Source organism: Miscanthus floridulus, chromosome 5 (genome assembly GCF_019320115.1).
Source record: "Miscanthus floridulus cultivar M001 chromosome 5, ASM1932011v1, whole genome shotgun sequence".
Lineage (NCBI taxonomy): Eukaryota > Viridiplantae > Streptophyta > Magnoliopsida > Poales > Poaceae > Miscanthus > Miscanthus floridulus.
In genome coordinates, this window is record NC_089584.1 from 120,617,406 (window position 1) to 120,688,753 (window position 71,348).

Sequence of the window (71,348 nt, forward strand, 5' to 3'; positions counted from 1 at the left end):
CCATCGAGCGGTGGTGAGAGCAGACAACATGGGCTCTAGCCAGACCATCGAGGGGATCAGTGAAACACACCCCAGGTGTGGTCACCGACCCAATGACCAGAGTCCCAACCCGGATGGCCCGGGACCATGGGCCTTTGATCGGCGCATCTAGAGAGCACCGTTCCCACAGCGCTTCCGATCACCGACAAACATCACCAAATATACCAGGGACATGAATCCCGGTATATGACTCAAAGACTTCCGGCTCGCCTACTGAGCCGGGGGAGTGGATGATGATCACTTCATCATTCAGTACCTCCCCATTTGAGTGGGGGAACATGTTCGAGCGTGGCTCGAATTCCTCCCGCATGATAGCATCCGTGACTGGGTGGACCTCAAGAGGGTCTTCGTCGGGAACTTCCAGTGGACGTATGTCCACTCTATAAACTCCTAGGACCTTAAGAGCTACCATCAGGAGCCCAGCAAGTCCCTGTGTGATTACATCGGTAGGTTCTCAAAGCAGTGCAACTCCCTACCTAATGTCATCAACACGGACATCATCAGCGCATTCCTCTCTGGGACAATCTGTGGGTCCCTGATCCACAAGCTTGGCTACCTGAAGCCCCGTACCACCCACGAGCTACTTGACGTCGCCACAAACCATGACTCCAGTGAGGAGGTGGTCGGAGCACTATTCAACAGATGCCAAGATAAGGGCAAGGCCAAGCGCGAGGACCAAGACGAGGGTCCCTCCATATAGAGGGGCAAGAAGAACAAAAAGGATTGGCACCGACTGGCTAACACTGCATTGGTCGCCGTAGCTAGTCGCGTGGGCAAGCAGCCCTAGCAGGGCCTACCTGACCACTTCGACATGCTCATGGATAGCCACTGCACCAACCACGCCTACCCCATCAAGCACCTCTACAAGGACTACGAGCTCCTCAAGTGCTTCCTCCAATAGGCCGGTGGGGCAAAAGAAGGAAAGGGCAAGGAGGCAGCAACCAAGAAAGAGGGCGCGGCGGGCAAGGATGGGGACAGCTTTCCCAATCCCGAGGGGGTCCAATGTTGTCTACTCCAAGCACCAACATAAAGTGCGCTATAGAGAGGCATGTGTCACCAAAACGGTCGTCCCCACCTTCCTCCACTGGTTAGATTCTCTGATCACTTTTGATCGGAGGGACCATACATCCCACGTCGCCAGACCGAGGCGCTACCCTCTCATCGTTGACCTCATCGTCCACAAGAAGCGCCTCACCAAGGTACTGATGGACAGAGGCAACGGCCTCAACATCCTTTATGTCGACACCCTCGATGCCATGCGCATCCCCCAGTTGGAGCTCCAACCAGTGAGCTCTCCCTTCCACGGCGTGATCCTGGGAGCGCAGGCGTACCCGCTCGGGCAGATCGACCTGCCCATCATGTTTGGTGACTAATCCAACTTCTGATCAAAGGTGCTTACCTTTGAAGTGGTGTACTTCCCAGGGTCTTACCATGCCATCTTGGGGCGGCCATGCTACGCCAAGTTCATGGTGGTCCCCAACTACACCTACCTGAAGTTGAAGATGCCAGGACCGAACATCGTCATCACTATGGGTAGCACCTTCTCGCAAGCCTTCATGTGGGACCACGAGCATTTCAAGCTCGCCACTATGGTCATCAACTCGTCCGAGCTACCGTGGCTCGGGGAGTCATCAACCCTAGCGTTCTCAAACTACAACAAACCAACCTCCTCGACGGCCTTCCGCCCACTCAAGGAAACTAAGGCAGTGGGGATAGACCCCACTGACCCAACCAAAATGGTGTGGGTCGGGACCTAGCTCCTGACCAAATAGGAATGTGAGCTCGTTGACTTCCTACACGCCAATCGTGATGTCTTCGCATGGAAACCATCTGACATGCTAGGAATATCGTGGGATGTCACCAAGCACGCACTACGCCTCGTCCCGGGCTCGAAGCCCACCAAGCAACGCATGCGTTGCTTTGACGATGAGAGGCGTAGGGCCATAGGCGAGGAGGTCGCCAAACTCCTGGCAGCTGGCTTCATCATAGAGGTATCCACTCTAATTGGCTTGCCAATCCTGTTCTTATTAAAAAGAAGACCAGAAAAGGGAGAATGTGCGTTGATTATACTAGCCTCAACAAATCATGTCCAAAGGATCACTTTCCTTTGTCGCGCATACACCAGATAGTCGACTCCACCTTAGGATGCGAGATCCTCTCCTTTCTGGATGCCTACTCAGGCTATCACTAGATCGCGATGAAAGAGTCAAATCAGCTCGCAAGCTCATTCATCACCCCGTATGGTTTATACTGCTACGGAACCATGCCTTTCGGTCTGAAGGACGTTGGCGCCACCTACCAAAGGTGCATGCTGCAATGCTTCGCCAACCAAATTGACCCACTCGATCAGCCTGATCAAACCAAGTGGCTGAAACCAACAATCGTCGTCTATGTTGATAACATAGTGGTCAAAATAGCTCAAGCTTGCAACTTGATCGCAAACTTGGCCACGACATTCACAAACCTCCGAAGGTTCAACATCAAATTGAATCCCGAAAAATGTGTTTTTAGGGTTTCGAAGGGGAAGCTGCTTGGATACATTGTGTCCGAACGTGGTATCGAGGCCAACCCCAAAAAAATCATGGCTATCTCCAATATGGGCCCTATACGCAACGTTAAGGGCGTACAAAGGCTCACCGGCTGTGTGGCACCCTGAGCCGGTTCATCTCTTAGCTCAGCGAGCGAAGGATGCCTCTCTACAAGCTAGTCAAAAGGATAGACATGTTTGTCTAGATTGAGAAAGCACAATAGGCTTTGGAGAGCCTCAAAGTGTCACTGACGTCGGCCCCAATCTTCGTCGCTCCTTAATGGGGAGAACCCCTCCTCTTCTATGTCGCATCAAGCAACCACGTGGTGAGCGCCGCCCTAGTCATCGAAATGGAGGAGCCGAGACACCACCTTAAGGTCCAACGACCCATATAGTTTGTCGGGGAGGTACTCATCGATCCCAAGGTCCAGTACCCCTAGGTGCAAAAACTCCTATACACCGTGCTAATGGCAACCCGGAAGCTCCTACACTACTTCACCGACCACGAAGTCACGGTCGTCACTTCATACCCGCTCGGACACATCGTCCGCAACCGCGACGCCGTGGGATGGATCTCCAAGTGGGCACTTGAACTCATGGGCCATGACATCAGGTATATCCCCTATACCACTATTAAGTCTTAGGCTCTCGTAGATTTTGTCGCCGAATGGATGGAGGTCTAGCTACCGACCCCAGACGTCACCCATGAGTACTGGACGATGTACTTCGATGAGTCCGTCATGGCACCTGGCTTGGGGGCTAGAGTGGTTTTGATCTCCCCAGATGGGAGTAGGCTCCGCTATGCCATCTGCCTCCACTTCTCAGCCTCAAACAACGCCGTGGAGTATGAGGCCCACATCAATGGACTACTCATCACCATCGAGCTTGGCACTACACGGCTCTACGTTTGTGGCGACTCAGAGCTAGTCGTAGACCAGGTCATGAAGGAGTTCTCCTGCAAAAGCCCCCTCATGGCAGCATACTGCCAAGAAGTGCGTAAGCTTGGGGACAAATTTTAGGGGATCGAGCTGCATCACGTCCCCCAAAAGGACAACGATGTCGTCGATTTTCTAGCAAAATTGGCCGCTAGGTGGGATCCGTATTCGAGCGGGGTCTTCATCAACGACCTCCATGAGCTATCCGCCTGCATCCTAGAAGGTCCGATCTAAACACACCTCGACACCAACCCGGCGCTCGGGGGCTCCGACTCCGACGCCAAACCGGCACTCAGGGGCTCCAACCCTAGTGCCTCCATGATGACATCACCCACCGATGTCGCCGTGTTGGCACTCAATCAAACCAACTAGCGAGCGCCGCTACTCGCCTACCTTATCGAGGAGGTTCTCCCACCCAAAAGGACTGAAGCTCAATGGATCGCTCGACGCACCAGGCCCCAAGGCCGCTGGTTGGAAAAGCCTTTCGCCAAGGTTTTTACTAGCCCACCGCACTACGAGATGCAAAGGAGGTCATCCGCAGGTGCGAGGGATGCTAGTTCTATGCTCGACAAACTCATGAGACGTCTGTCATTCGCTCCATGAGACGTCTCATTGACCTACTTGAAGAGGCCCATGAGACGTCTATCATTCGCTCCGCTCGCTACCAGCAGACTCTCTATAGGTACCATGAGAGGAAAATCAGAGGAAGGATCCTCCAGGTCAGAGTCCTTGTGCTTCAAAGGACCCAATCGACCAAGGAGAAGCACAAACTCTCTCCACCATGGGAAGGACCCTATACGGTGACTGAAGTAATCTGACCGGGCGCCTACCGACTAAAGGATGACAATGGCGACGTTCTCACCAACACTTGGAACATCGAACAGTTATGTCGTTTCTTTCCCTAAAATTCAGTCTTTACCATTTTCTTTCATTCAATGTTCGCTCCTACAAAGCACCCTGGCCCGAACACTTTTGGCCAGGGTCGCTCAGGGGCTCCACGAGGGTGCGATATCACCTCTCTTTTTTACTATCTTATGATAAATATTTTTCTACCCGAACGAAAGGGTAGTCCATTCCTTTAATTACCTTATGTAACTTTGCTTCAACATTCTGACCAACCGTACCCTGCCTCTACCTATGGTTACGAGCAGCTGAGCCTCACAAGCCATGCCTGGGCTCTTAAGGTTGCAGCCTACGGGATGAACAGGCTGGTGCAAAAAAGAAAGAATAAAAAACAGAGCTATGCTAGGGTAAAAATAAGGAGCGGACGAGACAAGCTTCCCCGAATGAAGTAATTCATCACAAAGCAAAAATTGATGTATTTGTCAATACAATTGTTCACACGGGGGCTCCCCCATGAATTTACACTATTACATCTACTGGCTACTTCTACTATGTTCGACCGGTGGCATCGGCTGATGACATGACCGGCAAAGATAAAGGTTGCTCGCCCTCCGACGGGGCGATGCTTGGCTCAGACGGCGCTTCTGACCTAGCCTCTACTCCATCCGTAGGCTAGGTGATGCCTTCTTGATGCACGCCTTCAGCCACGCTCGCATGGTGACCATCCATCACCCACTACGAGGAGACTTGCTTGGCCACCAAACTGTGCGTGTGGCAGCAAGCTTTCCCTGAGCGCATAGATGGCGCCCGTGCTCTAGTCGTCTATGTACCCTCTATAGATGGCAGCAAAGTCCAAGTCTAGGTGTCTTCCGGAGGCAGGCACCAAGTACCACAACAAGTTCATAAGTTCATGGGCATCATCCAATAGCATTTACTGCCACCAGACATAACCACCACTACAAGGGCCCCACCCGGTTCCGCTCCCTCGACTTTGGCGAGCGCAACAGGTACCTCAAGGGCGTCGTACCCATAGATGCTCAGCAGGAGAGCATGGAGCTCTAGACTTTCCCATACGGATGGGGTAGCTCCTGGACAAGGACGCTGCCTGCCAAAGTATGGCCGCCATGGCTGGAGGATGTCTCTGACATCTCATCAAACTTTATGAACTAGCCGACATGAGTAGCTGTAGGCGTGAAGCCCCCCATCAACGTGGTCCTGGGTGGGTCCCCCTTCGACAAAGCTCACCCAGAGAAGAGCCACCGGAAGAAGTCCATGTGTGGCTCCATTCCGAGGAAGGCCTCACGGACGGTGACAAAGCCGACAATATGCAGCACCCCAGTCGGGTTGAGATGCTACTGCCCTAGGCCCCACTCATTGAGGAGCCCATGCAGGAACCAGTGCGCGGGGTATCCTTGCCCATGCTTGTGGAAGGCAAGGAAGGAGACGACCTCACCGGCCCAAGGTCACGGAAAAGCCTCCCCCGTGGGAGCCCTCCAGTGCGCCACCTCCTTCGACAGTGGCACCCCCTTCTAGGCGAAGGCGGCTAGCACCGACTCACTCACAATGGATGACCTTCAGCTCAACATTGTGCTCTAGATTCATGAATGAATCTATGAGTTTCTCCTCTCCCTCGCTCTCCCCTTTTTCTCCTAGAAACCACCGCACACAAACGCTCTTGGCAAAGAAAGAAGAAGGAGGAAAGGCAGTAGTTGGGGAATAGGCGAAGGAACAAGACAAAAGCGCTCTGCCTTCCCCTATTTAAAGAGGAGACACATCAGTTGAGGAAAGGTCGGGGATTGGGTCGAGAAACCCTCTCCCTTCCCCCCATTCAATGCGGATGGGATACGATGCGACGCGCCCTGACTGATGGGACACGCCCTACCTAATGAGATGGCGCCTGGTCAGACGGGACATGGCCTAGGTATGGCCCACCACTACTGCACGTTGGGCATGAGAAACAAGGCGCAATTAGGCGTAGGCGGCTCTCCACCTTCCCAGGCAAGACTTGGAAGCGCCCAACAATGGGATCTCCGCCCAGGAGAGACCAATGGGCTTCCTGAGTCGATCGGACAGCTTAGGCGAATGCCGAGATACAGGTAAGGAGCAGAGGGACGCCCCATGTGGGCCATGCCGACTCCATCACGAACAATGAACGTGGATCGCGGTCGGACATATCCGATAGGAGCTCCTCAAACCTCGTCACTCGAGTCATCAAGGTAACATTACCAAACCCCACTATTTCTTTATATGATCATTCATTCATCTGCTGTTATTCATACATTCATACACGCATTCACACATTCATCCATGCACACATTCATTCATCCCATACATCCGAAGCATCGCATATGCAGTTAAATACATCACAACGCTCCGTATCGCGTCACGAAATGGTAGTTGCCTCATTCAACATGAGCAACAACCGACCGGGGTTCGAAGGCCAGTTCATGAAGGGCTCGAGGCTACCCTACGTCAAATAGAGCCAAGGGAGAAAATGCAGATGAGCCCCGAGTGTCCCTCGCCCAGTCTGCTCTGAAGCAGACAGGGTCATCTCAACCTTCTCGTTCGATCCTAACCTCGAGCCATGCCCACAGAATCTCCATCGAGGGGAGGCCAGCGGGCCACCTAGGTCGGTCTCTAGAACGACCCGGGCATCTGCCAGGTCATGGGTTAAGGAGTAGTGGAATGCCACATGAGGGCTATGCAGGAACGACGGACTTGGATTTCACTCGAACATGCCCGTTAGTGAGCTCACCGAGCGCGTCACTCAAGCCATCGAGGCAAGCGACGTTAGCTCAGCCCCTCCAGTTGCGGAAACCGCAGACGGGGTAACGCATGAAACTCAACCAACCCCTTCCGAGCCCAACGGGACTCAGGGGCTCGGGATGCCTAACACCTCAGCATGACCTCGGCTGCGCCTAGATCTGTGACTCTGACTCGCCCAATCCCTCGGCACGCCTGATGTCTGGATCTGTGACTCCGACTCGCCGAATCCCTCGGTGTGCCCGATGCCTGGATCCGCGACTCCGACTCGCCCGATCTTTCAGCACGCCCGACGCCTGGGTCCACGAGTCCATCTTGTCGGATCCCTCGGCTACGCTTGACGCCTGGGTCCACGAGTCTATCTCGCCCGATCCCTCGGCTACGCCTAATGCCTGGGTTCACGAGTCCATCTCACTCGATCCCTTGGCTGTCCCTCGACTGCACCTGACGCCTGGGTCCATGAGTCCATTTCGCTCGATCCCTCGGCTGCACCGGACGCCTAGGTCCATGAGTCTATCTCGCCCGATCCCTCAGCTGTCCCTTGGCTGTGCCCGACGCTTGGGTCCACGACTCTGTCTCGCCCGATCCCTCGGCTATGCTCGACACCTAGGTCCGCGAGTCCATCTCGCCCGATCCCTTGGCTGTGCCCGACGCCTGGGTCCGTGACTCCATCGCGCCTAGTCCCTCGACCGTGACCAAACGCCTGGGACCATGCTCCTAGAAATGATGGATCAGAAACTAGAAAGAGAAGGCTACACCCACCAAGGTGCACACACTCACACCCGCTGACAAAACCCCCAAGGCGATTCTACCTGAATCGCCCACGCACCCGCTGTCAAAACAAAAAAAAATCCCTCGCTGGTGACACAAAGAACCCCCCATGCGATTCTGCCCGAACCGGCCAGGGGCTCAGGGGCTACACCCGCAGGTGTGCTCACGTGCACCGCTGTCAAGACAAAAATCCCCCAGATGATTCTATCCGAATCGCCCAGGGGTTCGGGGGCTCCTATCGAGTTCATAAACCTAGGGTCCCTCATAGACCTGCTTCCCAGCAAAGGCTCGGTCAGCAGACGACATTGTGAACGACACACAACTCCTGAGACGGCCCAAATACCTAACGACATGCCAGAAGAGCGACCCAATCTCTGACCGGAAGGCCTGGCCAAAGAGGAACGACGTTCGCTCCTGACTCCGGACCGCCTCTCTGATCAGAAGGCCTGGCCAGGAGGAATGACGTTTGCTTACGACTCTAGCCCGCCTTTCCAACTAGAAGGCCTCGCTTTTGACTCCGGATCGCCTCTCCGACCAGAAGGCCTGGCCAAATGCCGCTTCCGACTCTGACCCGCGTCTCCGACCGGGGATGCACCAAACCTCTGCTTACAACTCTTCTCCAACTGGCGTAGTCGGAGCCGACTGGGACCAACCGACCAAGGACGCCCGCTCGGTGAGAACCTAGGAAACAGATGGAGCAAGTAAGGCGGATCGCTCAAGTCAAACGCGAAACCAAGGACCGTACCATGTACACCTGTAGGATAGTACCAACAGGACATGTCAGAAGGGTGCCCTACAACCTTTCAGGCATGTCAGAACTCAAGCAGTGTTGTGGGTGCCGACGTTTGCCCTACAGTATTGTGGGCGCCATCAGTTCCCATACCAGGTGAAGACGGTAAAACCCCCCACTTGCCTCTGGGCATCAACAGTGTTATGGGCGCCATCATTTGCCTTATGTGGTGAATGCGGTAAATCCTCCCACATGTGTCTGTCATAAACAGTGTTGTGGACGCCTACAATCGTCTTGTACCCAATGACATGGGCAACAAGACTTAGTAGATGTACACACTCTCTCTCTCTCTCTTGTAAGGCCGTCTCCTTCATCTATAAAAGGGGATGCACTCTATTTCAATAGGGATAGAGGACACAGACGATCAATCTCACAAACAAAGACAACTCCAATGACTCCTAGAGCCAATCTATCGACAACTCTCCAAGAGAGGACTCTCCAACGATTCGAACAACCAATGATCAATTCACCCTCTGCTAGCTTTAGACACTCTAAAGCTATACAGAGCACTCGCTCGAATATTTAGCGCACGTAGGAGCTCCCATCACTCTTGACCATTCGGTCTGAAGTCCGACCAGACCTCTTGCACCCTTCCATCTTTCTCCCTCTCATTTGTAACCCCACAGCAAACTTTAAGAACCTAGGCTCAGGAATAAAGTCACCGACCGACTTAAACTGGACGTAGGGCATGTTGCCTAACCAGTATAAACCCTATGTCATTGAGTGCTAGGCCGCATCCAATCATAACGTACGGTAAAACTACAAATATTTACGTGTTGGTCACTTTCTGCACCGATAATATGCATGCGAGTAAATCTACGCCTACTCCTATAGTCAAGGGTAATAGATTTGGGAACTTTAAGTGTTCCTGGAATCGATATGAGATCGATCAAAAGAATATGGTTTCATATGCTTCAGCTGTTGAAAGCTTGATAAGTGTACAAGTACAAGTAAGAACTTACCCTGACGTAGTTTATGTATCCGGGATATTTTGGCAGAAGTCCAGTCCAGATATAGATCACTGGAATGGAGTTAAAAATATCTTGCAATTTTGCAAAGTATGATAGGCCTCATGCTGAGTAAGAAAGAATAAGAACTCTCAAATAGTTGAGGGTACAAAAGTTAAGTCTTGGCAAGATGTGTAGTAAAATCCACAACAGTTGCTAACACTCGTAGTTGAAGTATTATTGTGGAAAAGCTCTAAAAAACAGTTGTGGTGTCATCAGTGATGCATACCATAGTATAGCTTGTCATGAGGCTTAAGGAACAGGCAAAAGGAGGTTAAAGAAATTTGTACCCGGATTTAACAATGGTAGACAACAGCAATAACTATTTAAAATAAGTTAACTCCTAAGACAATAAGTCAAGTGTGCTGTCAAGCACATTGACACTAAGGTATATGTTGTAAAGAAGAAAATCCACAATTATTTTTAAAGATTGAGCACATAAGTACCGAGTAAGTACTTGTGGATCCGCTTACCAAAGGCTAACCACCCAGTGCGTTCAGAGAACACACAGTCGATATGAGTTTATGGGAAAGTCTATGATTTCTGGATACTAAGGGCCTAGTTGAGTATCTGTTTTAAAATCGAGAGATGCGTTGTAGTTGTTTAATCTAATGGCAATAGACCATGACGATGAGACACGCTCTATGCACTGATCTATGATGGAATGGGAACAAGATAAAGTAAGTTAAATTTAAGTCATAAGGTAAGATCAAGGGGAAGAATGTTAGTTTGATCTTCACCAGCCAATTGGGCCCTTGGATCCGCGCCCTGATCGGAGGCGTCTAACCGCTGTATGGTTGGTGGGCCCCGTCGCACAGCACCATAAAAAGAGGTGGAGGACGGGGCACAAGGTACGAGGTTCCCCTGTGCTGCCATACGCCTCACCGAAGTTCTAACCCTATCCGATCTAAAGAGAAGGGTGCTGCTAGCGACGGGAAGCTCCCACCGACTTCGTCGTCGCCTCTGCAGTGCCACCACCGGAACGCTGCACCTCGCCTCGTCGTCGGACACTGTCACTGCATTTCATCTCCGGCCGTCGCGGACATACTCGCTACCGAGATACACCAACAAACTATTTATACCCGCTAGATCTACCTATAGATTTAGAAATATCCATTCATATTAACCCATGTGGTCGCAAGACGATTGAACCCATCCACACCATGCGCTGAATCTCAGGCAATGAATGCAGTGTGTTCCTGGTTCATATCCACCAGGCCACTCACATGGACTAGCATCGTTAGGTCGCACTGCTCACCGACGGAGCCTAGCTGTACATCGAGAGCGGGGCGGCCGGGCTCGGAACAAAGGCCTTGCTTGTTTAGATTGTAAGTTTTTTTATTCTTTTTTCGTCACATTAAATTTTTAAATATATGCATAGAGTATTAAATATAGATAAAAAATAACTAATTACATAGTTTGATTATAAATTACGAGACGAATCTTTTGAGTCTAGTTAGGCCATGATTGGACAATAATTATCAAATACAAACGAAAGTGCTATATTGCCAATTACTAATTCCTGACCCTAAACTAAACAAGGCCTCGGTGGCGGCGACCGAGCCCAGGGCCAGTTTGGTTGGCAAATTTTTTGACAAAACGACACTGTAGCGTTTTTGTTGTTATTTGGCAATTAGTGTTCAATCATAGTCTAATTAGGTTTAAAAGATTCGTCTCGTGGATTTCGTCTAAACTGTGTAATTAGTTTTATTTTTTATTTATATTTAATACTTCATGCATGCGTCCAAAGATTCGATGTGACAGAAAATCTTGAAAAATTTGGCGTTTTGGGAGGGAACTAAGCAGGCCCCAGTTCCAAGCTCCCTGTCGTCAGATCGACACGCGTCAGGAGGGATCATTGCGCTGCACAGGCATGATGATGAATCACCGACGGTTTGACATTGACAACGCATCAGTGTCAGGAAAACCCCAATTGTATCCCACTTTTCTGAACTTATCTGTGAGAACATGTAATGATCCTACTAAGGCTCCGTTTAGTTCCAACCCAAAAGTCAAAAATTTTCAAGATTCTTCGTCACATCGAATCTTGCGGCACATGCATGGAGTACTAAATGTAGACGAAAAAAAAAACTAACTACACAGTTGGTCAAGAAATCGTGAGACGAATCTTTTAAGCCTAAATAGTCCATAATTGGACAATTTTTGCCAAATAAAAACGAAAGTGCTACAGTAGCCAAAAACCAAAAATTTTCGGAACTAAACGCGCTAATAAGCCTCGGCCGCTTGCCGTGGTGGTCGAAATGTTCGGTTGTAGTGTCACGTCGTTAATCAGATTACAGATAGCTAGTAGTAGTTACTAATAAACATTCTAGTCAGAGGAAGGAATCGGGTATGAATCCAGAAACACCGGCAACGGCCATGTCACAAAATTTTAATTCCGAGTTGAAGTCCGCAATGTACACGGTTCTAATGCCTGACGTCCTATTCGGCTGGTATTAAAGTCGGCTGATAAATCAGCTAAAACTGTTTTTTTTTTTGCCGGCTGATAAGTTCAACCGAACCGTAGATTTGATTAGCGAGCCGCGAGTCCATAAATACTAAGTTTGTATGCCAGTGTTGCTCCGGTGGAAACTGGAACAGTACTGGGCAGCGGCAGTATCACTGTCCTTATTTTCTCGAAACTTATTCTTCAAAAAAAAATCTCGAAACTTTGGCGGATGGCCAACGAGCGCCATCCCTGTCGTGTCGTCTGACCTGCGAGGCCCCTCTCTCTCTCTCTCTCGGTAGAGCAGAATTAAATTTGATGAGGCCATGAGGGTAGGCACACACACCATGAATCCACGATCGGCGCAGCCCGCCGTTGTTGACGGCCGGCCGGGCGGCCACTAGCTGGTTGACTCAACCAGCTGACGGTCGGCAGCGGGCAGCAGATGTTTCGCTGTTAGGCAGGCAGGACGAAGTAAACACCTGTGCTGTGATATTCAATTCGATGGGCAGCGCGGCGAAACATTCCCATCCGTCGTGCACCGGTGTCCGGTGCACGTCTCGAGTCTCGACGAATTCGGAAATAAACACCTGGTAGCGATGATCATCTCCGAACCACCCGTCCTGCCCATGCCCATGTCACCATACTAATACTACAAGTCTACAATAGCAGTAGTGCTGCCGCTGCTGCTACTCCAGACATGTTCGTGCGTTACAACGGAAGAAACTGTTAGCTAAACGGTTGCATCATTCGGTTAGGATTTCATCGGTGAGTCGTAAGTTATAGGAGTCTAGTCGAGTTAGCAGATTGGGCGTGGCTAGAGGCGTGCTTGGGCACGACACGATCTGGAGTTCTCGGTCGGTAGGCGTCACGACGTATGCCGCAGCACGTGGTGCGCGTCGCGGTGAAACGGCGTGGCACACGGCGTGCGGCGTCGCGCGGGGATATGCGGAGACATGTTCCGTGATCCCATCTATCATTATAAATAAGAAACAATAGAGGCCGGAGAAGCTGCGATGTTTGGCGGCGCATTATTCTGTCACGATCTTGTTCCATTTGTTATTCTGTCGCCGTGATCACCACGCCGGTGGCACGTCGCTGTCGAGGCCTGAGCTCGAGGACCCAGGGCAACGCCTGGTTTCAACAAGTGGCATCAGAGCCGTTGGTTGTCGAATGAGGAGGCGTGTGGTGGCGGTGAGCGTTTGGAGAAGGTTGCCGGTTGAAGGTTTCGTCGGAACGTTGAAGAAAGCAGAGCTCGAACTCGAGCATCGTCGAGATGGGTTCAGGCACCTCGGGTGAAAAAGAATCCATGGACCGGGCATTCAATCAAGCCACGGGGAATTTGGTATGGCCGCTGCTGACTCGTACGAATTATCAAGAGTGGTCGTATCACATCCAGTGTAATCTAGAAGGGATGTTTCTTTGGGATGCCATTGATGAAGCCGATTCTGCAAAGGTGGAGAGACGTCGAGATCGCTTGGCACTCGGTGCCATGCTTCGCGGCGTGCCACAAGAGATGCACTCCATGCTCCTGAACAAGAAGACGGTGAAGGAGGCATGGGAGGCAATCAAGACCATGCGTCTTGGAGCAGATCGTGTTAAGGAGGTCAACGCCCAAAAGCTTCTGGCTGAGTTCGAATCCATCGCATTCAAGCCGGGTGAGGCCATTGATGATTTTGCGATTCGCATCACAAAGCTCGTCATGGATCTGCGAGGGCTTGGGGAGGAGAGCATCACCGACGTACGTGTGGTGAAGAAATTCCTTCGTGTGGTGCCGTCTAGGTACAGTCAAGTCGCGGTGGCGATTGAGATGTTCAAAGATCTAAAGAAACTGTCGATCGAGGAGCTTGTGGGTCATCTTCGGGCAGCAGAAGAGAGGTTTGAGCCCTCAGTGGAGCAGGTGACAGAGAAGACTGGCAAACTTCTCCTAACAGAAGAGGAGTGGGCAGCCAGGAATAAACAACATTCATCGGACTCGACCTCGTCTTCTGGAGGCAAAGGCGGCGGGCAGTACGTGAAGAAGGAGCGATCCGGATCCGGGGCACGCGGCGGCGTTGATGCGCGTGACTCCGGTGGGAAGCAGCTCATGTCGATGGGAACCCCACGGCGGAAAGGTAGATGTCGCAAGTGCAACATCTATGGGCACTTTGCAAAAGAGTGCAAAACGAAGGCAAAAGAAGAACGACAAGAGGCTGCTCATCATGCCAATGTCGAGGCAGAACCAGCTCTGATGGTGGCGCACATTTGCAACATCAAGAGGCTGAGCACGCCGGTGACGCAGCATGTGTTCCTGAATCAGGAACGCGTATTCCCAGTGGAATACCACGAAGGAGCGTGGGTACTAGACACGGGCACCACGAACCATATGACGGGGCGCCGAGAAGCCATGGCGACTCTGGACGAGACGGTCTGGGGCGCAGTGAAGTTCGGTGATGGGTCGATAGTGGAGATTCACGGGATCGGTGCCGTAACGATCGTCGAAAAGAACAACGACCACCGAGTTCTCACAGAGGTATACTTTATTCCATCTCTTAAGTGCAATATTGTTACCCTTGGTCAGCTCGAAGAAGGGGGATGCCGGGTTGAAATCGATCACGGTATTCTGGAAGTGTTTGAGCGGCAGCAGGGTGGACAGGAAAAGCGTGGAGTGTTAATTAGGGCGGAGAGGAAAAATCGCTTGTATATCATGAAAGTGAATCTTACTTCGCCTGTATGTCTACTAAGCAAGATGGATGAAGTGGCTTGGCTATGGCACGCACGGTATGGGCATCTCAACTTTAGATCACTTCGTGATCTCGGTGTGAGAGAGATGGTGGAGGGAATCCCAACAATCAGTCGGGTTGAACAAGTTTGTGACGGTTGTGCACTTGGGAAGCAGCATCGCACTCCTTTCCCTCAAGTTTCGGCGTACCGTGCTAGTGGAGGCCTTGATCTGGTTCATGGTGATCTATGTGGACCGATCACACCGCCTACACCAGGTGGAAAATTGTATTTTCTGTTGATCGTGGATGATCATAGCCGCTACATGTGGCTGGAATTGTTGGCAACCAAGGATGAAGCGCTGAGCAGTTTCAAGAAGATAAAAGTAGGAGCTGAAGTTGAATCAGGCCGTCGTCTGAAGGCGTTCAGAACTGACCGGGGTGGTGAGTTTAATTCCGATATGTTTGTTGCTTACTGCAATGAACAAGGGATCAAGCAGAATACCACAACGCCATACTCTCCCTAGCAGAATGGAGTGGTGGAATGACGCAATCAAACTGTCGTGGAGATGGCTCGATGTCTGTTAAAGAGTATGAGTGTGCCGGGAAAATTCTAGGGAGAAGTAGTAAAAGCAGCTGCCTACTTGTTGAATCGGTCGCCAACAAAGAGTTTAAATGGCAGGACTCCGTTTGAGGCTTGGTTCGGGAGAAAACCGAGTGTGTGGCACCTCCGTACATTTGGTTGTACGGTGTTTGCAAAGCGTACAGGGCCGAGTGTAAACAAACTGGCAGATAGGTCGATACCGTGGGTGTTCCTTGGTTATGAATCAGGGACCAAAGGCTATAGAGTGTATGATCCAGTCAACAAGAAGTTGATAGTGACCAGGGACGTGATTTTTGATGAGAAAAGAAGATGGAATTGGGAGGAGAAAGCAGCAGGCCAGAGCGAATTGGCACCACAGTTCTCAGTCGTGTATGCAGATGAAGTGCTAGATGGCACTGTTCATGGTCCGGCAATAGAGCCGACACAGCTCGCTGATCAGGATCTCGATGTGGGAGTGTCATCTTCACTGGCTGTAGCAATTCCATCAGAGGGGGGGGGGGTGCTCCGGGTATGCCACCTCACACGCCAACCAGGTCAATTGTGGGATCAACACTGCAGTCAGCACCACAGATACAATGGGCGACACCACCAATAGGAGCTTCGGTTGATTCAGAAGGCATTCCAATGAGGTACAGAATGATACCTGATTTGCTTGATTCCACTGATGAAGTTCAGGGTTTTGAGTACAGTGGCTTGTGTTTGGTCGCCTCTGAGGAACCAGCTACAGTTGATGAAGCGTTGTCAAAGGGTTGCTAGAGACAGGCCATGGAGTCTGAAATGAAGGCAATCGAGGACAACAAGACATGGGTGGTTAGTGATCTGCCAGCAAATCAAAAGGCCATTGGGTTAAAGTGGGTTTTCAAAGTTAAAAAAGACCCAACAGGTAATATTACCAAGCATAAAGCAAGGTTAGTGGCAAAGGGCTATGCTCAAAGACATGGAGTAGATTTCGATCAGGTATTTGCTTTGGTTGCCAGAATTGAAACAGTGAGGGTGTTGTTGGCGCTTGCAGCTCAAAGTGGATGGGAAGTACACCATATGGATGTCAAGTCGGCATTCTTGAATGGAGACTTAACTGAAACAGTTTATGTTTAATAGCCTCCGGGTTTCAACATGGGTAATGGAGGGAAAGTACTAAAATTGAAAAAGGCGCTCTATGGCTTAAAGCAGGCACCTAGGGCCTAGAATGTGAAGCTTGACAAGGAGCTGATAGCTCTTGGTTTTGTGAAGAGCAAGCTCGAACATGCTATGTACAAGAGGAGCAACAAGAAGTCTCTCTTGCTTGTTGGGGTTTATGTCGATGACTTAATCATTTCCAGGCCAAATGTTAGTGACATTAAAAATTTTAAGCAGGAAACGAAGAAGAAATTCAGTATGAGGGATCTTGGGTTGTTGAGTTACTACTTGGGAATAGAAGTGAAGCAAGGAGATTATGGGATCACTTTGTGCCAAAGTGGTTACACAACCAAGATCTTGGAGACTGTGGGAATAACAAATTGCAATCCTTGTGCAACACCCATGGAGACTCGGCTCAAGCTCAGCAAGAAGAATGAGGGAGAAGTTGTGGATCCTACAGCATATAGAAGCATCATAGGGAGCTTGAGGTATCTTGTCAACACTAGACCAGACATAGACTTCGCGGTCGGTGTTGTGAGTAGATATATGGAAGCTCTAGGCAAAGAACATTGGGCTACAGTAAAACACATACTCAGGTATCTGAAGGGAACTATGAGGTTTGGCTGCAAGTATGCAAGAAACTCTGAACTGAAACCGTTTTTGCTGGGGTTCAGTGACAGTGATTTCGCCGGTGATGTAGAGGATAGGAAGAGCACTACTGTGGTTGTTTACTTTCTCGATAAGAGCTTGGTCACGTGGGCTTCGCAAAAGCAGAAGATCGTGGTGTTGTCGTCCTGTGAAGCCGAATACGTTGCAGGGGCTGCAGCAGCATGTCAAGGGATATGGTTGAGCCGACTAGTGGGCGACTTGATGGGAACAAAGGAGGTGCTGGTTAAGCTCCTGATGGACAACATGTCCGCGATCGCACTAAGCAAAAATCCAGTGCATCATGACAGGAGCAAACATATTGATACAAGGTATCACTTCCTGCGTGAGTGCATTGAAGAAGGAAAGGTGGAGATTGATCATATTGGAACTGTTGATCAGTTGGCTGATATGTTCACCAAGGCGCTTGGGCGTGTCAGGTTTTTGGAGCTAAGGAATGAATTGGGTGTCGTTGAGCTGCAACAAGTTTAGGGGGTGTTTTGTTAGCTAAACTGTTGCATCATTTGGTTAGGATTTCGTTGGTGAGTCGTCAAGTTATAGGAGTCTAGTCGAGTTAGCAGATTGGGCATGGCCAGAGGCGTGCTTGGGCATGACACGATATGGAGTTCTCGGTCGGTAGGCATCACGACGTATGCCGCAGCACGTGGTGCGCGTCACGATGAAACGGCGTGGCACACGGTGTGCGGCGTGGCGCGAGGATATGCGGAGACATGTTCCGTGATCCCATCTATCATTATAAATAAGAAACAATAGAAGCCGGAGAAGCTGCGATGTTTGGCGGCACATTATTCTATCACGATCTTGTTCCATCTGTTACTCTATCGCCGTGATCACCACGCCGGTGGCACGTCGCCGTCGAGGCCTAAGCTCGAGGACCCAGGGCAACGCCTGGTTTCAACAGAAACAAGGTTACAAAGAAAAGAAGAACATCGAATGCTCCTAGCCTCCTCTTAGATTGTAATTCTAATCTTTCATATAAGTTAGCTAGGAGTTTTGTTGCTGACGTGTTATGCCGGGATTAGTTTGTCCATAGATGATTGTGATGGAAGTTCTATCTCGACTTTCCATGTTGCGCCCCTCGATAGAGAATGTACTGGTACATGCATATAACTTGGGAGCATATTTATTTATACCAATCTGAAAAACTTAAACAGGATTGGGATACCTAATCTTAGACTTAGATAAGTAGATATCTTAAGTTTACCTCCATTAGTAGAGAAGGAAGTCATTACGCTTTAGGTGCGATGACCCATATCTACTTGGAGGATGCAGAAAGTCAGGAAAGGTGTATCCTATAGGTGTATGGTTGTCATTGTTGTCCTCTTGGTTACAACAACTCCCTCCTTGGTCAACATGTTGGTGATGGCAATGACCCCATCGACGAGATCAGAGAAGGAAACATTGGGCGGCAGCCTTCCCTTTACTCCTGTGCTTGGTTAGATCGGTTGCTTAGGGTTTGGTATGCTAATCTCTCTCATCCGTATCGGCTCCCAAGAGGGTCAGGGAACCTTCTTTTTTATAAGCGCTATGTAATGGAGGGCGCAACCGGAGTTTAATTTTGCAACCTCGATCAAGTCGTGTGCGTGGGGTTGCCTTCCTTAGGACTCGATTATGTGGTCATGTCGGTGTTTCGAGTTGCCATCGACAAGTAAATTTCTAATATTGCACGTCTGGCTCGGATGGTGTGCTTAGAGGACACGAGGTTTATACTGGTTCGGGGAGAATGTCCCTATGTCTAGTTCGTTGCTGCTACTCGTGTTACTAGCACTGAAAATTTATAGTAGGGGTTACAAACGGATGAGAGAGGGACGTGTCCCAAGTCTCTGGTGAAAGGAGTAAACAGGTGCTGAGGGAGCTCGATTGCTGCTTAGCCATGTGTTCGGGGTTTGATCGGTTTGTTCAGATCTGGCTTGAATCGATCCGATGTGTTACGATCACTCCATCTATGGGACGCCCTGCTTTTCCTTTTATAGGCCAAGGGAAAGCATGGGTTACAGCGAAGGAAAAAGAAGAACGAGAGAGAGAGAGAGCCGAAGGCCTTCAAGAACGTTGGGTCCTTCTTCTCCTTCATGCGGGTCCCGCCGACCCTGTAGATGTCAACAGGGACGGCTTCGCGTCGCGGTCCTATCCGTCACTAGCGCCATGCGCAGGCGTCATATGCCGGTCATGGTGCTCCACTCCGTCCTGGCGAACGTCGTGGTGAACTGACGTGCCAGTCAATGTTCATACGGGGGTTAGGCAGAACAGCACCGGTACGCCCGACACTGTTCTTGATGTGAATCCCCAGGTATGGCTCGTCACGGCCACGGTATATATCGGGGCGTGGTGGTCACCTCCCTGGTGTCAGAGCTTTGACCCAGGCCCATTCGCTGGGTCTTGGAGTGGTTGGTCGGCGGTATGGGCTTCCGTCGGGCAAGACGGATCCCCCAGCCTCGGGGTCGGGCGAGGCGGAGTCCCCCCTAGAGGCCGGGCGAGGCGGAGCGCAAAACCCAAGGGTCGGGCAAGGCGGAATCCTCTCCCAGAGGTTGAGCGAGGCAGAACCCTCTCCTAGAGGTTGGGCGAGGCGGAGCCAGCCCTAAGAGGTCGGGCGAGGCGGAGCCCGTGGCCTTGGTGTCGGGCGAGGCAGAGCCCGCCCCTAGAGATCGGGCGATGCGGAGTCCACCCTCAGGGCCCGGGTGAGGCGGAGCTTGCGCACCTGGGGATCGGTTGGAGCCATAGTCACGCTCTTGACTGCTCGGATGAGTCAATGTTGATGGTCATTAGCTCCTCCTCTTCGAGTGCCCTAGTATTGGTCCGCGACAGGTCGATGTTGAGATCAACTCAATACAAACTGCTCAAGATCATAGTTCACGATTTGATCCATCATCTGACATGGGTTCACACTATGTTTGGATGACAAAAACATTTCAGATTCTCAAATGAATCACCAAAGTCTCTACCAAACACTTTGTTCAGTTAAACGATTCTACGTGAAATAGCCAGAAACATTTCTCTGTTTTGAACTAGGAACGAGAATCACCTAAATAGGTGTTTCACAGTGATTATAGTTTATTTTAAGGGGAATCTGGACAACTCTTTCTTGTCAAATGATTCTATTTCAACTAAAAAACGTTTTTAAAGAGAACTTAAATGTAAAACACTTTAGGAGAATATGGATCCCTACGGAGCATACACTGGCTAGAGGACCCAAACCTATCGAGTCTCGTGGCCATCAAGCCAGCACTGTATCTAGATTCTAGCCGCATGTGCAATCCAAATCCGAGTGGTACCAGTGTGGCCGGATTTTTTTCTTTAACCACGCTCTTACATATTTGCACACCTTATCTTGTTGACATACTTCCTCAGTCCGTGAATAAATAGATTTCTAGCAAGTTTAGAAAATATTAATATGATAGAGAAAAAAAATCATGTTACCCTTCATTAACTTGAGTAGTTGCACAGATCGGTGATTGTTCCAACAAAACATTAATTATAGCATTTACTACACACATCCAACTGCAGAAACTCAACACTAGATTGAGGCCCCGTTTAGATGGAACCCAAAAACAAAAAATTTTCAAGATTCCCCGTCACATCGAATCTTGCGGCACATGCATGGAGTACTAAACGTAGACGAAAAAAAAAACTAATTGTACAGTTGATCGAGAAATTGCGAGACGAAACTTTCGAACCTAATTAGTCCATAATTGGACAATTTTTACCAAATAACAACGAAAGTGCTACAGTAGCCAAAAGCCAAAAATTTTTGGATCTAAACGCGCCCTGAGAGATGAGAGAGGGTGCAGTAAATGCAAGAAGACTTTGAGAAAAATAAATAGACTAGTGGACCATTCAACCTCCTAGAGATTGATTTATTCGTAGACAAATTCTTGAGCTATGAATCTATTTATTTAGGGACAAAGAGAGTAGTCATCATAGGTGCATGCCAATAGTACATTGGCTATCATTGAAAGAACAATGGTGTTGAGTCCTAAAATAAATCCATAAAAATAAAAACACTCACGCCAAGTCGAAGGTTTAAACTTGGGTGGACATATTCCACTAAATGGAACCCAAACACGTGAGCTATGCTTAGTTTGACGATGTCTTATTCATTCAACTCTAAAACCCATTTAAATGACCTCACTGCTCTAGTTTATTTCATCTTTTTTAGTCAAAAATCTGATAAATACATGATGTGAGTTTTAAATAATTAAAAATGTTTCTAAGTTTCTAAAAATTGCGAGAAAAATCTTAGAGATATAATGGAACATGACAGCCTAAACAGAGTACTGAGAGTTCGTGAAAGTAACAATAGAAGCTTCAAAAATTAGATTTAGCTTTCCAAGCACGGTAACACGATGTAAAATCGATTCAAATTAGTCAACAAATGAATCATTAACTCAATCAACTCTTTCCGGTAAAAGTGCTTACATCTAGATAAATCAAGAAAATTTCTAAAACATTCTAAACTATGTATAAACATGTTTTTGAAAACTTTTTTTTTAAAAAAAGATAAGATGCAAGTGGCACAAATGCATTCAACTTTAAACTTATGTCACATTTTCGTTGGTTTAATCTTATATTTTATTGTGGAAAGTTTTTAAAATGCATTTAGACATCAACTATAATGCTTTGAAATTTTTAGATATTTTCCCCATTTTTATAGAGCTAAATCTATTTTTTGGAAGCTTCTAGAGATTTTTTAAACAAGCTCTAATATTTTATTTGTTTTTTTCTAGTTTCAAGCTATCTTTTGGATCTTTTTTTTGGAATGTTTAGAACCTTATTAGAGACATTAATCGTGGTTTACATGTTTATATTTATCTTTAGATTTATTTTCTAGAGATCTTTAGAACCTTTGAGACATTAATCCTAGGTTACAAACCTCATTAGGTATTTACCGTGTTTTTTTAATCTAAGGAGGATGAGACCGCCTTCAAAACCATTTCAAGTGGGGTAGACAGTAACTTAAACAGTATTGATGGTTGAGGAATAAGATATATATGTTTATAGAGTTTGAGAAGAAAAATTAAATCAGGCGATTGCTTAGGAAGCAAATAGATGTGTTTCCCCTCCTGCCACGGAGCAAGCCTTTGGTCCAAGTGTCTCGGGCCGGTTGTTTAATCTGAACTCGGAACTCGCAAGTGGGCCAAACACAATCACGGGCCGTGATGGCCAGTAATTCTGGTGAGTTGATAATAGTGGCCTAGGTAGGTATATCAGGCGAAAAACCAAGCTTCGTTTGATATAAGTAGCACTTGGTTCATTTGATCTACAGGTATCTTATTGGCATTATATATATATATATCTTATATATATGGAATATCATGCAGTATATATATATTTCAAACTGACGAGCGACACAATTTATTTTGGTACAGGGCCGGGTGGGCGTGATAGAAGATGGTACGGCGGCGCACCGATCGAATTTCTGCGTTGTCACGACTGACGCTGTCCTGAACCTTGCTGAAGCGCAGCTGCATCCCTGATTCGCCTCAGGGAGCTAGCGAAGTCATCCAGAAGCCGACGGCAAGCGAAGTGTGCCTCGTCCACCACTAGGACTAACTTGATACTGTTGTTGTAGCTCTGATAGTGTATAGTAAGAGCCTGCAAACAAGAATGAAACAAGATTAGAACAAGATACTTGTAGAAACAGAGTTACGCAACTATATATTATAGTAGTAGAAACAGAGCAATGAGCTGAGTTACACAACTGAACCATGGGGTTGATTGAGTCATGCACCTTACAACTCCAAAACCACACCAAAAGTGCTTCCACCAAAGGTTTGTATTTTAAATATGTATTCACTTTTGAAAGATAAGTATATATTTAAGACATCAAATTATGGATGCATATATAAAATATAATGCTACGAGTGACTTAGGGTGTGTTTAGTTCGTGGAATGAAAATTTTTGGATGTCACATCGGATGTTTTGGGATGTCGGAAGGGATTTTCGGATACTAATAAAAAAGACTAATTACATAGCTCGCTTGGAAACTGCGAGACGAATTTATTAAGCCTAATTAATCCATCATTAGCGCATGTTAGTTACTGTAGCAATTATGGCTAATCATGGACTAATTAGTCTTAAAACATTTGTCTCGCGATTTCCAAGCAAACTGTGCAATTAGTTTTTTTTCGTCTATATTTAATACTCCATGCATGTGCCGTAAGATTCGATATGATAGATTAGGGTGAAAATTTTTAGGAACTAAAGCAGGCCTTACTTCTGGGGCCCGTAGATACTAGGAGCTATGAAAGCAATAGTGTGCCCACAAAACTGGACCTGTTCAACTGGTCCAATCACGTTGGTGAATGCCATGGATGCCCGGGTGGTTATGCGACTGAAGATAGCTGCTGCTGCCTGCTTTGATTCACAAACCATTTTGCAGTGCTACTAGAAACATGTGGCCAAGCAATTACAAAAAAAAATCAAGGAGTTTTGTACGCCCTTCGTCCCAAATTATAAATCATTTTAACTTTTTTGAACAGTCAAAGCATCTCAAGTTTGACAAAAATTATAGAGAGAATTACAAAGATTTATGACATCAAGTAGGTATACCATGAAAATATAATTAATGAAAAATCTAATGATACTTATTTAACATCTTAAATGCTATTATTTTATTATATAAATTTGGTCGAACTAAGATCTTTTGACTTTTTAAGAAAGTTTGGATGACTTATAATTTAGAACGGAGGGAGTAGAATCAGATGCACCGTGGACGAACGAAGAGGAGCATGCATATATACTTTTAGGCCAAAAAATCTGAGGATCACTCGCCCGATTAAATGTGTGAAGAGTGCTTCTAATGAGCTATTCTTTCTATCCACAGTCTTCTTCGCCGTACGAACTTATTCAAGCGGGTCATCGTGCATGGCTATATGAAACGGGAGGATGATATGGCCAAGTTTATTTCCCCATTTCACAGCCGTACTCTGGCCAGACTATTATCATTTCAACAACTCTCTGTTGACAAGTGACAACATATACTTGCAGTTAACCCTATGCTTTAGAATGAAACTATCAGAAATAATAATGAGTCGAAACATCTTTTTTTTTATTTGTCGACCGGCGTTCATGCCATCTAGCATTTCGATTCCTGTGTCGTTCAGAAAAGAAAAACTTACATGTAGGCTAGCGGGTGGCCTTATGTTGACGACGAGGATTGACCGCAAACAAATGAGCTTCCTAGTATCAGTGTCTCCTAACATTCAAGATAGGAAATGCACCAGTGACCTCAGGCAGAGGAGAGGACATTACTTACCGGATTCACGGAAGTAATATTGCGATAGAGCAGCAGAAGTCGTTCCAATTAGCACGTCGTTGACGGTCAGTGCAATAGAAAGAAATAAAGACAATCATCTTTAGGGGGTGTTTGGCAGAATTTTTTTTAGAGGAGTCGGAACCGTTTTGGAGGAGGCATTATGTTATTCACTGAAAAACAGCTCCTTCTACGAAACGTTTGGTAGGACTCTTCTAGAGAAGCCGGAGCCAGAGACATGAAAAATTATTATTAGAGGGTCTTGGTTGCGGCCAGACAATTTAACACAACTCCTATCAACCATATGCCTGACTTTTGTAATCCGTTTAGGCGAGTATTTGATGCTCCCTCCGTTCCTAAATAGTTGTCATTTTTTATTTCGTGTCTTAAGTTTTACTAGATTTGTAGAAAATATATGTATTATTTGTATCTCCAAATAGATTTATTATAAAAATTGACTAGATTTATAGAAAATATGTGCAGTATTTTTTATCTCTAAATAGATTTATTATTAAAATAGATTCAATAAAAATTATGTATCATAAATATTAATATTTTTAATATAAAATTAGTTAAAATTATTTATTAGAAAATAAAAACGACAGTTATTTAAGGACAAAGTGAGTACGACGGACCGAGCCAGCCAGCTGTCGGAGTCAGACTAGTTTAATCCTGTGCCAAGCTCAAGTCCTGGTACGAGTCGATCCCGGCAGTTTGTATCCGCAACTCGAGTGCAGTTTTTGGTTGAAAACTTCGAGAGAAGATATGTCTTGTGATGCGCTAATTGTCTTGGTGTTATAATTTGCTAGCTATTGTTGTCCGTGCTTTCCTGCGGGTAATGTGCTTGTCCACGTAAGCTTTATTTGAGTGGTACGTTGGATAGAAACTGTATGGTCTAGATGAATCACTCTGTTGTCCTTGCATGCATTTAGTCATTCACGTTGGTAGATGAACCAATAACTCATTTAAGTGGGCGCATGCACATTAAATGTAGCAGATGGATAAACGAGAAGAACATGTACTGTAGGCCATCTACCGTCACCGTCCACCACTTTGGTGTAAACAGATGGACAAACATTTAATGCCTGTTGTCCTGTACAAATAGAAATTTACTATCAGTAAGTTTAAAAAAAATAAAAATATATTATTAGTAAGTAAAAACAGATAATGACTTTTAGGATCATAGTATTACCACACATCTCTCCAGCTAAATTCACGAGAGACATATATTCTGTAACTAAACTAACGGTACTTACTTTACACCCTGCATAGCAATATATTTTTTTTTATGTTCGGAGAAGGTGGAAAGAAGGTGGGCACATTCAATGTCATCCTTTATATGCAGAAATTTTTTACACGCGCGAAGTAGATCGAAAGCAGGTGGACATATTTAATGTCTCTCCTTTACATGCAGAGATTTTTCACACGCGCAGAGACGCCCACTCCTCCTACAACTTCGCATGCCTACTGAGGCTTATCTTGCTAAGCATAACCAACAGACACATTATATATGTCCCGTAGTTGTCTGCTTTTACGTTGTGAGCAGGCTACTGTTTACCTAGTCGTGTCATTGAAACACCATCGAAAACATAATCTAAGAGCAACCATAATGTTGCAGAAAAGTAGTCCATATGCATTAGAATAGTCTACCAGTTAGCTGAAACATGGTAGACTTTGGCCCCGTTCGGCATACCCCATATTCGGCTTGTTCGACTTGTTTTTTTCAGCTGGAACAGTGTTTTTCTCTCACAACAATTCAGCCAGAACAGTGTTTTTCAGCCAGTTTCAGCCAAGATTCAGACCAGCGAACGGGGCCAAATTTATATGTATCAGTATGTCTTTGGTTACATAACACACAGTAGGTAAGTTAAAGCACTTATAGAATGTCCTAGCTGCAAGCAAGGTGCAGACTCCATATTTGCACTGATCGCTTGGGAGTTAGGGAAGGAAAGAAATAGGAGATGCTTCCGAGGAGCAGCTACGCAATTGCCAGAGTTGCTGGCGCTGATCAGGCACCAAGCCGGGCTTTGGGTCCAAGCTGGGGCTAAAGGCCTGGGTTGCTTAATCCAGCAAGTAGTCAGGTAGCTGATTCAGGGTAGTGGGGAGGGACAAACGCTTTGTTGATCATCTTTAGAGCCCACCCATTGTACTAAACATTGCTTTCTCTTCTTAATACAAAAATGCACAAATCTTTCGCGTGATCAAGAAAAAAATCATTCTTGCAATGCATCCAGGTCCAGTTGCTAGCAAAAAAAAAAAATTGCATTCAAGTTGAATGGACACCGGTTGTATATATATATATATATATATATATATATATATATATATATATATATATATATATATATATATATATATATATATATATATATATATATATATATATATATATATATATAACTCAAAACTGTAAAGTACAGTCAAATTAGCAAGGAGACACAGTTAATATCAATAAACACGTTACATAGACCAACTGCTTCTCCTTAACCTACTACCGTCTGCAGAGTGTCCACGATGATCTCCTGCAGCGCGCGCCTTGACGCCTCCACGTCGCGCCGCGCAACGAGCGGTTGTGAGAGCAGCTGTGCCACCATGGCGCGCCACGCCGGCTCCTTGTGCAGGCACGCCGCCACGAACCCGCGCAGCTCTGCCGACGCCTCTGCATCCTCCGGCACGGATGGGGGCTCCCCGTCACAGATGGCCTGCTTCAGCTCCTCAGCAAACGACTTATGTACTCTATGCAAGAGGGAGAGTCGCCCTAAGAAGAGCTCCAGGACGGTGACGCTGAGGCCCCAGACATCTGCCGCCATGGCGCTGTGCAGCCCAACGCGGGCATTGGGCGCGAACCGCATGGGGCTCAAGTACATCCTAGTGCTGCCGGTGATGGGGACCTAGAGGCGCTCGTCGAAGCCACCGTAGAGGATCCTAGAAAGGTTGAAATCGCTGATCTTGATTTCCCGCGGGTGTTGGCGAGGAGGTTGTCGGGCTTCACGTCGAGGCGCGCAACGCCGCGGGAGTGGAGCTGGGCCAGCCCCACGACGCAGTGCGCGGCCACCTCGGCGACGGCTGCCTCCGGGATTCCCAGCCCCCCGCGCCGCCGCAGGAGATCGCCGAGAGACCTGGCGTCCATGTACTCCAGCACGAAAGCGCCCTTGCAGCCGGGCCTACGGAGCATGGCGTGGAAGTCGACGACGTGCGGCGCCCCAGCAGAGCGGCGGAGCACCTCGGCCTCCTCCTCCATGATGAGCGGGTCCGGGTCGAATGACAGCTTGAGCGCGAAGACCGTGCCGGTGCGGCAATGGCGTGCCTTGCAGACCCTGGCTAAGCCGTCCTCGACGAGGTCGCCGATAAAATCGAGGTCCGATAGCCGCAGCTCCTCTACCGCCGGCGCTGGAGCTGCCAGCGGCACGGAGGCCGTCATCCTCACCTGGTGCGACGGAGCGGCACTGACCCGACGGAGTGCAAATGTTACTGCATGGTCGGTGAATTATTTTTATCTGATGGTAAGGAGGAAAGGCATTAAATGTGTCCACCTGCCCGACTTATTTTTATCTGATGGTAGCATGGAGGGGAGACATTAAATGTGTCCACCTGCTTTCGACCCACCCTGCGTAGATGAAGATATCGAGTGCTTTCAAATTTACTGAGTGAATTTCTGGATAGCTTAGGGATGCACTCGTGCATACATGAAATTTTACTGCCTAGTATCTATTAGTAGTAAATTCATTAATGTAAAGGGAGAAGGCACATGTGATGTAAATTCCTTCTGTTATAGTAACTTTTTTTTTTGTAAAGGACACGTGAAAGCGTAGTGATGTAAATTCCCCTATCGTAGTAACTTTTTGCATGTAAAGTACACCTATAATTTTTTATTATCCTTGCATGTATGGTCATTCAATTTTCCATCTACTTCATTGAATGCGTCTACTTGCTTCATCTATCCACTGTCGAATGCATAGAGGAAGACTGGTTGTGACGCGCTTCATCTGAGTCGTGGAATTTATCTAACGCACCAACTAAATAGAACATACGTAGATACCATGAGAAGCCGCCTAGACGGCGTGCCTTCATATCTCTAATTATTATTTTTTTGTTCTTATCTAACTATAGAAATAATTGTTAATTATTATTTATCCTTTTTCTGAGTAGTTGTTAATTGTCTTCGTACCAAAACATATCAGATTATAACGTGTTGTGGTTTTGTCTATCGGTTTTTTATTCTCGGATCTAAAAATTGCAAAATATATCTACAAAAGTTGCAACGAACTAAAGCTGTAATTTTAACATAAAATATAAAGAAAGTTAAATTTCGGGCACATTAATTTTAGCAAGTTTCATATCGAACAGTCGCCTGAATAATTTAACTTAGATTATTTAAAACCGGTGAATTTGGAAATTAGTAAAGGACGAACTTGACGTCATCGAGGCTGAGGGTCGTATGCACGAAGCGTTTGCGGCGGCGGAGGTCGCTTCCGCCTGTGCGCTTGGACAACGTGTGTGGATCACTCACGAACAGGATCATGGCTACGAACGCCACGACGTCCTCCACGGTATGCCAAGCGAGCACAACGTAGGACCACAGCCACAGCGCGAACGGCAGGGCGCCCGCGGACGCTGGCGGCCTCGGCCTCGCGAAGACAGGGCCCGAGCGAGCCGGCGGCGGCGGTATGGCGAGCAGCCTGGTCGGGTCGGCGGCGCTCCGGGTGCACGCCATGAGGAGCGTGAGCAGCGACATGCCGTCGGCGAGCGAATGGTGCACGAGGACAGCCACGGTTGCGGCCGCCTCCGAGGTTGGGAAGTCGAGGAAGTGGAACTCCCAGAGCGGGCGGGACCGGTCCATGGGCAGCGTGGACAGCGACGCCACGTAGTCCTCCACGGCCTGGTCGGGATCGGCCGCCACGGCGTCGGGGTCAAGCCCTGGAACGACGACGTGGTCGTCGAGGTTCACCGTCGCCCGCACCCACCGCGGGTTCCGGTCCTCCTTCAACTCGTCCGTAACCTGCACATCAAGTGATGACCATCGTAACGACGTAGTCACGTACAAGTAGCCACGTACTAGTGCATGGAAGAAGTCACGCACTTGGATGCTGCAGAAGCGTGGGTGGCGGGCGAGCTGGGCCTGGATGCCGGCGCGGATGTCCGGGAGGTTGATGGACGCGCCGAGACCGATCGTTCAAGAGCCTTGCGGTCGGGCTCACCGGTTCCTCCTCCCTAGTGGACGAGGACGACCCATCGTCCGTCCGCTCGGTGTTTAGAGCTCGGATCGGGAGAGAAACGCATCTTGGAGCGTTCATTGCTTTTTGTTGTGTGGAATGGATTTATGCGTCGTTAGCGGCTGAGTGCTTGTCTTCTTTCCGTGGTAGCCACAGCATATATAGGCCTTCCGTTGAACAGGCGGCCCAGATCCCTGGCGGATGCGTGTCGCCCACACCACACAGTAGCCACGAATTAATTCCAGAAACGCTATACATCAACCGGTTGATGAATCAATTGTATCAACCGTTCTCGTGGCCGTCTGTTGGCGTCCGCCCGGTGGCTGTGGCCGTCCGATAGTCCCAGTCTGCCTCTGCCTCCCCGACGGCCCCTCCCCTCCCTCTGGCAGATCCTACCTGCGCGCGGCCTGCTGCACCGCCGCCCCAGTGCAGGCCGAGGCCGCTGCCGCCGCCCCGGCTCGGGCGCGGGCGCGGGCGTCCCTGGCTTCCTTCTCTCTTGTTCTGCTGCTCGAAGCTCTGTTCTCTGTTCTTCTGTCCTCTCTGTTCTTTCATTTGTAAATTTGTGAATAATTTGATGATATTTGTGAACAATTTGATATATATTTCTCTGCTATCTAAAATCCATAGAAAGAATTTGTATTTTTTTTGAAAATTTGGTATATATTTGCCTTAGATATTATGATATCACCAAATTACATCATTCTGTCCAACAAATTACACTGAAAAAGTCATTGTAAATATAGTAATAAAACCGTATAAATATAGCTAGATGACAGTGTAAGTACATGAGAAAAATTCAGTTAACATGAGGGGCCAAAACAACTAAATGTCACCTAAAAACTTCCATTAATTCATCCCAAGGGTGGATGTTGGCAATGAATTGAGTCAACCTAATTGAGTTTTCAAATCCAATGACATGCTGAAATAGCATTCAAACGCTTTGAAGTCTAAAATTGGTCATCGAAAATCAATCCGCGTTTGTGCCTTTAATGGAGACAGGGATCCCGATCTTCCGTCAGGTGGTGGTAACTATCGTTGTGGCGGAAAATGACACACCGATCCGGCTTCAGATCGAAAGATCGAACCCTGCAATCTTAGCACCACAGCTCCTCTGGTTATCAACCAAGACACGGATCCGGTTGACCTCGCCAAGAAGGCTAATCCCTGCCTGCGCAACGAAGAACACAAGCAAGAACAAGAAAGAAAGCAACCAAATTGCAGATAAATGATTAATCTCATGAGTTCGGGTCTCACAAACCGATGAACGGCGAAACTGTTCTTGACAGAATAATCTAAGCAAAACCCAAAACCTAATGACGGCGGCGGCATATGATTATAAAGGTCTTAGGGTCGTCGCCTACCCTGGACGCGCCCCTAATGGGCCCAAACACGATACACGGTCCAACGGACCAAAAGAAGGTGTCGCAGCACCCTGGCAGATTCTGGACGCTGACTTGTTTCGACGATTCCCGTTGATTCCGAAGAGCTTTTGACGTGAAACCACTTGGATTGGCTTCCTTATCAAATTATCTTTCCATCCATATGTGGATCATCGAAAACGGAGTCCGGATACGTCCTAGGTGACCAGTTTAAGGCAGACTGGTCCTGGATTCCGAGGCAGACTCGAACTTGAGTTGCTTTGAGCCTCCACCTCGGGGACTCGAACCGAATTAGCCTCGGGCCTCCTTTTTGACTTGGACACCCTTGCTGGCCTCCTTCCCCTCCATCCCATGCGCCAAACATGATCATATGCATGGGTGTCATGTCCTCATCAGCCTTGTCTTCCCCTTGACCGACGAGGCCCTCCACACCTCGTCTCTGTCCCCTGTTAAGAATTTCTCTATTAGAGAATTGATTGGCTCATACCATATATGTCTCGTAGGGTACCTTTCATACACGCCACTTGTTTTTGAATGGCCGATGGATGGATGTGATCTATATATATGAATGTTGTCCTAATATAATGTATGAGTATAGACCTAGTAGTGAATGAAATTTTTTTGAGGCAACGGCAGGGAAGGCCCCTACCTAAAATCTTTTATATATATGGATATATACAAGTTAAAAAGCTTGAAAGGCTCATAGAAAGAAAAAAGTAGAAACATTAGGAGTAACTCTCTCGCCACAAATCTAGAGCTAACTTCACATTTCGCATGGCCTTGAGCCCTTGATGCACATCAGACCAAGCTCATCCTTGAATCTGCACTTCCATCTGCTGATGCTGAAAGTTTCATTGTAAAAAATTACTCCATTCCTAGTATTCCAGATCGTCCAGAAGGCAGTGATCATTAGTTATCTGAAGATGGGACAGCCAAAAAATAGTTCTTGCTTCAATTACCATGTCAAGAGGCTGCAAATTAGTGTCCGTTCCAGCAGGGTTTTTTCTCGCGGGCGGGATTGGACCCATATTTCATTAAGACGAAAGGAGCTTCGTTAGTTGTTAGGCCTGCTACCCCTGCACTACCCATCTATTGCTAACTGCATTTATATTAATTAGGGCATGTTTGGAACGCAGTAATTTCACAAGAATTGCGCAGAAATTTCATAGGAATCAATTCATTTTCACATAAAAAAATAAATGAACGGGAAAAAATTCCCGCATTCCAAACAGGCCTTACAGTAGATGGCAGTTCAAATGTCCGTGTACAAGGACACTGGGGCCTTGTTTAGATCACCTCTAAATTCCAAGTTTTTTCACTCTCTCTCCATCACATCAATTTTTAGCCGCATGCATGGAGTATTAAATGTAGGTAAAAAAATAACTAATTGCACAGTTTAGTTCGAAATCACGAGATGAATCTTTTGAGCTTAGTTGGTCCACGATTGGACAATATTTACTAAATAAGACGAAAGTGTTACTATTCATCGGGTTGAAATTTTTTGCAATCTAAACATGGCCTGGCTCCATTATTCACGACAGCATCTTTCTGACATACTGCCTTCGTTTTACAACACGGCCAATTCAGCTGGTGCCCGCCACGCCGGCAGCAAGGGGCAGACCGGTGAGCTGGAGCTGCACCAGGCCCACGCGTCCCTAGGGCTGGCCGCGACTCGAACAGAGGGAGCCCAGAGTGGACCGACCGCATCGCATGTGCCTGGCAGTGTGCGGCGCGGCAGTCAATGACGCACCGGCGGCGTGATCGCCAGGGAGAGGCGTGCACCATGCAATGAGCCTCGGAGAAGGCAATGCAGACCCTCATCTTCAACCAAGTGCAGCCTTCCTTAGCTCAATCTGGAAGTCAAGGAATAACCTCATCTTAGCTTAAGCTAAGAGATTCTTCAAGCCAAAGTACGCGCTTTTTCTTACGCGCGCAAAAGTCCTACTTTCATTTTATTAGTCAATAGTTAAACAATCTTGTTTAATCTCTTTAGCTTGAATTGGTGGCTAGCTGGACACTATCTAATTCTCAGCCTCAGACTGAGGTTGTCATATTTCCTTCCCTGCTTGATTGTCCAGTCGGCGGGAACATCGGCGGAGGCACTGTTGCACCAAGGCCTGGTATTGTACCGGCCCCCCTCTGCCGCAAGACCGCTCCGGGAAAGGCCACAGCACCGCGACCGAGAAGAGGGAGAAAGGGGACCGACGGAGGCGGCGGACCAACCCCGGCGAAGAGAGCTAACGAGGAGGCAGCCAACGGGACCGCAGCTGACCGGGGAGATTCTGGAAGCAAGATTCCAGGCATATATTGGTCGGGCAGGCCACGGCGTCGCGAAGTGGCCTTGGCCTGGGCCCTATCCGGACGTTAAGAATCTCACAAATCCGGTTAGCAGAGGCTGATTCGGCTTTTAAGGAATCCTAAACCGGCTAATCTCCACCTCTAATTGAGAGGATCAGACGGCTGAATAAAATTAGGGAGACGTGGACCTGGCTTCTGTGGTAGGAGCTGACGCAATTTGTATCTTTAAAATGGAATCAAAGATGCACGCACAAGACTGCAAAGGGTGTCAGGGCCAGGACATCCAAGATGACGGTGTCATAGGGATGCTGAGGTAGTGGGCATGAAGAGCACTAGCAGCTGGGAGACGTAGTGGGTAGAGAGGTCCAGAGCTATTACACCTCATGATCTCGTTCTGAGAGTGAAGATCCTTCCCAGAGCAACTAGACGGGTCAAATTCCATAAATCAAGTGTTGTTAGATGTAAACTGATGAACGAAAATAAGATTCTTAATAAGGTTTGGAGAAACAAGAACATTATTTAGTGCCTGTTTAGTTTCTAAAATTTTGCAAAATTTTTCAAGATTCCCCGTCACATCGAATCTTTGGACGCATGCATGAAGCATTAAATATAAATAAAAAATAAAACTAATTATACAGTTTAGACGAAATTCACGAGACGAATCTTTTAAGCCTAACTAGACTATGATTGGACACTAATTGTCAAATAACAACGAAAGTACTACAATATCATTTTCCAAAAAAAATCGCCAATTAAACAAGGCCTTAGATGAAAGGACCCAGGAATGGTGGTAGCGCCAGTGGAGATAACATGGAGAAGAGATCCGTTACCCATGACCATTGAGGAGGGAACAGGGTACCGGGAAGGTGAGCTGTGAGAAGGAGGTCTAGCATTGGAAGTCATGTGCGAAGTAGCCCCAAAGTCGAAGTACCAATCCTGCTAAGGCAGCTGTTGCACGTTCATAGTGCTGAAAGAGGGGGCAAGGGCCAATTGGTCCCGTCCTTAAGGGCGACCCATGGGTTGAACCCAGGAGGCGGAGAGGGCGCCCATGTGTTCTGTGCACCGGCCAGGAGGGCATATGGAGGCTATGACTGCTGGAGGTGTGGCTGGGCTGGAGCTCAAGTGCTCAAACTAACCGAACCCCGAGTGCTAACATGAAAGAAACACATAGCACAACACCTGCACTTGTTGATGTTTGGGCTTGTTCTCTGCTGGGTTGGATAGCCCTCGAAACAAGCTTTCCAGAAAGTTCAAGATCACTGAAAATAGAGTTCAGAGTAAAAAGTTATGGCATTTTTCATGAGATGACCTATGCTGTTTCTGAGTAATGCAGCAGTGCCGCGCAGCGAGCGGCAGTGCCACGCCTGTACGAACCGTAACGGCTAGTTTTTGAGCTCCAACGGCTAGTTTTGGGTGTGGGTGTATACATACCCATCCCACGGCCCCTGGAGCTATAGCTGACCTCCCAGACCACTCTAGACTCATCCGAAGCCATTTGAGAGCTCTTCCCAACCCAATCTTTGTGAGAGTGAAGTGCTTAGTGTGTGATTAAGTGTTGGGGGCTGAGAGATTAAGCGTTAGAGAGCAGTTTAGAACAGTCCAAAGCTTGAGCACTTGTTGGGCTTCGTCAATCATTCGTTGCGCATTTGTTGCTCTTGGAGGTGAAGCCTCTTAGACGGCTAGGCGTCGCCCAGCAAGCTCCCATGCTTGTAGTGAGCCACGGAAAGTTTGTATTACCCTGAAATCTTAGAGGAATCCTCAAGTTCAACCTAGGTGTTGGACTTGAGAAGAGGATAGGGTTGGAAGAGACCTAAAGCCTTTATGGCTTCATCAACAACGTGGACATATGCAAGATTTGGTAGCGAACTGAACCACAGGATAAATCATGTGTCCTCTCTCTTTTATTTTGAATTGTATTATTTGTGTTTCACTCGATCTACTTGGTTGTGCTTGTTTGTGAGTGTATATACTTTCATGGACTTGCCACTGACAGAAACAACGTGGATCCTTGGCTGAAAGATGTCACTCTATCTATCCTAACCATATAGGCACGAGGCCCAATAGGATGCGCACGCCCATTAGGAGCTTGTTCGGCTGGCTTATTCGGCTGGCTGGGGCTGGCCAGGCCACTCAGCGGGGCACTGTTCACGTCCTGCCAGAATAGTATTTTTCTTTCACAACAATCAGCCGGAACAATATTTTTCAGTCCTGCCGAACAGGCCCTAGGGCTACGACACCCTTTGTCTAACACAGACCGCCCTGAGTTCATCCTTGATGAATGATGATTCTAGAAATAAGTGCCATAGGTGAGAATTGAGATGCTATACTGCAATTTAAGTTGGATGTTTTATCTTCTCATGCAGCATTTTTCTTTGTGATTAACTGCTGCCTCATAGTGTTAGAGCATTTCCAAAAGCTACTTAGAAAACACTTGTTGGACACTCTTCGTGCCAAAATAAGTGCAAATCTCACGTACCAAGCAGCCAACCTTTTAAAAGTTTGTCTAAGTATATAAAAAAATCAACATTTATATAAAAGGACGTACCCAGTGCAGAGAGCTTCCGCTCATAAATTTAGTATGAAGGTACATTCAATGATAATTGTAATGATACTTCATACATATCTTTTTTTAGCAACACATGAGAACTGCGCGTCATTCAATTAAGGGAGAAAAAATGTTACAGGTTCAAAGAGACCCAACTCACACACACCACTCCCAGAAACTAAGTTACAGACTCACTACAAAAACTACAGAAACGACCAAATGCGTCCGAGCTTTAAGCTCCGGCAGGCAGCGACCTAAGAACAAGTTCTTAGAGTTTGGAGGCTCCAGCCGAGCACCAGAGTCCCCCTTCCGAGCTAACAGCCCTAATGACCTCCTGAATGTTCGGCCTCTTGATGTCAAAGACACAAGAGTTGCGATGCTTTCATATCTCCCATGCCACTAAAATTACCAAGGAGTTGAGGCCTTTACGAGCTTGTTTGGGGACAGCTGCAATTGATATCTTCCACCACCCCGAGAAACAAGACATAGTAGACTTGTCGAGCGAAAACACAGCCTACTAGCAAATGATTTATTGTCTTGTCCACTTACATATCATGAATATTAGTACATTTTTGTATATTGTTGCTTAAATTTTAAAAAGTTTGATTCCTTAAGCAAGACGTGCGTTTATTTTGGGCGGAAGGGGTACTTCGCAAAACTGAGTGGGAGCCACCAAAGCTGGTCCCTACTCCATGGCCACGACTAGCCCGCTCCAGTAGACCGCTGCACCATTAAGGCCCTATTTGAATACAAAGTATTTTTGGAGTTTTAGAAAAATACCATGGTTTTGCGAAATACTTTAGTTTTAGAGTGCCATGAAGTGTTTAGGTGCAATAAACTTTATGATTTTGAATATTATGGTATTGTTAAAATGGTAATCTTTTTGGAGTTTTAAAAACTCCACTCTAGTCATCTTTTTTCTAAACCATGGTTTTACACATCAATGATTTTAAAATTATAGTTTCTTAATAATGTAACAGCCAAGGCCTTAGCCGTGTCTGTCAACAGTCAGAGCCCGCCTCTGCCACCAACAGCCAGAGCCCACCTTTGCCCCCTTCCTAGCCGGGCCTTAGCCAACCCCCTTCCCCCTCCCCAACTAGGCCAGCGGCGGCCGAAGGAATAACCAGAAGCGGCCAGGAAAGCGGAGGTTTGTCCAAAAAAAAGGAAAGCGGAGGTTTGGTCAAAGCGTGTTAACATTGATCTTTGTGAGTCGTGGGTATAAACATTCATAAATCTTTGTTCCAAAGAAACTAGATGGTTCTTGATCGGACGATGATGACTTATGACTATTTCATTATTTTTTATGCTTGAATCGTGCATAGTTATAAATGTGCATGAAAACATTGACGATTGTCTCATGACCTATAGTCGTTTATGGAGATAGTGAAAGCGGGTACCAAATAATCTATCATAATTATTTGGCGGGTGATGCTAGTATGACCCAACTTTTTTTGTTGGAGGTTCACCTTTATTTAGTTGCTTAGGTTATAGTATGTCTATACATTATAATAATATGGATGTCTTAAGTTTTTTGTTTTTTATAGGCAATGGCGGATCTAGAAAAATAAGTTTGTAGGCACTTCTCCCATCATCTATCATCTCTAGCCCCTCCTTTCAAGCTTCCATGGATACCAATTTGTAGAGGCTTTAGGAAAGACTCCATGCCTTAAATAGCGTTAGTGGGGGCATGAACCCACCCTACTCCGATGCTAGATCCGCTGTATATAGGATTACTCATGGTCTTTTACTTCGCACAATGAAAGATGTAGAGGCCCATATTGACTACTTTGTGTAGAACAAGAACACATCCTGTCGGTGCAAAAAGTGACCAACACGTAAATATTTATAGTTTTGTCGTACGTTGTGATCGGATGTGGCCTAGTACTCAATGACACAGGGTTTATACTGGTTTAGGCAACATGCCCTACGTCCAGTTTGAGTTGGTCGGTGACTTTATTCCTGAGCCTAGGTGCTAGAAGTTTGCAGTGGGGTTACAAAACAAGAGGGAGAAAGATGGGGGGTGCAAGAGGTCCAGTCGGACTCTGGTCTGAAGGACCGGAGTGACGGGAGCTCCGCTATGTGCTAAGTGTTCGAGCGTATGCTCTATTGGGATCCTTGGTTGTTTGGATCGTTGGAGTGTGTTTTAGTTGTTGGAGAGTTGATTGTCCCCTATTGGAAGAGAGCGCATCCCCTTTTATAGATGAAGGGGATGGCCTTACAAGTGAGAGAGGGAGAGTGTACGTATGCCGGTAAGTCTTGTTACTCATGTCGTCAGGTACAAGATGATGGTAGGCGCCCACAACACTGTTTGATGTCAGACGCGTGTGGGAGGTTTTACCGTGTCCTACCAGGTATGGTAAATGCCAGCGTCCACAACACTGTGGATGCCTAGATGCATGTGGGGGGCCTTACCATGTTTGCCTGGTATGAGAATTGGTAGCGCCCACAACACTGTAGGGTAAATATCGGCGCCCTCAACACTGTTTGGGCTCTGCCATGCCTGGAAGGTTGTAGGGTACCCTTCTGATCTATCCTGTCGGTACTGTCCTACAGGTGTACAGGTTACGATTTTTGACATTGTGGTTGACTTGAGCGCCCTACCTTACTTGCTCTGCCCGTTGCCTGGGTCCTTACCGAGCGGGTGTCCCCGGTTGGTTGGTCCCTAATCGGCTTCGACTGCGCCAATCAGAGAAGAGCTATAAGCAGAGGTTCGGTGCGTCCCCTGGTCGGAGACACGGGTCGGAGTCAGAAGCGGCGTTGGCCAGGCCTTCCAGTCGGAGAGGCGGACCGAAGTCGGAAGCGAGGCCCTCCGGTCGGAGAGGCGGGCCGGTGTCGAAAGCGGACGCTGTTCCTCTAGCCAGGCCTTCTGGTCAGAAATCAGATCGCCCCTTGGCCTGTTGTTTGGTATTTGGGCCGGCCCAGGAGTTGTGCGTCATTCGCAACATCGTCCGTCGGGCTGAGCCTTTTGCTGGGAAGCTGGTCCATGAGGGACCCTGAATTTATGAACCCGACACATCCAGTACACTAGGATTAAGTTGCTTCTAGGAAATCACTGTAGCATTTCGTGTGCTAACATATGAAGTACCAGCTGATGCTACAAGTGAGTACTTTTGTATTGGAGGAAGTATTGTAATCGAGTCTACGAATGTTTGTCATTGTAGTAATTGATATTTTTGTAGATGAGTACTTGAATCACCTAATGAGAATGATACAGCTCAATTACTTGCACTTGGGGAGCAAATGGTTTTCCTATATGCTAGGTTCCATCAATTGTATGCTAGGTGTGAAAATGGTTGGAACATGATGCCCTCTCAGGCTCATGGCTTCGTGTTAATATAGCTAGGAAGAGCCCCTGGTGTGGCGGTACAACATGTACAACAAGAAGAAGCTAACTACTTTGGTAACTCTAGATTACATCACAAGATTACATCAATCAGGAGATGCCTATCCTATCTAACTGAAGCCGTGATACTTGCCTTCACCCGCAATCCAAGCCTGAGCGCACAACCAATCTTCAGGAGATATCAATCAACCATCAATCAACCAGATATTGTGGTCATATGATCCTATTGGATATTCTTAACATCCCCCCTCAATCACAACTTATCAGCGAGGTTGAGATTGTCTCTGAACATGACCATTTGCTTCTTTGGAAGAGGCTTAGTGAAGCCATCGGCGATCTGATCCTTAGTGCTGATGAATCTGATGTCCAGGCGCTTTGCTGCAACTTGTTCGCATACAAAATGAAAATCGATCTCTATATGTTTGGTGCGTGCATGAAATACAGGGTTAGCCGATAGGTACTTTGCGCCAAGATTATCACACCATAAACATGCTGCCAAAGGATGTGGAATACCTAACTCATCAAGTAATTTTTGTACCCATATTACCTATGCAGTAGTGTTGGCCAAAGACTTGTATTCAACTTCTGTACTTGGTCTTGAAACCGTAGGCTGTTTTCTTGCGCACCATGACACTAGGTTGCAACCTAGGAATACAGCAAAGCCGCCTGTAGATCATCTGTCATCAGGGCAACCGGCCCAATCAGCGTCTAAAAAAGCACTTACAAGCATAGAGTTAGATTTTCTAATTTTAACCCTAGGCCGATTGTTCCTTGTACATATCTCAATATTCTCTTCACAGCTTCCCAATGAACGGTCGTCGGTGAGTGAAGGAATTGACAAACTTTGTTGACCGAAAAAGACAGATCTGGTCGTGTGAGGGTGAGATACTGGAGAGCTCCAACAATGCTCCTATATCTGGTTAAGTCCTCCACTCCTAATCAAGTGCCACTAGTGACTGAAAGCTTTTCGATAGCATTAAGGGGTGTTTTGACGGGTTTACACAGCTGCATATTAACTCTCTTGAGGATATCAGAAGCATTATGCTCCTGTGTCAAAAGCAATTCACCTTTCTTTCTTTGAACCTGTATGCCAAGAAAATAGTGAAGGTTCCTGAGATCTTTGATTGCAAAGTCCTTCTCTAAATCTCGAAGAAGAGCATCCACTGCTTCCTTGATGAACTGGCCACAATTATATCATCAACATATACAAGCATAAAGATGACATGATTTCCTTTCCGATAAAAGAATAATGATATGTCAGCTTTGGAGGGAACAAAGCCTAGACTCTGAAGTTTACTACACAACCTAGAATACGAGGCCCGTGGTGCTTGTTTTAAACCATACAGGGATCTGTCAAGTTTGCATAAGTGATGTGGTTTGGTCTTATCTTCATAACCTGGCGGTTGTTTCATGTATATCTCTTCTTCAAGGAAACCATGCAAGAAAGCATTCTGAACATCGAGTTGCCTCAAACACCAATTCTTAGACATAGACAGAGAGAGCACAAGACGAATTGTGGCTGCTTTCACAATAGGACTAAAAGTATCCTCATAATCAATGCCATATCGTTGTTTGAACCCCTTTGCTACTAGGCGTGCCTTATATCTGTCAATTTTCCCATCTGATCTTCTTTTGATTTTATAGACCCACTTGCAATCTATCACATTTTTACATTTTTGAGGTGGAACTAGATGCCAAGTTTTATTCCTGATCAATGCATCAAATTCAACATCCATAGCACGCTTCCAATTATTATCGACTAATGCATGTTGCAAATCAATAGGACCTTCAATGGTGGCTGCTAACTGACCATATCGAATAGTTCCATCAGTGTAAATTTTTTGTTTGCGTATACCTTGTTGTAGACGTGTGGTGGGTCGCTGGAGAGCCGGTGCTGCAAGCGATGTAGAAGATCCGGTGGGTTGATCTGTGGCTGGCGTAGAGGATCCGGCGAGCAAAGAACTGGTGGGTTGATCTATGGCTGGTACAGAAGATCCGATGAGCGGTGAACCCAAGGGAGCTTCTCCACCATCGGTCGAAATATCCTGTCCCCCCGTCCGTGGAGCCAGGTGAGGCGAGTTCGAGACAGGTGGCGCACGTAGAGAGGATGCTGGTGGAGCTAACGCGTTCGTCACGAGCGCAGGAGCTGACGCCACCGGATCCAAGACCGATCATGTCGGCTCTATAGTGGAAGGTGTAGGTGAATCGGCCTAGGGATCACCGCCTGTTCCTACCAAAACGGGAAATTGCTCGGGGAGCATGAAATGACGCCCGTTTCCAGCCAAATTTAGTTCGTTTGACGCCAAATTTTTTTATGTGCTGCACGCTTAGACATAGGGTTAGTATGCAAGGAATCATTATCAAAATGATCTGAAGAATTGTCGTCCCCAAAATCATGTGAAGGATTTGTCAAAGTTGGAGGAAGGAGGAGAATTTCAGATCGTAATCGAGCACCGGCGTTTGGGTGGAGTTCGGCGAAGGGGAAGACTTGTTCATCGAAGACCACATCTCGGGAAATATAGACACGCCCTTCATTGACATCCAGACACTTGAACCCCTTGTGTATGTTACTGTATCCTAGGAAGACACAGCGTTTGGAGCGGAATTGCAACTTGCGAGCGTTATAAGGCCATAGATTCGGCTAGCATGCGCAGCCAAAAGTACGAAGAGAGGAGTAGTCTGGTGTTTGATGAAACAGGCGTTCAAGAGGAGTTTGGTTATTGATAATTTTACTAGGGAGGCAATTAATAAGATAGGTGACAGTGATGACAGCTTCATCCCAAAATTTTAAGGGCATAGAAGCATGGGCTAAAAGCGAGAGACCTACTTCAACAATATGGCGATGTTTGCGTTCAGCGAAGCCATTTTGTTGATGTGCATAAGGGCATGAGACATGATGCGAGATGCCAATGCGCTAAAAGAAGGCATTCAACTTTTGATATTCCCCTCCCTAGTCAGTTTGCATAGCGAGAATTTTTCTATCAAATTGGCGTTCAACCATAGCTTGGAATTCATGAAATTTTTGAAAAACTTTAGATTTATGATGAAGCAAATAAATCCATGTAAACTTGCTGAAATCATCAATGAAGCTAACGTAATAACTGTTTTTGCTAACAGAAGTGGGCGCAGGACCCCATACATTAGAAAACACAAGTTCTAAGGGACTCAATGAGATACTCGTGGATCTAGGATAGGGTAGCTGATGACTTTTGCCCTTTTGGCAAGCATCGTAAACAGTTTCTTTATTCAAATCGGCAACAAAGGGAATACTATTTTTGCTAAGGACTTGCTGCACGACTGCAAAAGAAGGGTGGCCGAGACGACTATGCCACCTGGACAAAGGAGACTTGACAGCCCAAACGCCCCTTTATTCGATGATGGCCTAGACTTCAACGGGTATAGGCCGCCTTCACATTCCCCTCTAAGGATGGTTTTCTTAGTCGCCTGGTCCTTAATCAAAAAATAGTTGGGATGATATTCAATAAAAGCATGGTTATCGGATGTAAGACGATGAACAGATGTAAGGCTTTTGTTAGGTTCAGGAACATAAAGAACATTGTTTAGGACGAGATTTTGATTTGGGGTACGAACAAAACTTCGACCAATTTGATTGATTCTCATACATGCGCCATTAGCAGCATGAACCTTGTCATTTCCATGGTACTTGTCCCTCATGGTGAGCTTCTCTAGCTCTCCCGTGATGTGGTCGATAGCACCAGTGTTGTTGTACCAGTTGGTGTCGATCCCATATGACGCAGAGGAGGCAGATCAGGATTGCTCTGGTGGACCGATGAAGGAAGCGTCAAAACACTTGAAGCAGCGGAGTCCGGTGTGGCCCTCTTTGCCGCAGAGCTGGTAGATGGGTTTATCGCCGTTGTAGTTCTACCGGGGGCGCCCGATGTTGTTGTTGTTGCCACGGTTGCGGCCGCGCCCGCGTCCTCAGCCACCACCGTCGCGGTTGAAACCGCCATGGCCTCCATGTGTAGCCGTGTTAGCAGATGAACCGGATCCACCGTGCAGGAGATCCATCCGTTGTTCCCAGCTCACTAGCTGGGTGTAGAGCTCGCCCAAAGATAGCGGCTCCGTGCGCGCCGCGACAACCGAGACAATCGGATTAAAATCCATGTCAAGTCCGGCTAGTACATAGGAGATGATCTCTTCATCTTCAAGACGTTTGCCGGCGGCCGCCATGTCGTCAGCAAGAGATTTCATCTTGTTGAAGTAGTTAGCGATTGTAGATGAGCCCTTCTGCGCTGTGGCCAACGTCATGTGTGTGTTGATGATACGGCCCTGAGACTAGGAAGCCGTCATCTCTGAGATCACTTTCCAGATCTCGACCGATGTGGCGCAATTGGAGACTTGCACCTGGATCTCCTTGGAGATATTGGAGAGTAGATAGTTAACAATCTGCTGGTCCTTCGCAACCCAAGTTTCATACTTAGGGTTGGGGATGAGCTCAGTCGGCTTGTCGGCCGCCTTGGGGATCTGCTTCACTGGCATCACAATGTCGGGCTCGAGATAGTGCGCTATCTGCGCACCGCGAAGAGCAGACAACACCTGGGCGCTCCATAGGGAAAATTTCCTTTGCCCAGCTTCTCGATGACGGGACAACCGATCAGAGAGAACGATTGTTGAAGCACGGAAGAGGAAGCCATCGAGAATATTGTGGACTAACCTAGCTCTGATATCATGTGAAAATGGTTGGAACGTGATGCCCTCTCAGGCTCACGGCTTCGTGTTAATATAGCCAGGAAGAGCCCCTGGCGTGGCGGTACAACTTGTACAAAAAGAAAAAGCTAACTACTTTGATAACTCTAGATTACATCACAAGATTACATCAATCAGGAGATACCTATCCTATCTAACCGAAGCCGTGACACTTGCCTTCACCCGCAATCCAAGCCTGAGCGCATAACCAATCTTCAGGAGATATCAATCAACCAGATATTGCGGTCATGTGATCCTATTGGATATTCTTAACACTAGGTTCCACCAATTGTAGTGGAGAAAAAAACCATCTTCAAAAGAGTACCTACTTGGCCCTCTTGATTTGTTGACTATCTAAATTCTCCCCTCTACAACCCATTCCTCGGGTCAAGGAGGGGCATCTCTACTTTTCTGTTTTATCGGTTTCCCACTTGCCATACTCGAGTCCACACCCCCTCCTTGCCATTTTCACACGTGGTACCACCTCACCTACCACTATGCTCTATTCCATGGCCGCCCTACCATTGCCTTGCCACCGGCCAAATTCGAGCTTCTATTTTTTATGGAAACATGAGGGGCGCGCCCCTACCGTGAATTTTATTAAAGAGTTTAAAGAGAGTACAAGTAGAGCAACTGGGCATGTTCGCTGGTTGGTTTCTGGGCTGGTTTGAGCTGGCTGGTGCTGGTTTATTGTGAGAGAAAAATACTGTTGGCTGGTTGGTTTGGGCTGGCTGAAACCAACAAGCGAACAGGCTGACTAAAGGGAGCAGCTCAAGAGACAAAGAGAGAGAAAATAATTCAAGCTAAAGAGATTAAACAAGATTGTTTAACTATTGACTAATAAAATGAAAGTAGGACTTTTGCGCGCGTAAGAAAAAGCGCGTACTTTGGCTTGAAGAATCTCTTAGCTTAAGCTAAGATGAGGTTATTCCTTGACTTCCAGATTGAGCTAAGGAAGGCTGCACTTGGTTGAAGATGAGGGTCTGCATTGCCTTCTCCGAGGCTCATTGCATGGTGCACGCCTCTCCCTGGCGATCACGCCGCCGGTGCGTCATTGACTGCCGCGCCGCACACTGCCAGGCACATGCGATGCGGTCGGTCCACTCTGGGCTCCCTCTGTTCGAGTCGCGGCCAGCCCTAGGGACGCGTGGGCCTGGTGCAGCTCCAGCTCACCGGTCTGCCCCTTGCTGCCGGCGTGGCGGGCACCAGCTGAATTGGCCGTGTTGTAAAACGAAGGCAGTATGTCAGAAAGATGCTGTCGTGAATAATGGAGCCAGTGTCCTTGTACACGGACATTTGAACTGCCATCTAGGGCCCAGTTTAGATGCAAATTTTTTTGCAAAATGAGCACTGTAGCATTTTCGTTGTTATTTGGTAATTAGTGTCCAATCATAGTCTAATTAGGCTTAAAAGATTCGTCTCGTGGATTTCGTCTAAACTGTGTAATTAGTTTTATTTTTTATTTATATTTAATGCTTCATGCATGCGTCTAAAGATTCGATGTGACGGGGAATCTTGAAAAATTTGGCAAAACGAAGTGGAACTAAACAGCGCTACTATTCATCAGGTCACATGTTTAGTCAATCTAAACGAAGTGGAACTAATTCCATGTTTAGATTGCAAAAAATTGTAACCCGATGAATAGTAGCACTTTCGTCTTATTTGGTAAATATTGTCCAATCATGGACCAACTAAGCTCAAAAGATTCATCTCGTGATTTCCAACTAAACTGTGCAATTAGTTATTTTTTTTACCTACATTTAATGCTCCATGCAAGTGGCTAAAAATTGATGTGACGGAGAGATAGTGAAAAAACTTGGAATTTGGAGGTGATCTAAACAAGGCCGGTTTGAAATGCGGGATTTTTTCCCGTTCATTTACTTTTTTATGTGAAAATGAATTAATTCCTGTGAAATTCCTGCGCAATTCCTACATTCCAAACAGGCCCTAGGCCATGTTTAGATTGTAAAAAATTTCAAACCGATAAATAGTAACACTTTCGTCTTATTTAGTAAATATTGTTCCATCGTGGACCAACTAAGCTCAAAAGATTCATCTCGTGATTTCGAACTAAACTGTGCAATTAGTTATTTTTTTTACCTACATTTAATGCTCCATGCAAGCAGCTAAAAATTGATGTAATGGAGAGAGAGTAAAAAAACTTGGAATTTGGAGGTGATCTATACAAGGCCCTAATTAATAGATGGGTAGCAGGCCTAACAACTAACAAAGCTCCTTTCGTCTTAATGAAATATGGGTCCAATCCCGCCCGCGAGAAAAAACCCTGCTGGAACGGACACTAATTTGCAGCCTCTTGACATGGTAATTGAAGCAAGAACTTTTTTTTGGCTGTCCCATCTTCAGATAACTAATGATCACTGCCTTCTGGACGATCTGGAATACTAGGAATGGAGTAATTTTTTACAATGAAACTTTCAGCATCAGCAGATGGAAGTGCAGATTCAAGGATGAGCTTGGTCTGATGTCCAAATTGGTTTGACAACTGAGATCCACAAAACTACAAAAGCAAGAGGTCCAAGCATTGTGCTTACAATTTTGTGAAGTTCATGGAATATTGGAAAAGCACCTGACAGTGCGGTCAAAGAACCAATGGAAATCACAAAGATGGCTAAAATGAAATACCAATACTTCATAGCTGAATAAATTCAGAACTACACCATTTCAGGAATGTCTGATATAACCCATGGTTAACTAAATCCAAGCATCACCATTGCAGTTTATCACTTTGATTTTTTGTAATAGGCATTTGTTGTTTATCAGCTCTATTTTTGGATATCCTCTTATGTTTCCACTTTACAAAAATACATCTGTTCCTCTTAGAAACTGTAGTATTGCACATCGACGACCTTTCGGTATTTCGGCATTAGTTCAACCCATAATCATATTTAGAACTGTAAAGTGGCATTTCACCTGTCAGAAGGGTAGAACTCTGTTGAACTGAATCCCTGGCGCTCAGAACGAGTTCATTTCAAGGCAATATGCCCTTCTCTTGAGAAGCACCTTTGCAGCAGTTCGATATGGCTCCTCAAAGGCCTCTGAAATCCAGCATGTACCAACAGGACCTGCAGCACCAACCCCTTGACCCTCCCTCAAGGCATCCTCGCTTGGTCTGATCGCCACCAGTGTCGCGCCCTTGAGCAGCGTTCCCCCAGGCAGCTCAATGAGCGGTGCATAGTGCAGACGCATACTGAGTGCCGGCATGAGTGTGCGGTGCGAGCTCCCTGACGGAGAGACGGGCCGCATCCGCAGTTCCTGCATCTGCCTCCTGTCCATGGTGAGCACCCCTTGCCCGTCGGCATCTGTCAGGTCCAAGCTCTCCAGCGTTTCGTGATTACAGATAATCGGGTGCAGCAAGTAATGCCTCGCCGACGCAGCAATCAGGGAGCTGATGGTCCAGACAACGCGAAGCTTGAGCCCTCCATTTGTGTAGAGAGAATCAGGCAGGCTCCCCGGCTCTTCAGTCTCCCTACTGGTATCGGGAGCGGTGGCCGCGCTGTCGGCCGCAGCAGTTTCCGCCTGGGTGGACCCTGTGGGCGGCTTGGACGAGACCGACGAGGCGCCGAGGATGATGCAGCTGCCGAGGGTGGAGCCGAAGTCGGCCTTCCACTTAAGGAGCACGCCGTCGTCAATGCCGAGCTCGCCCGTGGGCAGCTCGATGTGGAGGCGCCGCAGCTCCTTGAAGGAGCGGAGCACCTCGGAGGGTGAGTGGTGGGAGACGTCCGCGACGGGCGCGGGCGGGGAAGCGGGCAGTGGCGGCTCGGAGCGCCGGGAGACGGCTGCTGCGGCGGGGGAGAGGATCTGGCCGAGCGCGTGGATGGGCCTGGCGATGCCGCCGAGCAGGACGCGCGCGAGCGAGCCGCGCCCGCGCGCGGCGGGGGCCGGCGCCTGGTGCGGCGGGGAGCCCGGTGCGGCGCCGGCGGAGGAGAAGGAAGAGGAGGGCGGCGGGTCGTCGGGGATGACGCAGTCGACGCGGACGAAGACGGAGTCGACGAGCGGCACGAGCGCGTGGAAGCGGCGCGAGACGAGGGCGCAGCGGCCGAGCGCCTTGACGTCGCCGATGCGGTTGAGGACGTCGAGCAGCACCGCGTCGTGGAGCCGCTCGAACTGGTCCGCGGCCTCGAACCCGCCGCACGGGCACCCCACCTCCTCCTCCAGCTGCTGCTGCTGCCGCCGCCGCGGCGCCGCCTCCATCCCACGCAGGCTGCAGGCACACAGATCAGGATCGGGGAGAGGCGTCGGCGCGGGGCGGCGTGTGGCGAGAGCCGGTCGGCCTCGGGGCTACCTTCTTGATGGATTTGATTGGATTCCCCTGCAGTGGATCGCTCGCTGCGCTGGTAGGAGTAGTCCGTAGTCGGCACGCACCGCACGGCACAAGCTCACGGGTCACGGCTGATGCGACTGCGACTCCAGCGAGTGTGAGAGGGGGTCACGGGGAACGGGGATCGGCGGCAGGCTCGTGTCTTGTGTGTGCGGGCGAGGATGAGGTGTCAGCCGCGGACTGGGGAGTGGGGGTCCGGGTCAGGATCAGGGTCACGGCGGTGTCCCAGCGTGGTGGTGTGGTGTGGTTTCTGGTGTGGCGCAGGCTGCTGCGCTGGGACTGGGTCATTGGGACGTTGCGACTGCGAGCGAGGCATCCAAGCAACGGCCAACGGGGACGTCTCAGCGCGCTCTGCGGATTCCACTGGAAAGATCCTGCCGCCGGCATGTGGCTGAAACCCTGAACCTGAAAGAGGCCGTCGCTCTCCGCGGCGAAATTCCCGGAATACCCGATGGGATAGGATACGTTGGATTGGCTGGCAGCTGACCTGGGCTAGAGCAGAAACATCGCGTTCGCGTTCGCGTTCGCATCCGCATCCGCATCCGCACCCGCACCCGCACCCGCACCCGCATCGCTGTGGGTGGCGTGGGAGCGAGGGAAACCTGATAGAGATTGGTCGCTCTCACCCAGGGTCAGGGCAGTGCGCGCGCGCCTCGCGCTGTGCGGGCCTGTGCCCGTGCGTGCCGATGATAGCGGCGGGAGGCACCTGTCCCCCCGCACGAGCCGTCCGATCCTCGTTCCTCAACGCCGACGGGTCGGACGGACCTCAGGTGCTTTGACTTTGCAGGACACTAGTGGGAGGGAGGGATCTTAGCGCATGTTTGAAACGCAGGAATTTCATAGGAATCACACATGAATTTACAGGAATCAATTCAATTTCATATGAAAAACGCAGGAATGAAGAAAAATCCCGCATTCCAAACAGACCCTTACGAAAGAGCTGATTAAACAAATCTAGTTTGTTGTCAGAGCACCAACTGGTTGGATGAGATGAGATGAGCGAGCAGAACAGAACAGATCGCAGATGAGATGCAAGCCCAAGTAGGAGAAGTATTCAACTCTGCTCAAGTGCCAGCACTCAGCACTAGGCAGTAGGCGTAAGGAATGTGATAAGGCGATAAGCCATAACTGAAAGCGTCGTTGACTAATTTAGTATGAGAGAAAAATACTGTTTGTGGACTGAAAAAGTATGACATAAGCTCAAACATACAAAGGCGTAAACTAGTTCGCCGCCTGCAAAACCGACGCAGCAGCGTAGCCCAGAACGAAACGACGTGGAAGGAAGACCATCACGACCTGCACGAGGGCCTGCCAGCTGGGAACTGCTCCGTGCTCCGCATGTGCAAGGACACGAGGGGACAGACCACCGAGGCAAGGACAAGACAAACAGGGCGTCATTTCGCGAGGGGTGTGGAGATGGGGAATTGGGATTGTGGAAATGATTGGTTTACGCTTTCCAGGGAGTGTCATCATCGACGCAAACTTCGCTCTCAAGCGACTGCTCAAGGGCAAAAGTGGCCTCCTTTTCCTCAGGTAATCTAGTGCACCACCATGAGCCATGATCATGCCTCACTCGAATGCGTCCTGGTTGATTGCGTAACCATCCTTGCGTTCCCGCTATCTGATGCAATCATCGGCGATCCGTTCCAAATTATAGTTCCTTCGTAGCAAGCAACCCACACCACGCCGAGGGGATTTCCGCACTTATCCTTCCTCGCAGTTCCTAGATTCTTAGTTGGGCCAACATGTTTGGCGTCCAAACACGTTTTGGGCCTTGCTCGCTCTAAAGAAACTATTGGGCCTTCTTTACTCTCACACCGACGAGCCAACCCAGTTGAGTCACCTGGATCTGGATCCAATGTAACAGAATTACCAGCACATAAGAGGCGCGCCAGGCGTTCTTCAAAACCATGGTAAACTCGGAATCCCCTTTCTTCTCGTACGTACTGCTCACGAATTTGGTGGGCTTAAGACAACTTCGTTTGGTTCCTTGTGTTGATCTACGCTAGCCAGAGGAGACGAGGAGCCAGATCAACGAGTGGATCGCGAGCACGACGGCCGGCCGGATCAAGGACCTTTTTCCCACGGGCTACCTCCACCGTGGGACGCCGGCGATGCTTGCCAACGCACTCTACTTCAAGGGCGTGTGGGAGCGCAAGTTCGACGCCTACCTGACGCGGGACGAAGCCCTTTTCCTGCACGACGGTTGCGTCGTCCGCGTGCCGTTCATGTCGAGCACCAGCAAGCAGTGCATCGCCTGCTGGCCCGGCTACAAGCTCGTGAGGCTTCGCTACGCGCAACAAGGCCACGGCGAGCATCGGGTGTTCTCGATGTACATCTACCTTCCAGACTCCCACGACGGACTGCCGACGCTGCTGCACAAGCTGAGCGCCGACCTGGCGCTGCTCGAGAGCTCTAGAACTTTGACGGACGAGGTCCCCATGCACGCGTTCAGGGTTCCCAGGTTCACCGTCGCGTACAAGACGAACGCGAGGGAGATGCTGCTGGACCTCGGACTGCTCCTACCCTTCGATGGCGACATAGTGGAGGTGGGGCGTCGGAGCCGCTCGTCGTGTCCGATGTCTACCATGAGTCCTTCGTGGAGGTGAACGAGGAAGGGACCGAGGCAGCCTCCGCGACCGCTGTCGCTATGCGCTTCGGGTGCGCGCTCCTGGAGGCGCCGGTGGACTTCGTCGCCGACCACCCATTCATGTTCTTGATCAAGGAGGAACTCAGCGGCGTGGTGGTTTTTGCTAGACAAGTGATCGACCCATCGATTCCTCAGTAATTTTAGATGAGTGATACTTCTTTGAGTGAATATAATAACGATATGAAAGCGGTTAGTACTTATTGTTGGAATGATCTTGGCTTAGTCGAAGACTGACTGAGTCATTAGGGACTAATAGTCCATTAACAGTGCCCTAATCGGGGCCCATGCCCTAATAACCGACTAATGGGCCTGGTCCCAGGCCAAACCGAGCTATATAAGATGGAGGCATCTCTGTGATTAGTGATGATGGGAATTAGTCCTAATTAACCTAAGACCTACTGATCAAGGTGAGCTTGGGAGTGGTCCTAAAGACCTGTATCCAGCCGTCAGCCACCCTGTGCCGACATCTCTCTCGTCCTCGTCACCGACGCCCACTGGAGAAGGAGATCTACGTCATGCCTGCTACTCGAGCAGGCACGCGGACTTCAACGGCTCTAATGAGCACATCCGATTCAATTAAGTCTAATTAATTACTAAGTGTGGAGTAGGTGTTCATCGGATTAGGCTAATTAAGATCCTATGAATCATAAGTTCTAACATTTGGTATCAAGAGATGGTTTAGCCTAAACGATGAACCTTAATCTTAGACCTAAGTTTTAATTAAACCGATTGATTAAGTTTAAGATCGAAGTGCCACCCTTCGGTCGTTTCAAGCTAGGGTTTCGGATAAGCAATAAGAAGGAGGGGATTCAAATCAAATTAGTTCATAGAACCCAAATTAAAGTTCCTCAGATCCCCTCAAATCTTGAAACCCAAGAATTGGATTCTCCAAAGTTAAATCTCCAGTTGCAAATTCCTAACCTTAAGATCATTGGAAGGGCCACCATGCTTACCTAAGGCGCCATCGCCGGGTCTCCTGCGTGGGCTCGCCGCCGGCAAAGTAAGGTCCGTGTGTCGCCTAGTTCTTCTCCTGTGCATGCGCGCGCGCCAGCTAAGGGTGCCGACCGAGGGGCCAATCGATGGTGCCGTGTGTGGCTCGGCCGCACCTGTGCGCCGGCGAGTGGTGCCCCGGTGGTGCCACCTCTTCTCCGCTTCTTCTTCTCTAGCGTCGGTCCGCCCGGCGACTGACTGCTATCGCATCCAGTTTTCCAAAGAATACCAAGCGCTAACTATATGTGTGCCCAAAATGTCCACACGACACATATAGCGACAAATATGGAGAATATCAAGGACAATGCTTTATTATATATCGAAACATAGTTACATCAAGACTTACATCTATTACAAAGCATAGCGAAAACTATTCTATATCTTCTATTCGGGACTCCATACTCCACAGGGACAGTTAACTGGGGAGCAGTCGCCTAGTACTCTTGGAACTCCTTTGGTAAACTCGTCACTTGAACCACCATCTGGTACCCATCCAGAATTTTTTATCGATTGTAAAGCAAGTGGGAGCATACCATAATAAACAAGTATAACATGAGGGGATGCAAGAGTCAAGGCTGGACACGGCTAAACCGCGGTAAGAATTTTTAGTTGGTCATATTTTATTTATTAAACCTATGTTGCTAGGTATGCTTAAGCTCCCAAGGTGAAAGTATAACTAACATCAAGATTAATCATCACTCAAACCATCCATAGAACCATCTATCTCAAAAAGGATCTAGGTCGCTCGTTGCCGAGAGCACGGCTGATATATCAGTTTAGTGTGTACATCTTTACCCACGAGTCATGATTACCCTTTGCCCGAGGTGATCAGCCTCTTTTACTCACTTCCAAGGTAAGTTGGCAGGGATCACTACGTAGCATTTCACTGGTTGTTCTAATAAGTAGCAGCAGCTAAGGTTTCAGATTGACCAGGCGATATAGATGCTCTCCTCCGAAGGTGGCACACTTATGACTGCAGCCTAGCACACACCGTGGCAGGACAAGAGCTATACCCGAGCTGGCACCCCCTCTTGCCCTTTCGATAAGCTGCTGACGAGCTAGAATAGATTAGGATACTAGGCTAAGACCAGAGCCATGTAGTACTCGTGGTTGTACTGTAAGTCCTGGGTGGCTGCTTTAAGATTCAGTCCTTACGGAGGATAAACTAGAGCACGCAAAAAGGCTCAATGTTCTAGCCCCCTTCTATCCATGTTGCTAAAAAGCTCATTTTAATCTATAGTTGCATATATCATTAATCAATATTATAGATCATTATAGTTGGTGATAGCAAACTAAGCTAGTCTACCCATATGCAAAACCCATAGGTAACAAGGATATAAGATATCAAAAGTATACTAGGTAAGGTCTTTAATGTTTCATCATATTAGACACATGCACATGAATGGTGAATATATGGTTATTAGGTAACAAGGGTACTCATGTTACACTTGCCTTCCAAAGCGTGCCATCCAACTTTCCAACTCTTCTGGATCATTCTTGCTTAGCTCCACTTCTAACGATAGCATCATCAAGTACAAGCATGTTAAGCAAACCTAGAAATAGTACACCAAGCATTATAAATCAAGATGTGTCGGGTTCATAAACCCAGGGCCCCTAATGGACTTGCTTCCCAGCAAAAAGCTCGGCCCCAGCAAACAACATTGCGGACGACGTGCAACTCCTGGGCCGGCCTAGATACCTAACGACAGGTCGGAAGAGTGATCCAGTCTCCGACCGGGAGGCCTAGCCAAGGAGGGGCGATGCTCGCTTCTGACTCCGACCCTTCTCTCTAACAGGGAGGCCTGGCCAAGGAGGGGCGATGCTCGCTTCTGACTCCGACCCGCCTCTCTGACTAGGAGGCCTGGCCAAGGAAGGGCAACGCTCGCTTCCGACTCTGACCCGCTTCTTCGACTAGGAGTACACCGAACCTCTGCTTATAGCTCTTCTCCGACCGATGCGGTCAGAGCCGACCGGGAAATGACCGAATGGGGACGCCCGCTCGGTAAGGACCCAAAGAATCTGACGGAGCAAGTAAGGCAGGGCTCTCAAGTCAACCGCAATACCAAGGACCGTACCCTGCACACCTGCAGGACAGTACTATCAGGTCATGTCAGAAGGGTGCTCCGCAACCTTCTAGACGTGTAAGAACATGAAAGTGTTATGGGCGCCGACATTTGTCCTACAGTATGGTAGGCGCCGACATTAGCCATACCAGAAGAACACGATGGAGCCTACCACATGCATCTAGGCGTCAACAGTATTGTAGGCGCCGACAAACCGCCTTGTACCCGACGACATGGGCAATAAGACTAGGTAGCACACACACTCTCTCTCTTGTAAAGCTGTCCCCTTTATCTATAAAAGGGGATGCGCTCTCTCCAAAAGGAGGACGATTGATTCACATACTTGATTCCGATTCTCTCTGCTTGGCTCTAGAACTCTAAAGCTAGACAGAGCATACGTTCAAACACTTAGCGCATGTTGGAGCTCCCGTCACTCTTGGCCCTTTGGTCCAGAGTCCGACCGGACCTCTGATACCCCCCATCTTATTCCCACTTGTTTGTAACCCCACACCAAACTTCAAGCACCTGGGCTCAGGAATAAAGTCACCGACCGACTCAAACTAGACGTAGGGCACATTGCCTGAACTAGTATAAACCCTGTGTCATTGAGTGCTAGACCACATCCGATCACAACGTACGACAAAACGACAAATATTTACTAGTTGGTCACTTTTCGCACTGACAAGATGCATGCTAAACAAACCTAGAAACAGTACACCAAGCATTATAAATCAAGATATAAAGGTTTTAAAACACGTAGGCTTGTAGCTACGAACATATGAGCGCAAAGACTACTAGAAACGAAGCTACGGTTTAAAAGTCATGAAAGTTCAAAGGTAGAAGTTGCAAAGTTTGATAAATGATAGGAATAGAATAGACATGATGTATGTGGGCTAACTTGAAAGATTTAGAGAGCATGTGGATTTATAGATGAAGGGTAAATGATCAAAGAATTTGTATACAAGATGGACCAGACATTATGAGAATGAATTAAGCATACGAAGATTTAAGAGCTAGATCACACGAGATGACTATGAAAGCTTGATTAGAGAGAACATATAGATGGCAATAACTATGCAAGAGTGAGATGGTACAGTGAGATACTATCAAGAATATTTGTCTTTGGTCAAAGAAAATGAAACAGGGACAATGGTGGTGGTTGGCATAGTTGAAATTTACCAATAGCGAGATGACCATATATTGATACGAGGCGAAAAGTGAAGCTGAACATTTAGATCATGTTTTGCAAACTCATATGAAGATTATCTTTTCGATTTGTGAAGGGACACTTGGGAACATATATGAACAACCAATGCGCTGAGGTGGATGCTAGATCAATGAGGGACACAGTTACAACAATGTGTACACCGACTGGACATGCCCGTGCAGCGGGTAGCGGTGGTTGTGGCCATCAGAAGGAAGGGTCATGCTGAACTTATGGTAAGGATATCTTGTGGGATTGTGTAAAACTACCCTATGAATGTTCAAGCCAAAGGGCTCATCAATTCGAAGTCCGGTTTAGAGGAGAATGCAATGAAACATTGGTGCATCCAGAACATGCACATAAGCGCGCAACGGAGTTTACGATCACAAGGATCATGGTCAAAGCAGAACCAATTGGCAATCTATTTTGTGGGGATGTTGAGCATTGTATGGAGTATGTGTTGGAAAAAGGGCATGCCATTTTGAGTGTTGGTTAGCTAGGGAATGCGATTGCAAAACAGGGTGGTATGGCTGTTTGGACAGCGAGGGAAACGAATGTTGCGGCCTCAATATCTTGGCCATCATGGCATGAATGACCGAACCAATTTTCAGAGGCATACTCAAGGATATGAAAAACATTCGGGTCAAAGGGACTGACCACTGGAGTAGCGAAACAGCGGGAACATGTATGCCAACCTACAGCAGTGTGGTTGCGAGGCATAGGGTAGCAAGCGCGACGACATCAATAACTTTGGCATCATGGCTCCTATGACCAAACTGATTTGCAGAGGTATGTGCAACTTCAAGAAATACATCATGATCAAAGGGTTTGATTACCTAGATCACTGGGAACGCGAACGCTAACCGGCAGCAGCGCCGCTGTGATACAACAGGGGCAGCAAGAACAAAAGTGATGATATCTCTCTCGACTTGGTCTTTCTGGCAATGAATTTTTGCGGAGACATGTGCAAGTACATGAGGAATTTTCTAGTCAAAGGATTTATCACAAAACTCAATGGATCAGTGGGGAGCGCCATTGCCATCAGCTGTAGCACAGCTGGACGAGGGGACAACAACACGTATCGTGGGCAAACCTCACCAGAACTCGATGGATCTCAAAGTATAGGCTATGAATTGCTACGTGATAAGGTAAAATAGATATGTGAGAGGCAAAGGGGGTCCCACTTGGGTTTAGTGGCAGCCGATGCACGATCAACAACAGCTAGTGGCGACGATGGACGGCGGCACAACCTTTGTACGTGGGCGGCGGATGTGGCAGTGCTGCAGGCTTGAGGATACAGCAAGGCATGCTAGGGAAACATCCTCATGGTGATGTGGTGCTACAGCAGTGCACGAGTTGATGCTTGATGGGGATGATACCGTTGCAAAGATTGCCGGTGCCACAATTCATATACTCCGCGTCCACAAAAAGTTGGGCAGCGAGGGATCGATTTGGGGACGTCCTGTGGTACATGAGGAGATCAATAGAGGTATGAGGATCAGGAGATGGAACACGCAGTGAGAGAGGGAAGGGAGGGTCGGCTTACTGCAGCAGAGGAGATCATCATCCTTCATCCAAATTGTGCTGCATTGTTCTTGATGGAGATTGCAGCGGCAAATCAGAATCATAGCTGCAGGAGCCCTCCGTTTTGGTTGAGTAAGTGGAGAGGGATGATGGGAAGAAGTAGTGGGAAGCCATGGGTAGAGCCTCATTGTTCTTCATGTGCAACAGAGAGGGGGCTGAACCATGGATGGGATCATGGGAGATGTGGGGGGTATGACCTCGGATACCCACGGCAGACCACATGGGCTACGCCCTCAGGGGCGGCCCAGCCCACATGACAAAGCCTTGCGGGGCACGACTCTGGTCGGCGCCTTCTACAAGGCATCTGGAAGATATCCTGATACTACGAGATCTGTTAGGATATGTATGATCTCAAGATTCCTGTAATCAGTTATTACTTTCCGGTTATCTCTCAGATCTAACCGACTTGTAACCCTGCTCCCCGGACTATATAAGGCGGGCAGGGACCCCCTCCAAACTCACGCAATATCATACGATAGCTAATACAAACCAACAGACCACAGGAGTAGGGTATTACGTCATACTGACGGCCTGAACCTATCTAACTCGTGTGTCTCTGTTGCCTTCTTGTTCTTGATCTCACGCTCCCCTACCGATCAATCTACCTTCATGAGATACCCCTCGGAGGACTACCGATGGTATTCTGTCGACAGTTGGCGCGCCAGGTAGGGGTGTGCGTGTTGTTTCCTTGTCGAACAAGATGGTTTTTTCAGTAGGCTCTTCGTCCCTTCCATAGCCTAGCCAGATCTTCACGATTAGATCCATCTCGTGGGTCATCAATGCTGACGGAGTCGGAGAGCTCCTCGAGCTGGTGTAGATCGGTTCCACGCCGACCACCCCTGCACCCACAACTGCAGATCCGATCTTGGAACCACTTCTAAGGTCACCTTCATCAACGACCCGCCGCTTGCTTCCTCGCTACTGGAGGAGGCAGGTCAACAATGACGATCTGATCGAATCCATCGATCGGATCGGTCTGAAGCTCGCCGATTGCCTCTCCGTCGCCGAATCGGCCCTGGACACTTTGGTTCAGCGCCAACCACCCTTCGATCCAAATCTATCGGAGGCTACCCAGAAAACTGCAGGAGTTGTGGCTCTGCCCTTCGGGCTCACCAATGTCGCCGCTACTTACCAAGACGCCCTGAGGGGAAAATTCACCGACCAGGTGGGAGACACCCATCCGCTCACCGACCAGCTCGCCGTCCAGCCTCCGCCAGCCGTCAACATGCTACACATAGGCCGGTGCCCTAGAGCGTCCCTCCAGACCATCCTGGAGGAAAATCTAGACTCTGAGTCTCAGGGCTCTACAGAGACCCTCGCGGAAACCTTCACCGAGCAACTCCTTCTCCCACCCTTCCGAGGTGGCGCGATCTTCAATGTCAGTGTCGACAGCCCTCCTCGGAACGGTGAAACCGAGGAGGAACGTGTCGCTCGTGAGAACCAGAACGTCAACCGCGCGCAACGCCGAGAAAATGAGGCAGCTATTGCGAGGGCTGAGGTTGCTTGAAATAATCGGCTCGACTCACAAGGAAGGCCACTCCCGCTCCATTGTGACCTCGATGAAGAGTTTCTCCACGTTGATTGCCACGACGTCTTCAAGACTCCTAGCGCAAATCTAGCAGTGGCCACCAACGAACTCGCCCGCCTCCCGCAGACGCTCGAGCTCGCCAAGGTCGCCGCCATGCTTAAAGCGGCACACTGTCAGGTTAATGAGATTCGCGAGGATCAGAGACCTTCGTGCTCCACAAGCACGATTCACCGATTAGCTACGCCGAGATCCAATTGCCGCCCCAGTCAAAGCTGTTTCGCTGACCAGTCACTGCCTCTCTAGGGGGGAGCCGAGGGACACCACACAGAATACCATCGCCAACACGACTAGGAGGTCGAACAGGACGCTCGAGTGCACCTCAGCAACCTCCGGGATGCACGACGGCGTATCGAGCAATGTCGCTTCGGTCACCATGAAGACGAAGTACGCCGCCACCAGGAGTATGAACAGGAGTACAGAAACCCAGACTCATCTCTCAAGCAAATCGATGCCGGCAACGCTACAGCCGACGCTGACCACAACCTCGAAGGGCCCCCAGCATTTACGAGGGCGCTGCAAACACTTCAATGGCCCCGTGGTTTCAAAATCACTAGGGTCCAGCCCTATGAGGGAAGGATGAATCCAACACAGTGGCTATAGGCTTACGCCACCGCTGTCCGCGCCGTCGGAGGAGACACCAGTAGCCTTGCCACAGACTCCATCGGATCCTGGGAAGAGCTAAAAAAGTCTTCACCGACAGTTATATGGCTACATGTACTCGGCCGGGCACCAAGTATGATCTCAACCGCATCAATCAGAAGCCATCCGAGCTCCTCCACAACTACATTCTATGCTTTTCCAAGATGAGGAATTCTATTCCCAACATCACGGAAGCTGAGGTCATCACCGCCTTCACCCGAGGACTCAACCATCGTGAGCTTCGCTCCAAGTTCAACCGCAAGCCACCCACAGGCATTGGCGAGATGATCACTACTACCAACCAGTACGCCGATGCCGAGGAAGCTGAGGTGCGCTTCAACGAGGATGCGGGCACCCATCGCCCACCTCGCCACTACGACGATTGCCCCGACGACTGACGCCACAATGACCACCGCTTCAACGACCGTAGTTACCATCGTGACAGTGGCCATGATCAAACAGAAGGACCAAAGCCTGGCCAAAATCACCGCCGCCAGCCAGACCACATTGTCGCTGCTGTCAGTCAACCTCACGCCAAGCGCAACTACGACGAACAGTACCAAAAGATCCTCGATGGCTCATGCCCTCTTCACAAGAACACCAAACACAAGATGAAGAACTGCCTCGGCTTGGCGAAGGAGTTTCAGGACAAAAAGCTAGAAGACGACGCCAATGATGGAGCCGAAGACCGCCGACCACTGGGGGCAACAAAAATGCTTTCTAGGACCACGACAAGGTGGTCGCCACCATCTTTGGGGGCCTCGCCTCCATCGAGAGCAGAAGAGAACGGAAGCTCGCCGCACGGCGGGTGCTCTCCATCACTACGGAAGATGCCACCGCCAACCCCAGTTATTGCCTGTGGTCTGAGATACCCATCACCTTTAGTAGGGCCGATCAGTGGGCGGACATCCCCTACATAGGGCATTTCCCCCTCGTCCTCGATGCAACCGTGCAGAAGGTGCTTTTCAGAAAGGTGCTCGTTAACGGTGGGAGCGCTCTGAATCTCCTCTTCGCCGGAGCCCTAAAGGAGCTAGGCCTCGGGTTATCAGATCTCACACCCTCCGACTCCTCCTTTTGGGGTGTGGTACCTGGCAGGGCCTCCAAACTGCTTGGAGAGATCACCCTCCCAGTATAGTTCGGCACGGTGAGCAACTACCGCGTCGAACACATCAAGTTCTACGTCGCCGACTTCAAGACCGCCTACCACGCCATACTTGGTCAGCCAGCTCTGGCCAAGTTCATGGCTGTACCACACTATGCGTATCTAGTGCTGAAGATGCCTTCACCTACAGGGGTTCTGGCCCTATGGGCCAACCTCTCCATCGCCTATGCCTGCGAGACAGAGAGTCTCGCTCTCACCGAAGCCACCGACCTCTCCATCCAGATGGCCAGCGTGGTCACCGAAGCCAAGACATTGCACGCCAAAGACATGGAGATCCCAGAGCTGGAGCCCCGCCGTGCCTCTGCCAAGTCCAAGGAAATAAAGGAGGTCGGCCTCAGCCTCGACGACCCCTCCAAGACCATGAAGATTGGGGCTCACCTTGACCCCAAATAGGAAAGCACGCTCATCTCCTTCCTACATGCCAACACCGATGTGTTTGCTTAGAAACCTACAGACATGCCAGGGGTACCACAGGAGAAGATCGAGCACTCCTTAAATGTCTCGCCGACCGCCAAACCGATCAAGCAGAAACTCCGCCGATTCATGCCAGACAAGGAGGCTATTAGGGTAGAAATAAAATGACTCTTAGCTTCCAGATTTATAAAAAAGTGTATCATCCCGAGTGGTTAGCAAACCCTGTTCTCATTCGAAAAAATAATAAAGAATGGAGAATGTGCGTTGATTATGTTGATCTTAACAAACACTGCCCTAAAGACCCCTTCGGTTTGCCTCGGATAGACGAGGTTGTAGACTCCACCGCCGGTTGCGAACTGCTCTCCTTCCTTGACTATTACTCCGGCTATCACCAGATCTCCCTCAAGGAAGAAGACTAGATCAGGACGTCATTCATCACACCCTTCGGTGCATACTGCTACACCACTATGTCCTTCGGTCTCAAGAACGTCGGGGTGACCTATCAAAGGGCTATCCAGATGTGCCTTAATCAACCAATTGGCCGCAACGTCGAAGCTTACATCGATGATGTGGTCGTCAAGTATAGGACCGCCGACAATCTTATCATCGACCTCGAAGAAACGTTCGCCAGCCTTAAAAAGTACCGATGGAAGTTGAACCCTTCAAAGTGCATCTTTGGAGTTCTGTCTGGTATACTGCTAGGCTACATCATCAGCGCTCGTGACATCGAACCCAACCCTGACAAGGTCTCCGCCATCACCAACATGAAACGACCAACATGCGTCAAGGATATACAGAAACTTATAGGCTACAAGGCTGCTTTAAGCCGCTTCATATCACACCTCGGCGAAAAAGGGCTACCGTTCTTCAAACTCCTCAAGGCCTCCGAGCGCTTTTCCTGGTCGAAGGAGGCAGATACAGCTTTCGAGCAGCTCAAGGTGTTCCTAACAAAGCCTCCGATCATGACAGCACCATGGCCAGACAAAACTCTCCTGATCTACATCACCGCTACTTCCCGAGTCGTCAGCATAGCCATCATGGTCGAACGCAAGGAGGCCAGGCACGCCTATAAGGTGCAACATCTAGTATACTTCATCAGCGAGGTCCTTAACGAGCCCAAAACTCGCTATCCTTAGGTCCAAAAGCTGCTATACGCCATCTTGATTACATCGCGTAAGCTCCGCCACTACTTCGAGTATTACAAGATCACTGTGGTCACCGAGTTCCCTCTGGGGGACATCCTCCATAACAAAGAAGCCAACGGCCGTATCATCAAGTGGGTTGTTGAGCTCGGCACTTATTCAATCAAATTTAGAAGCAGGCATACGATCAAGTCTAAGGCGCTTGCTGATTTTATCGCTGAGTGGACTGAGATCCAAGAGCCCATCGCTGCCACCTGCCCTGAGCACCGGGTGATGTACTTTGACGGTGCCCTTAACATCAACGGTGCTGGTGTGGGCATTCTGTTCATTATGCCGACCAAGGATAAGCTCTGATACGTTCTCTGGATACACTTTCCGGTATCCAACAACGCCGTCGAATATGAAGCATGTCGCCACGGACTCCATATAGCCGTTGAGCCTGGCGTCAAATGCCTCATGGTATACGGGGACTCTGCGCTGGTCATCAACTAGCTTAACAAAGATTGGTCTTGCTCTAGCAAGAAGATGGATGCATATTGCGCCGAAATCAGGAAACTTGAAGGAAAATTTTACGGCATCGAGTACCACCACGTGGTACGCGACCAAAATCAGCTCGCTGACCACTTATCCAAGTTGGGCTCTTGTCACGCCGTGATCTCGATAGGGGTCTTCGTTCAAGATCTCCTGGCGCCATCCATTAAGGAAGATAAGGAAGTTCCCCCCGCCGGGCAGCTGGTACTATCGGTACCTTCGCCGGCCGCCGATTGGAGGGAACAATTCATCAAGTACCTCACCAGCACCGAAGTACCCACCAAGACTAAAATCGAACGCCTAATTCGTCATAGCAAGCATTACATGCTGGTAGACGGCATTTTGATGAGGAAAAGTGCCAAGGAAAGGATACTGCAGAAATACATCATCCAAGAAGAGGGAGTGAGGCTACTTCTCGAAATTCACTCGGGTTCCTGCGGCAACCACGTGGCCTCGAGAACACTAGTCGGTAAGGCCTTCCAAGCTGGTTTCTACTAGCCCATAGCCATCTCTGATGCAGAAGACCTCATACGACATTGTGAAGGATGCCAATTTTTTGCTAAGCAAATACACATGCCAGCACAAGAGCTGCAAACCATCCTAGCTTCCTGGCCCTTCGCCTGCTGGGGACTGGATATGATTGGGCCTTTCAAGCCAGTGCTAGGTGGTTTTCAGTACGTATACATCGCCATTGATAAGTTCTCCAAGTGGATTGAGTATAAACCGCTCGTCTCAGCTACTGCAAAAAGAGCAGTCGAGCTCTTCGAAGATATCATCCACAGATTCGGTCTCCCAAACAACATCATCACCGACCTCAAAACTACATTTACTGGCCATCACTTTTGGGAGTTCTGCGAAGACCATTGCATCTCCATCAAATACGTCTTCGTTGCTCACCCTAGAGCCAACGGCCAGGTCAAACGGGCGAATGGCATGATCCTTGATGCCCTCAAAAAGAGACTATATCAGAAATACGAAAGGCACCTGGGCAGATGGCTCAAGGTGCTACTAGCTATAGTCTGGGGACTACGTACTCAAGCTAGTCACAGCATCGGTGTGTCTCCATACTTCTTGGTTTATGGCTCAGAAGCCATACTACCAGCGGACATTGCCTTCTGAGCACCTAGGGTGAAAACTATGATGAAGAGCAGGCCGTAGCTGGTTGGACAGAGGACATCGACAGGGCCGAGGAAGAACGCCTAATCACCTACGTCCGCATAGCCAAATATCTAGAAGGCTTGCGGAGGTACTACAACCGCAACGTCAAAGGTCGTTCATTTGCTGTCGGCGGCCTCGTTCTCCGTAGAAAACAAAAAACCAAAGGGATACACAAGCTCTCCTCCCCTTGGGAAGGGCCTTACATTGTCAAAGAGGTCACCCGACCAGGGTCTTATCGCCTATGTGACTTAGAAGGAATCAGTGTTCCCAACTCGTGGCACATCGAGCACCTCATACATTTCTATCCTTGAAACACCCCAGATATGTACTCTCCACTTTATAATGAACAAAGTTTTGGTCTCCGTAAATTGTCTCCACTTTTTCTCCATTATGGTCTAATCTCCATTTGTGGTTGTCGAGCTCCATGCTACTCCATTGCGAACTCCAATACGAAATCGCCATAACTACGCCGACCAAGTTTCTCCAAATCTCCAAGGTTATCGCCGAACGATTTTTCCTAGTCGCCGACACATTTTGGCCTAAAATCGTCAAATAAGTCTTCTCCAAATTGCCAAACACGTCTTCTCCAAATCGCCAACGTACTTCGCCACGCGTTTTCTCCAAGTCGCCGAACACTTTGCTCCAAATCTCTAAGATATTTCGCCGATCAGCGAGCAGCATACTTTTTTGTCTGTTCTCTTCGGAGAAGACCCAGTCTCTGATCTCTCCCTACACGTGCTACGGGCTCCGCGCTCTGCATTATGGGTGGTCGGCTGTGGTTCCTTGGTCACGCCTGTTCATCCTACATGTTCACGGGCTCTGTGCCCGACATTATGGACTACGGGCTAGCCAAGGCCGAGAGCTTAGCACAGAACTAATCACCAAGGACGCCGCTTATACTATCTATATCTCCAAGTTATTTCGATAACCATCGAGCAGCACACGTTCCACTCTTTTCTCTATGGAGAAGACCCAGTCTCTGATCTCTCCCTACATGTGCTATGGGCTCCGCGCTCTGCGTTATGGATGGTCGGCTATGGTTCCTTAGTCACGCCTGTTCCTCCTACACGTGCACAAGCTCCGTGCTCGATGTCATAGACTATGGGCTAGCTGAGGCTATGGGGGTCAGTAGCGAACTAACTGCTTGGACTCTACTTATACTCCGTATAAATACCTTATGGTCGAAACTACGAAGATTTTTTTGCCGAAATACAATCTAACTGCATACACATGCACTTTATAGCATTTATCATGTATATAAGTGTTTTTTACACTTTCGCGCGTTCTAACTACACTGTCCAGAATATACAGATGATATTCACCAAGCAGATCATTGTGCTCCACCATTGTTGTCCGTCTTGCCGAATAGGTCTATATCACCGGCCAACTTCTTTGCTGTGTCTTCCACCTCATCCTCCAGCTGCTGGGTCTTCGCCTCGCTCAGCCCCTCGGCGAACCCACCCCCAATCGCCTGAAGGTCAGTGGCTAGATAGTGAGACTAAACCACAGCAAGGGCGTGGGTAGCGGCGGCAACAACAGTGTCGCGGTTGAAGCTCTCCCACGCCGTCTTGCATCTCTCGAGAACGATGTCCGGGCGCGGCGGCCTACCATTGGGCTAAGGAGCCACTTCTGGTTCGATGCAGTCGAGCACTGGTTTGATTCCAGCAACTACGGTGTCAAATTTGTCCCTCTGGGTCCGGGCGTCTTGCTCCAGCACATCAAACTATGCCTTGACCCTCCGACGGTAGTCTATAAGCATTACAAAGTTCCATCAAGCAAGAGAGTTACTTCAGCAGTAACCCCGACCAAGGGGCACTCACTGTTTAGCTCCTCGGCTAGTTCGTTTGCTCGCCCTGTCTCCTTCGCCTTCTCCTCTCAAAGTTGCTCGAGGGCCTGGCGCAGCTAGCCGAGTTCCACATCTTGCACTACAAGTACAACAGTAATCACCAAAAATAAGCATATCCAACTATGCAAAGCACTTTTGCCGATCACACATACCTTTCTTCTGCTCGGAGACTTTTTGCAGCTGCTCCAACTGCTCGGAAACATCCTTCAGTTGTGTGGAGGCCGTGGCCAGCTGCTCGGACTTGACTGGTAGCTGTTTGGACATAGCCGCCAGTTGCTCAAACTTGACTCATAGCTGTTCGAACGCAGCCACCAGCTTCTCAGACAGCCCCCCTATCGGTGTTTCGGAACCGGGGGTCCCTCAACCAATGAGTGAATTTGTGCTGCGTGCCCCTAATCCCGGATGGTGATGCAAAGAGACACAAGGTTTATACTGGTTCGGGCAATCGAGGCCCTACGTCCAGTCTGAGAGATCGATCTTGTATTCCTTGCACCGGAGTGCTCGTAGTAGGGGGTTACAAGCTAGGTGAGAGAGGGAGCTAGCCCCAGGTCTCGGCGAGGGTGGTGCAGGCTGCTTGAGACGTTGTTCCCAAGCAGCGTAGAAGTGTGTAGTTCTATCGGTGTGTTCGTCTTTCTGCTTGTTCCTCCTCCCCTAGAAATGGCCCCAGTCCCTCCCTTTTATACTCTAAGGGAGAAACCGGAACGTACACATATTACTACCTAGCGCTTTATTAACAGGGTTGGCGTGTCCGAGCCCTGTAGCCGGCCACTGTTCGTGGCATGGTCGACGGAGTGCCCCCATCCTTGTCATGCAGAAGTGACGCACCGGTCGTACTCGGCTTTGTGCATAGTGGGACTCCCGTACAGCTTGACGCAGGACATGGCGGGCGACGTGCTGGTCATCGTGTGATGACGTCGTAGGGGGCCATGGCTCTGCAGATGCCGAGGCCGAGCCATCGTGGGGCTTCGGCGGGCATGGATCCTCAGGCTGCCGAGCCCCTGAGGCTAACTGCCGAGGCTCTGAAGGGAATTATTGGTCCTGGGTACTGATTCCGAGGCCACAGTAGCCCAGACGTGGCTCCCCACGCCGCGTTGTTCTCGGAGCGGGAGTTGGCAGCACAGTGAGGTACGGGCGTCAATCATGTGCATGGTGGTTAGCACAGTGGCGGGTAACCCCTGCCCAGTCCTGCCTCCTGTCCCGTCAGTCGTTCTGCTGTACTGTGCCGAGCATGCGGCTGATGTCAGGGGCAGCAGTTGGCTGAGTTAATACGACACGACGTTTTGTCAGAGGGACGGGAGGAGGAAGAGGCAGCGGAGTGCTGCCGTGCCCGCCTCGCGCGAGACGGAGGATCGGTGGCCCGGCCGAGGCCTGCGACGAGAGAGGGGGTCGGCCGAGGCCTTTGGTAGGGGGTCGCCCGAGGTCAGCGGCGAGGGGGCCTCGGGCGAGTCGGAGAATTGCAGACCTCGGCGAGGAGGCCTCGGGCGAATCGGAGAATCGGTACTACTTCTGAGGCCTCGGCGAGGGGGCCTCGGGCGAAGGGGCCTCGGCGAGGGGGCCTCGGGCGAATCGGAGATTTTGGCTGAGACCCCGTTTGTCTTTTTGGTTTCTGCTTAGGGTACCCCTTTTTATGGTATCCGACAGTAGCCCCCGAGCCTTGGGGGGAGTGGAGGCACTCCCCCTGAGGTTCTGACGAGAATCGGCCCTTGATAGTTCCTGTCGGGATGGTGTTTCGTACTCGAGGTTTTGGTGGGTGCGCGCGAGCGCACCCGCCGGGTGTAGCCCCCGAGGCCCTGGAGGAGTGATTTCACTTCTCCAGGGGCTTTTTTCTCTTTTGAGTGAGGGGTTTACATTGTGTTTTCTGAGCCCGTGGGTGCGAGTTCGGATCGCAGGGCCTCGACGATGCTGCGGGAAGAGCCCCTTAGCCTCCGTCTGGAGCGAGAGGGCCGTCAGGGGTTCCCCCAGCTTTTTGTACGGCCCTCGTGCTTCCTTTTCGCTCGGAAGGAGGGGTGGAAGATGCCATGCTACCCTCGGTGGGCGCGAGCGACGGCATTTTCGGTGAGCTGTTATCGGGTAAGTCCGAGTGGAGGCCCGTACCCCGGTCGCTGGGGGTCGGCTAGCGGTCCGGGGACGCGCTCTAAAAGTACCGGAGGGTTTCTCTAGTGGGTGCCGAGGCCGTTCGCTGGGCCTCGGTGGCTCGGTGCCTCCCTACGGTGGGATCCCATTCGGAGACCTCCCTGCCGGTCTCGGACACGACACAGGGCGCGCTCATACAGGCTTGCCCGTAGTTGTCCCTGACTCTTTTGCCCTGGGGCGGCTGTCGAAATCCCTGGGGGCCCAGCCTTCGAACCCCTGGACCGTAACGGGCTTGGGTCGCTTGTCTTTATCTCGGGTGCAGGAAGAGCCCCCGAGCCTCCGCCCGGAGCGAGAGGGCGGTCAGGGGTCTTCCCGGCTTTTTTGTCCGTCTCCCTCACGTCCTTTTCGCTCGGACGGGGGCTGTTTGCCGAGCCCACTCGTGTGCGAGCCTGAGCCACTGGGTCTCGGCAAAGTTGCAGGAGGAGCCCCCGAGTCTCTCGCACGGAGCGAGAGAGCGGTCAGAGGTCCCCCTGGCCTTTGGTTCGCCCCTCGCGCGTGAGGGTCTGTCGGCCGAGGCCCCCTCGGGTGCGATCCTAGGTCGCGGGGTCTCGGCGTCTTTTGCGGAAGGAGCCCCCTATCCTTTGCACGGAGCGAGAGGACCGTCAGGAGTTCTTCCGGCTTTTTGAACGACCCTCGCGCTTCCTTTTCGCTCGGAAGGAGGGTTTGTATTGCCGAGCCCCCTCGTGTGCGAGCCCAAGTCGCTGGGACTCGGCAATGTTTCACAGGAAGAGTCCCTTAGCCTCTGCGTGGAGCAAGAGGGCCGTCAGGGATTCTCCTGACTTTTTGTTCGACCCTCGCGCTTCCTTTTCGCTCGGAAGGAGGGGTGGAAGATGCCACGCTACCCTCGGTGGGCGCGAGCGACGGCATTTCCGGTGAGCTGTTATCGGGTAAGTCCGAGTGGAGGCCCGTACCCCGTTCGCTGGGGGTCGGCTAGCGGTCCGGAGACGCGCTCCAAGAGTACCGGAGGGTTTCTCTAGTGGGTGCCGAGGCCGTTCGCTGGGCCTCGGTGGCTCGGTGCCTCCCTACGGTGGGATCCCATTCGGAGACTTCCCTGCCGGTCTCGGACACGACACAGGGCGTCCCAAGCGTTTCGCTTGCTTGGGCCTCGGCCTCGCATAGGCTCGCCCGTAGTCACCCCTGACTCTGTTGCCCTGGGGTGGCTGTCGAAACCCCTGGGGGCCCAGCCTTCGAACCCCTGGACCGTAACGGGCTTGGGTCGCTTGTCTTTATCTCGGGTGCAGGAAGAGCCCCCGAGCCTCCGCCCGGAGCGAGAGGGCGGTCAGGGGTCTTCCCGGCTTTTTTGTCCGTCTCCCTCACGTCCTTTTCGCTCGGACGGGGGCTGTTTGCCGAGCCCACTCGTGTGCGAGCCTGAGCCGCTGGGTCTCGGCAAAGTTGCAGGAGGAGCCCCCGAGTCTCTCGCACGGAGCGAGAGAGCGGTCAGAGGTCCCCCTGGCTTTTGGTTCGCCCCTCGCGCGTGAGGGTCTGTCGGCCGAGGCCCCCTCGGGTGCGATCCTAGGTCGCGGGGTCTCGGCGTCTTTTGCGGAAGGAGCCCCCTATCCTTTGCATGGAGCGAGAGGACCGTCAGGAGTTCTTCCGGCTTTTTGAATGACCCTCGCGCTTCCTTTTCGCTCGGAAGGAGGGTTTGTATTGCCGAGCCCCCTCGTGTGCGAGCCCAAGTCGCTGGGACTCGGCAATGTTTCGCAGGAAGAGTCCCTTAGCCTCTGCGCGGAGCAAGAGGGCCGTCAGGGATTCTCCTGACTTTTTGTTCAACCCTCGCGCTTCCTTTTCGCTCGGAAGGAGGGGTGGAAGATGCCACGCTACCCTCGGTGGGCGCGAGCGACGGCATTTCCGGTGAGCTGTTATCGGGTAAGTCCGAGTGGAGGCCCGTACCCCGTTCGCTGGGGGTCGGCTAGCGGTCCGGAGACGCGCTCCAAGAGTACCGGAGGGTTTCTCTAGTGGGTGCCGAGGCCGTTCGCTGGGCCTCGGTGGCTCGGTGCCTCCCTACGGTGGGATCCCATTCGGAGACTTCCCTGCCGGTCTCGGACACGACACAGGGCGTCCCAAGCGTTTCGCTTGCTTGGGCCTCGGCCTCGCATAGGCTCGCCCGTAGTCGCCCCTGACTCTGTTGCCCTGGGGCGGCTGTCGAAACCCCTGGGGGCCCAGCCTTCGAACCCCTGGACCGTAGTAGGCTCGATGCCCAGTTCCTTTGCCTGAAAGGAATCGGGTGGGGGTTACCTCTCTCCCTGTGGTTAGCAATGGCAGGCGCGCCTTTTGAGGCAGCTTTTTCGGGGAGGTGAAACGGTGCCTGCTGCTGCTGCGGTTGGGCGCGACGTGGCGTCAGTCGACGGGACGTAACTGCACGCGCAATTAATGAGGAGGGAGTGGGCGTGTGGGCGGTAAGACCGGATCTAGGTAACCGCAGCGGATTTTTTGGGAAAACTTCCCCGATTTCGTCGCTCGTCGGTTTCGACTCGTCCCTGCATAAATGCGCAAACAGCCTCGCCCTCCCCCTCCTTACCTTTTCTTTGTTCGCTTTTGCTGCCTCCATGCTGTCGTTGAGAGCATAGAGCGGGGAGGAGAAGGGCGAGAGAGAGAGAGCGAACGAAAGAGAGAGAGAGAGATTACCGCTGTAGGAGCGTCCCCCGCCGCGCAATGGCAGGTGGTCCCGTCATCCTTCCGGCGGATCCCTGGGAGCGGTCTGATGTCACCGAGGAGAAGCTGCAGTCGCTCGTGGAGGCCGGTCTTCTTCGCCCGATCACCGATCCTGACGAGCCGGAGTGGATTGCTCCGGGGAGCGAGTCGGAGCCGAGGCCGCGCGACGGCTACGTGGTGAGCTTCACCGTCTTCCACGAGCGAGGCCTCGGGTCACCGGCGGATAGCTTCATGCGGGCGCTCCCGCACTACTATGGCGTGGAGCTCCAGAATTTCAGTCCCAACTCCATCGCGCAGGCGGCCATCTTTGTCGCCGTCTGTGGGGGGTACTTGGGGATCGCTCCCCACTGGGAGTTGTGGCTCCATTTGTTCCGGGCGACGTTCACCACCAAGCCGGGGGGCACGAGGGGGGCCCGGAAGGCGCAGAGGGCCGGCGGCTGCACCCTTCACGTGCGCCAAGACCGGCAGTCCCTCTATATCCCGGCCCAGCTGTCAACGTCCAACCGTCATTGGTATGACGGCTGGTTCTACCTCCGCAACGACGGCGGAGGACTTCCCCCTTATACCGGGCGGGTTGTAGAGAGTCAACCGGAAAAATGGGGATACGGCGTCGTCAAGGCCGATCAGCCTAGGCTGGAACCGCTCTTGAGGGCCTTGGGGAAGCTGCGTGACCACGGCCTTTCGGCGGCCGTGGTTGTGGCGGCTTTTCACCGCCGGAGGGTGTTGCCTCTGATGGCCCAGCGGCGGCGGTTGTTCGAGATGACCCCGGGCGATTCGATCGCCGGTGTCAAGATGTCCGCCTTCGCTCTTACCGACGACGAGACCCTGCGTCGGGTGAGAGAGGCGGTAGACGGGAAGCCGAAGATTGACGATTTGATGCCGTTCCCGATGCGCCCGTCGCGGGGGTATGTCTCGCTGGTAAGTTGGATGTTGTCGAGGCTCTCGCGGCCTTCTTGTTTTTTCGCCTTTTTTGTCTGTCGTCTTACTTCGTCGTTCCCATAGGGGATAGGAGACGTGCGAGGCTCCCCGCCGCCCGTTCCCGAGGACGCCCGGCGGCGATCCGTGAACAGGGCGCGCGCCGAGGAGGCGAAGAAGAAGAAAGATGCCAAGGAGGCGAAGCGCACGAAGAAGCTCCTCGCGCGTGAAAAGCTAGACGCCCGTCGCCGGCGTCAGAGTCTCGACGGTCTCCCGTTGGAGCCGTCTCCCTCGTCGTCGGTGTCGGATTCTTCGAGCGACGGCGGCGGGCGTGAGGTGGGGACGGCCTGCCTGGAACACCTCCCCGACATTAGGGAGCTGTTGCCTGGGGCGCCGG

The 71,348-nt window shown here is 49.7% G+C and overlaps 3 protein-coding genes, 1 non-coding gene and 3 pseudogenes across 4 annotated transcripts in view; 2 read left to right on the plus strand and 5 right to left on the minus strand.

The window, feature by feature from the left end:
• The first annotated feature begins 13,397 nt into the window (after positions 1-13,397).
• Positions 13,398-16,180, plus strand: LOC136455239 (uncharacterized). Its single transcript, XM_066455356.1, has 3 exons — positions 13,398-14,633; positions 15,438-15,872; positions 15,983-16,180. Exons 1-3 carry the CDS (start codon positions 13,398-13,400, stop codon positions 16,178-16,180), a joined length of 1,869 nt encoding a protein of 622 aa, XP_066311453.1.
• A 6,447-nt stretch (positions 16,181-22,627) lies between these two features.
• Positions 22,628-29,750, minus strand: LOC136455240 (wax ester synthase/diacylglycerol acyltransferase 11-like; annotated as a pseudogene).
• Positions 26,858-28,442, minus strand: LOC136451203 (mitogen-activated protein kinase kinase 9-like; annotated as a pseudogene).
• A 13,520-nt stretch (positions 29,751-43,270) lies between the features above and the next one.
• LOC136455748 (small nucleolar RNA Z247) lies at positions 43,271-43,407 on the minus strand. Its single transcript, XR_010759221.1, has one exon. It is a non-coding gene; the product is annotated as a small nucleolar RNA Z247 (small nucleolar RNA).
• A 2,704-nt stretch (positions 43,408-46,111) lies between these two features.
• Positions 46,112-48,501, minus strand: LOC136453317 (F-box protein At4g18380-like). Its single transcript, XM_066453888.1, has one exon. The coding sequence runs from the start codon at positions 48,151-48,153 to the stop codon at positions 46,915-46,917; it is 1,239 nt and encodes a 412-aa protein (XP_066309985.1). The 5' UTR covers positions 48,154-48,501; the 3' UTR covers positions 46,112-46,914.
• A 1,195-nt stretch (positions 48,502-49,696) lies between these two features.
• On the plus strand, positions 49,697-51,068 carry LOC136455241 (serpin-Z1-like; annotated as a pseudogene).
• A 13,667-nt stretch (positions 51,069-64,735) lies between these two features.
• The window catches only part of LOC136455242 (uncharacterized), a 10,935-nt gene continuing 4,322 nt past the window's right edge, over positions 64,736-71,348 (minus strand). Inside the window, exon 3 of the mRNA XM_066455357.1 lies at positions 64,736-64,890. Coding sequence (XP_066311454.1) covers positions 64,736-64,890 — 155 coding nt within the window. The remainder of the gene's footprint in view (positions 64,891-71,348) is intronic.

Excerpts from the sequence above, each read along its gene's own strand:
- LOC136453317 (XM_066453888.1), bottom strand. The coding sequence starts at position 48,153 with ATGGAGGCGGCGCCGCGGCGGCGGCAGCAGCAGCAGCTGGAGGAGGAG.
- LOC136455239 (XM_066455356.1), top strand. The coding sequence starts at position 13,398 with ATGGGTTCAGGCACCTCGGGTGAAAAAGAATCCATGGACCGGGCATTC. Across the intron at positions 14,634-15,437 it reads ACCACCGAGTTCTCACAGAG|GGAGAAGTAGTAAAAGCAGC; the intron begins GTATACTTTATT and ends GGAAAATTCTAG. Across the intron at positions 15,873-15,982 it reads TCGCTGATCAGGATCTCGAT|TCAGCACCACAGATACAATG; the intron begins GTGGGAGTGTCA and ends TCAACACTGCAG.